Source organism: Amphiprion ocellaris, chromosome 15, assembly GCF_022539595.1.
Source record: "Amphiprion ocellaris isolate individual 3 ecotype Okinawa chromosome 15, ASM2253959v1, whole genome shotgun sequence".
NCBI classification, from domain to species: Eukaryota; Metazoa; Chordata; class Actinopteri; family Pomacentridae; genus Amphiprion; species Amphiprion ocellaris.
Genome location: NC_072780.1, coordinates 18,011,363 through 18,083,451, shown reverse-complemented (window position 1 = coordinate 18,083,451; position 72,089 = coordinate 18,011,363). Strand labels below are relative to the sequence as shown.

Below are 72,089 nucleotides of genomic sequence, written 5' to 3'. Positions count from 1 at the left end.
GCTGTACATTTCTGCTTCCCCTAGTGCTACCACAACCCTAAATTGAATCAAGATATAATTTTAAAACATAAATTAAAATTCAACACAAGGACGCAGGAACAGAACCTAGAAAATGTAGTTTTCATGTCATTTTGGAACATGAAAAATGTCAGCTTTCTACCTAGAGAGGCCTAGTAAGCTTGTTCTTTCCCCTTCTTTCCAGTCTTTATGCTAAGCTAAGCTAAAACTAGCTGGCTTTGTATTTGCCCAACATTAACGAGTATTGTATCAATCTTCTCACCTAACTTCCAGCAAGAAAGCAGAGGAAAGTACACCTCTCCAAATATCCAACTACTCTTTCAAAATAATTCCTTGTATTCTCCATGACTTTAACCTTTTAACTACCGTATTGTAATTTCTGTAGATTTAGACTAAAACAGGTTGTTCAGTCTAGTTATCCGAGTCTCTTTCAGAGTGAATGATGATTACCTTGGATGGAAGGACACACACACCACAGAATATAATAGGTGTGTGTTGTGGTGGTCCTGCAGAGTGATGGACGTTAACCTTGTGTTGAAGGTTATGTCAATCCCAATGAGAGGCGCCAGCTGTCCTTGTCTAATCACACTGTGACACATTTTTCCTTCTTTTTTGGTAGAACTCAGTCTTTCTGCTATGACACAACACATTTTCATGCACTGAGTGTCAAGTCAATAGTGAAAAAGGGTTACTTGTTAATCTGAGTTCTGCTAAATTTAGGTCACACAAATTTACAGCACATCTGCTTTATAGTATGTAAGTTCAGATAAAACAATAATGGAGGCTACAGTCTATAGATTCTGCTAATAATAACAACAGTGTGTAAAAGCAATTTGGCATGATAGAAATCAATACATGCACTACAGTTGAAACCATTATATAACCATGTGGGACATTATTGCAGGCTCTGCCATAAGACAAAAGGCACAAAATAATTCTCTGCACCCACATCTTCTCTCATAAAATTACATTTGTGCCATTAAGTGAAAACATCGAGATAGTGTTCTGTGTCTCCCAGTAACATTTGGAGCCTTTTTCTTTCAGTTAACAGTTGAAATATGGAAATGTTAACCATAATAGATTCTGTATGTCTAACTTTCATTTATTCTTTGCAAGTCAGCCTTTGTTTGAAGGAAATAAGACAGTTTTTTTAGGTTATAGCCACTATTTTAACTTCGCTATCGCCTTATTCCTTTTCAATTTACCTACGTTTTTTTATACCCTGGGGATATGTCGCCAGGCTTTATTTCAACATTGTAAGAATCAATAGAATCAATATTTGTCCCACTTTTTACTTGGTTCATTCAACATGCATGTTTTAGTTTCTGACCTGATCACCCACAATCAGAATAATAGTAATGATCAGAAAGGGTCAACCTGCACAATTCAGCAAAACCTAAATTGGCAACAGCTCTGTGGTTCCCAAAGCTACAGGCTTAGTCACTGAAGTCAAGTCAAATTTTGTCTATAAAGCCCAACATCAGGAAAAAAAAGGTTTAAAGTCTGTACAGCATGCAACACTCCCTATCCTTGGATCCTCAATTCAGAGGAAGAAAGAGCTCCTCAACAAACTTTTTACTGGGAGAAAAGGGAAGATATATGAGGAAGAGCATAGTATAGATACAAGAGATGTGTGTGTACAAAAGAAATAACAGGTCCAGTTACAGTATGAACAATCTTAAAGACAACAACATATAGAGACATAGATGTCAACAGTTCTGTGCTCATTTAAACTTTAGAAGCATGTAGCACTAATGCAGAAGAAATGTAATTAAAATCAAATAAAAATCTGCTGGCCAGCATTCTTAGAATCATCTTCACATTTAGTAATGCTGCTGTTTTCGATATACATCCAATCTCCACATCAAGTACCAAAATTCACATTTTTAGTAACCCTATTTACCATACGATCTCTCAGTAATGTCAACCAGATGTTTTTGTTGCGTTACTATAATTATACATGTGTATGTCATTTAATAATTTATTACTTCATTCAGAAAACCGCATTTTTTGTTACTTTTGTTATGTTTGTCATATTGCAGACAAACATTACAGACAATGAGAATCTAATTAAACATTGTCGAAACATGGAGACATTATGAATTGTTGGATATTAGTGTTTTTGTTGGGGTTGCAGACATGACAACAGCCTCAAAGGCTTCTCTGATCCAGAGACTATATTAAAATATGAATGGAGCTCTGACGTGGCTCACTGGTTCGCACTGTATCTGCCAAGAAGCCCAGAGTTGCTACTTTTGGACTTATCAAATAAGAAGTGTGTGATTTTGCCCAAAACAAACACTAACTAGCTTACTGGGCTAGTAGGTTGTTACCTACTTTAGCATCATTGTGCTAATTGGGCACTTAGGTAAATAGTAAATGACAGCATCGTGTGGGGGACTCATTAGTGTATCTCCTGAACCACTAGACTGCATGAAAGAATTCACCCTCTTTAACCACGAGTTCTGAAAGTCTGAGACAGGCTGAGTTCAGGAGCTGGGAAAAGCAACAGCTCAATCACAGGGGTCAATCATCAACCATACTGAAGACATGAAACCTTCTATAAAGCTTCAAATCAACAGTTAGGGAGCAATAACTTCCAAGATTACCACCAGTACACTTTTTAGAAGCCCCCAGCTTAGTGACTGAGTAAACAAAGACTCAATAAAGTCGTTCTGAAACATCTAGAAACACGTCTGTTTCATATTTACAATTTTTTTCTGTGTAAATTCTCCTTTTCTGCCTTAAATGGCTTAGATGTAACTCTACACCATTGCTTCCACTGGATTGCAGATCTATGAAGTCTCTTTCACCATCCACCTGTCCCCACGCACTGCAGCTGAAGCACACCAGCTTAGTTCTAGCTCTGGCCAAACTGGCCAAACTGTTAAACTGCTCTATGCTACCCTGCAGTGAGATGTAATATTAAAGTAATTCAACCATACATGTTGAAACTAGAAATGCATTCTGAGGCAGAATAACAGTACAGAAAGTGGAGTTGACAGATTTTGGGTGCTTATGTTTATTACATATAAAAAAAAATAGGGATGGAGAATTCTTTTGGTGGACTACTTGCAGTCAAGGAGGGAAGGACTGTCATTAAAATGGATAATTTACTACAAAAAAACCCTGACAGGACACCATTTTGCATAATTCGAACCTTTGAACTTGAGTGTGGGTGGCTGCTTGGAGGTGGTGGTTGTTGTTTTCCCACAGTGGATGGGATTTTGAAATTCAGTAACACAGAGATAGCAGAAGGGAATGAGAAAGCTCGACCAATGGCAGGCTTGTACCCACAGTCTACATCCAGCAAGTCAGACTAACCTTCGATACACTGCAGTTTCATGGTGGAAATGTTCAGCCATGGCACTGACTGCTGATTTGGTCATAATTTGTCTTCCAACATATCATACAGACATGTTTACAAGGTAATGAACTTGATTTATCACCAAATTAAGAGAAGTTGATGTCTTTTGAATGGGACTCAGTTGGAGTCAGCATCTAGCAACTGTCGGTGGTATGTAGGCACAAAGTACTAAACTTATTGTGTCATAATCTTGGTTTTGTGAAAGGATAAGCACGTTTCTTAATTAATGTTGAATACACAAAATAGCAGAGGTGTTAAAAGGGCCCCGGTATTTCATTTTTGCCATGCAGGTGCAGATTAATCCTGTCCTAAGTGATGCAGTTTTGAGGTCTGTTATGTCACTATTGTGTATCACAGATGTATGTGTCCATGTGGGCTCATGAAGCCAGTCTGCCTGCCAGGTGTGCCATTTAAAGCGTAGGAGCCAACTTATATCTGCAGAAAACTGTCAAACTGTCCTCTCTAAAACATGAGGTTAAATTAAAAGAGAACTGGCAGCGAACGAAATGAGTCATTTTCTTGTTTTGACTGCTGTTACATTTTCCTTTTTAGCTTTTTACCTACGCCGTCCCTCTCGCGCTCTCTCTCCCTCCGTCTTTCTCGCGCGCGGCCGCGGCTTCCCAGAGCGGACGCAAGGGCACAGGCGCACGCGCGCGGCATGAGCCCGTGTTTGACTGAAAAGTCGCTCCGTCCAATCAGATGACGAGGATCCACCTTTAAACAGACACCTGGCCAATCGCCGAGCGGAGGAGGCGGCCTTTATGCTAATGTGTTGGCAAGGGAGACGCAGCGGTTCATTCATCTTCTTCCAGAGAGAGGTGAGTTAACACGAAGGTGATTTTACATGAGGGAGCAACTGTTTGGGAGCAAAACACCGCCGTGACTGTAGCTGGGAAGCAAAAAATAGGCTTTTGTTTTCTAGCTAAAGGAGCTTGTTCTTCTTCCAGACAATACAGGGTAAGTGGAGGACATTTTTCCCCTTAAATTTGTAAATGGTCTTTCCCCCCGTCATGTTAATGAGTACAAGTGTTGGCGAAAATGTGTCAAATATGTCTGTACTTGCTAACTAACCAAGGCAAAGAGTGATGGGAAAGGAGGTCTTGTACGTTGTTTTGCTGGACTGATATCCAGATAGCAGAAACTGAACTCTTAACCTTAGTGCCTTACTCTTATTTAGCACTGCAGAAGGGGGAAGTCAGTGTCTTTATAGTTGGACAGGACTGTCTACTTGAGTGGTGAAGGGCTGCAGTGTTTTCCTGAAGGACGCTTAATGCTGTTGAGGTAATTGAACTTAGGATTATGTTATAAGAAAACAGACACTATGGTGAGCATGTCTGCCATGGTGAAAGCAAACACTATCACCCTGGTAGATGTTACATTATGTTCAGTCATTTCTAAAGAAAAAGCTGGTTTCTTCTGCATACATCTGAAAATGCAGCTTGAGAAGTCAGAATGTCCTTCATGCTTTGGGAGCAAATAATGGATGAACAAAATAAGGCTACCTGTGTGTCGCATAACTGAAACTCTCTCTTCTCTGCATGCAGAGCATCAATATCATGACATAAGCATGTAAATGGATGCTGATAATGTGGTTATCGGAGCATATCTTCATGTGCTTAGAGGCTCTGAATGCCCTCTGAGTGGCTACTTGTACTAAATATCACAAGTGCGTGTATACCAGGGGTCAGTGTTTGCAGAAGACGTCTGCAGCTGCGAGTCCGGCTGTTTTGCCTTTCAAAGTCATTTCTAGTTGACCTGTGTGAGTGTGCAGAGAGGGGAGAGACAGAGGCACACAGTGGGCTGAACTGGTGGTTTAGTTCCATCTGCATCATCCAATCCTCTGGATGACACCAGGACCCGCACAATCAATAGCACCAGCTTCCAATGTGTGTGTGAGCTTGTTCACATTACTGGCGGCCTGAATGCAACTGCGCATCGCACAGATATATCAGATGAATTATTGCATCGTAGTATTTTACTGTGTGTGTGTCCATGTATTTACAGTATATACATAATGTAGTGCTCAGTGTTTCATATACACAAAAAAAGCAGCGCAGCATTCCAAGAAAATGTAAAGATGCAAATTATTGTGCACACATGCGCACACACATCTGTGATGATCACATGCATGACAGACAGGTGGTGACAGTGGCAGATCAGTTTGGCTCTGTGGCCCTTTGGCTGCTGGCCTTAAACTGAGCAGGTCTTCAGCACATGATGGCAGATATAATACAGTGCTGTGGTAGACTGATAGTTCACAATCTTGGCTCCTGGTTGAACCAAAAATAATCTTATGTTGCTTTACTTCTACTCAACCCACTTTTACACTCTCAGCAGACTGTGTATAGTCCTCAGGAGTCAGCCTGTCTCAAGTGGTGCTGAGCATCCCACGAGGGAGTCATTGCAGTGCCACAATTAGAATCTTTTAAAGGTCCACCTTCTCTTCCAAAATATCCCTGCAACCATAACACAGTCATTTTTCATACAATTTTTTTATTACCTCTAAAAATACCAAATCAGTAGCTGTTTTCAAAATATAAACTGCAGGAATGTTGACATATTGTGTACACCCGATGTTTACTTCTGCATCATACACTCAACAGAACAGAAATTATCATTCTTAATCGTCTGAAATTGCCCCGGCATGTTAAGATAGGACAGGGAGTTTGAAATCCTCAATTTGAGGGGAAAAAATAAATGAAGCCACTTTCATTAAGATACATCAGCTCAAAGTTAGTTTTAAATCAATTGATGCCGAAACTTGAGTTTATTTTGCACACAATATTAACTTGATGTAGTTACCAACATTATTATGTAAACCAACCCCATTAAAATAATTTTTGAAAGTTAAAATGTTTGTCTTTATCAGTGAATTTCACTTTTTTTCATCTTGCAACCATGCATTTATATAAGTGGTTGGTTTATAGTGTAGATACAAATGAATTACACAATTCTGTATTTTGAATTTTGGTGGTCTATCTTAATATTTGGATCATGTATTGTGCTTAGAACTGACAAAAAAAAAATTGTACGTTATTGTTAGCGCCAGTGTTCAATGCTAAAACTCCACAATTTATTCTTCCTGGTGCGATACCTTTGTTGATGAATACTTGTATAGAAACAAGGGCTTCCACTGCTTGTTTATCCTTCACTGATTTCAAAGGAACATTTTGTATTCTCAATAAATGTTACCAACAGCAACAAAACTAAAACGTTTGATGTCTGTTGTACAGCTTTTGAGAAATGTGCCACAGAGGCATTTATAATCTTGGTGTTTGTGTTCTCATCACAAAAGATGAGCAACAGGCTGTTTGCTAGAGACGTGGTGGGTTGATTGCTTGAACTTTGCAGTGTTGTTAGACATAGCCATAGCTGCTCTGTTGTTTACAGCAGTGGGTGGAAAGTAGCTAGTTACACATAACAGCTGACTGACTGACGGATCGCTGCATAGGAAAACACATTATTACAGCTACATCCTCTACTCTGGAAAGACCTATTGATCCACATTCTGTGGAGTACAATAATATCAGCTTGGAGCAACATGTTACACTACAATTTCCTGTATTTGTCTGTGCATGTGTGTGTGTGTGTGCTTCTTGTTTTTCCGGTGTTCTCTGCTCCTTTTTTCTCTTCTACGGCGGTAGATGAATAACACTGTGGCACCCCTTTTCACCCCCTCTCTCACTCTTGTGTCTCTTTTTTTTCCTCTGCACATGTATCACTTCCATTTTGTTGTAAGCCTGTGGCCAGGTGTACTGTGCATCTGTCTCATGCATCACTGGCTCAGTGTGTGTTTTGTGTGCATGTATTTGTGTTTGTATGGGAGGCTTTCATGAGCTACTGCATGTGTATGTGTCACTTGACTGATTGATTCATCCATTCCTGTCATATGCTTTATTAGCCAGGGAGACAGATGCTGGAATATAAAGACGAGAGTGTGTGTATGTGTGTGTATGTCACCATCACACTCCCAGCTCCTGTGAGCTCATAGTTCAGCTGATAGTGGTTGAGCAACAACAAATGAATGTTGAGTGAAGGAGTTGGGCATCACAGGCAGATGACTAATGAACATCCACCGTTATCAATGGACACCATTGACAGAGTGTCCTCCAGTGGCTTGACAGATCCAGTAAGGTACAATGGAGAGGTAACACACACCAGCAACTGTTTTAAAGAATGGATCTCTTAAAGGAAAAAAAAAAAAAAAAAACTTCTTAATTTTTGTCAGGAGACAGTTTAAAAGGTTGTGTGGACAAGCATCTACACAAACTGTGTGGCACATTTTAAAAAATAGTGTAATGACTTTGATAGCATGCTGTGTAGGTGAGCCTTGACACTGACATTGTCCCCAGGAATGAATATGAGTGTGAATGGTCTGTCTTATGATAGATTGACAGTCTGTCTGGTTATACCCTGCCTCTAGCCAAGTGCATGCTGGGAGTGTGTTATGACTGTGAACACAGTGGTTTAAAGTGGTATATATCACAGAAGTGGTTTTAAGAATGGTTGGGTGGTCTTGCTGTAGCAAGGGAATTATCTTTTATATCAGATCAGCGATAGCCTGTGGAAGTGCTTTTCTGTTTGTCTTAACCCTTTAAATGAATAGTTTTTCTGACACTATTACAACTCTCAGGTTGCTAGCAACATGGGATATATAGTAGGCAGATTAAGACATATGCTTAATAATAAGCTTTATATGCTTTCTGTAATATTACAAAATGTCACCAACTGTTTGTTAATTCATCTATTTATTATTGTGTGTGTTAATTTCTCATTGATTGTTGAAATACATCTGTGTAATCTGCAGTTTTCCAAAGCCCAAGGTGATCCAACAGTCCAAAAGCAAAAGACATTCAGTTTATTATTACACTACCATGGAACAATTACTACTGTTCCAGCCAGGCCTGGGGAATAAAATGATAGTGACATGTGCCAGTGATAGCAATAAGAAAACTGGCCAGTAGAAACATTAAATGCAAAGTGCCATGAAAGCACAGAACAAAAATGCAAAGTTAATTTGCATGAACAGACACCAACCATGCTCACTGCCTGGCTCATGACAGCCCAAAACCTGTTGATAATGTCCCCCCTTCGCTCTCTATCACTCTCCCTGTAGCTTCCATGTAGGTGTCATGAAGCACACCAGGGCCTCATGACAACCCTGTTTGTGCTCCTCTGGTGGAGGCTATGACTCAGTAACTGAGTGTTGATGAACTGGGTTTTGCTGTTGAACGTACCTGCATTTCCTCAGCAGTAACTTTCTCCAGGTAAGAAGAGTCTGTTGATGTTCCATCAGAGCAGCAAAAATAAATGCCGAGGATATACTGTAGTTTTATCCCAGAAACTGTCTGCTTACATGGGCAAGACTTTTTGAAGATTCAGGAACTTTCAGGCTGGAACAACACTGGACTCTGCTGTTAGGTCAAGTGCGTTGTTGTCATTTGCAGCATAAAATGATAAGGATGGAGCAGCCCTAGGCTTTGTTGTTCACTTTTGCAATGATGACATCTAGATGGAATTTTCTGTAGTGTTTTTGATGTCAGTGTGCTATATTTCTTCTTCCTGGATCTTTGGACCTGCTGTGGAAACAGACATAGCAATATGCTAGAGGAACCTGGAAAATTGAAGCTCTTAAAACTTTTGGTGGCAAAGCATTTTTACATTTAAAAATGTTTTAAATGTATATTGAACAGACTTTATGCAACATTTTAATCAGCAAATAAGTTCTGTGATACCACTGAGAATAACACAGGACACTTACTCTGCAAAGTGCTGCAAAAAATTGCTGAGGTCATAGGAGGCTAAATAAATGCAGACCTTTTACCATTTTTCTGTGAAATATGTGTTTTCCTTAAAACTGCATTAAAAATGCAGTGTGTAGGATTTAGTAGCACCTAGCTTTGAGGTTGTGGACTGCAACCAATTGAAGACCCCTCCCGCACCTTCCCTCTCCCTTGCCCACATAAAAACGTGAAAGGTCCTCTCTATAGCCAGTAATTGGTTTGTCCATTCAGGGTTCACACTTGGAAAAACAGAAGTGCAACAGGGCAGGCTCCATGCAAGAGTACCCACTCCCTCTGTAGAGCTGAAGGGCTCAATCTAAGTTAATCAAAATGCAATAAATCGTCATTTGTAGTTAGCCTTATACTAATGAAACACTAATAAATGCTATTAGATCCCCCTAAATCCTTTACACTGGTCCTTCAAGTGATTTTTGACTTAAAATAAAGCAGAAAGACACCAAAGCAAAGCAGTACAAACATCAGGGATATGCTGTTATGTTATTATACAATAGAAAGCAATTACCTACCTAAACATTTGATATGATAACTATTTATCATGACTTTACCCATCACAAAGTATCCCTCTGTATACAATAAGCAAACAGATGTACAAGCATATGCCATTAGCCTCTCGAGTTGAGAGTGGCAGTAACACTTAATGGATAAAATAGATTAATTAAAACCTTGCAATTTTGACTCTGATGCAGCTGCCTGTCTATCTTTCATCTGGTTACATGTCATGGGTAATAGCTAACCAGCAATGAAAGATCAATGCTGAAAATTTCTCTTTTAGGTAAAACAAGAAAAGCACTCAGAGAGCGCAGTACTCCACCAAGGCTGCTCAGACATTGTATTATTTCAGACGGCTGAAATCTTGAAATAATTTGTGGCAGAAATCATGGCACCATAGAATGTGGCCATTTAATATAGATGTACACACAAACAAAATGACCTTGTGCTGAGCACAGACGTGTGTTATACATGTGTACGTTATGTATGGATACCGAATCGCGTGACCTAAATATGTAGCGGGTGGCGGGAAATGATGGGGCTTGGAAACAATCCTCACAATTTAATCAGTTGTTCCTTGTATTCTTTCCGATGGGTAAGTCCCGATAAGTCCGCAGCAGTGGATTTGTAGTAGGATCGCAATCATGTGATCTTCAGCAGGCAGCTGACGTAGTGTTCACTTGTTGTCATAGTTACAGTGATGCCATGCTGCTATCTCACAATGACACAGAAATTTTAACAGATCTGTGGATCTATTTACTATAAGCCGCATCACTGCCAAAATCTAATAAGTTGGTGACTGTGTCATTTCTGACCTTCCTTGAAAATTTCATCCAAATCCGTTAGTCCGTTGTTGAGTAATGTTGCTCACAGACAGACAGACAAACCAACACCGATCGTAACATAACTCCACCAAGGCTCAGCCTCCTTGGCGGAGCAAATGCAAAAAATAAACATACAAAGACATCTCAATAATTTTTTGCGTCATTCTAAATTTTGACACCAATATTTTCATTGTTAAATCAAATGTACATCAGTTCTAAATATTGGTTATTGGTGTTATTGGATAATAATAATCAGTATTAATAATGGCGTTAGAAATACCAAATCAAGCGACCTCTCGTCAGATGCAGAAGTACTGGGAAGTTTTTCACATGGTGAGGAATACATTGTGAATTACTACATTTTTACTAGAAAGAAAGCAAAAGTAAAAATAAGTCAGGGTCAGCGTTTGCTGAGTTCATGTCAGTACCAAAACCAAGTCCAAAACAAGCAGATATGCTGCCAAAATTTACAGAAGTCCACCTCAAGGTCGTAGACACTAAATACATGACTTTCCAAATATAAAAATAGCTCAAGGAGTTTGTGTTCTCAAACATAAATCTATCTACAGAAAAGCTCTGTTACATCGGCCAGTACTGATATATTTCTCCATGTAAAATGCAGTTTTGTATTAATCATTTGTTTAAGTATAAATACTTTTTTTGCAATACCGTGTATTTGTAACAAAGCAGCTAGATTATGAAAACGTATTCTCCATGTCTCCTATCCTTGCCATGTACAATTAGTACGTTTTTCATATTTTTGTGCTACTGAGGAAGTAAATAGTAGAATTTAAATTAACCTTCAACAGCACTGAATACAAACTTCCATTATTATTGTGTAGGTAGTAAGGGTTTAACATTTCACCTGCTGTCAGTCTCAGTTTCAGAACGAATACCTGTAAATGGTAGGGATGGTAGCGGGAGTAGCGCTTTGAGCACAGGAGCGCTGTGGGCACTTGTCCCATGCTCGGTTTCCCCTGTTGCCTTCAACTAGTTTGAACACGCTACACAATAAACATACTATGTGTGTTTGTGTATCTGTGTGTGTGTGTGTGTGTGTGTGTGTGTGTGTGTGTGTGTGTGTGTGTGTGTGTGTGTGTGTGTGTGTGTGTGTGTGTGTGTGTGTGTGTGTGTGTGTGTTTTTACGGGGCATGGGTATGTTTGTTCTAGAGACTGTTTGTCTGGTGCTGGAACACCTGAGCCTTGCAACCAAACAGTCCTTCACCAGAGCTTATCTAATATAGGAAAGTGCGTTTTTGTCCATTTAACATGTACATGTGTGTGTGGCATTTTCCCACTTATACCTGAGTTTGTAGGTGTTGCTGGAATATTATTAGCCACACTTTACAAGGCTGTACAGCGTTTGTTATTACGTAGACAGAAACAATACCTGACAATTAGCGCAGCACTCAGACATGAGTCACCCAGACTTCGGTAAATGTGTAACAATTGTAGCAATAAATAAAAAACACAGGTGAATAACTGATGTTTTTCGAGACAGGAAATAAAGGTTAGCTGAGAGTCTGACTCATGAGGGCACATGCACACAGTCGTTTTGTCCCCCATGTTTCTCCCCAGGCTCGACATGCTGCCTGGTCTTAAATTAGCATTTGAACTGCACTGAGGTGAGCAGCGTTTCTATAGCGATGTACCCTTCCTGCTCCAGTCACCAGAGAGATGTATGTAAATTAAAATAATATGGAGACCACACTGATAAGAAGTAACACCTCATCACAAATGCATCCTTTCATAACTCTAAGTACTTACATAACTCCTCATTCACTTTTTTTTAAAGTTGACTTTCACTGGTTATGAAAAACATTGTAAGCACTGACTGCTAAAAACTTTATCCAAACATACAAACCTCCAGTACAGTTATTACAACAACTACTTTGTTTACTAATAGTACTCACACTGATAAGCTACTGATGCTAGACTGGAACTGCTACAATTGTGGAGATATGATTGAACTCAGTAAAATAATTTTTATGTATATTAATGTACATGAGGAGCGGGATATATACATAATATCTATCACAGTACATGTGATTTTATGTAATGATATACTGAGGAAAGGCACGTCTGTGTCCTGATGCTTATCATGAAGCTTCTAAAGTCATCCTGTTAAGGCAGCTTTTAGGAGAATTTATATAGAACTCAGACAAGGTGTGGGCAATTAATTGCATAACTGATAATTAGGGATGTCCAATATTATCGGCCCGATATTGGTATAAAAATTTATTATCGGTATCAATATCGTTATCATTTTTTTTTTTGCCTATCATGAAAACCGATAAAATAATGCCTGGATTTCGCTGGCATTTACCGACGCACAAATGATCACATCATTAAACTGCGTCATGAAACGTGTAAACAACTGTGCCGGATTTCCAGCACGTGGCGCTGGCGTTTTGCTCGAAAAAAGAAAGATAGGACTACATTGCCAGTCGAGTTCGTCTACCATTAGAATGAGAGGAACGCAGCTTTTGCTCTCAACCAAACTAATATCACTAGCCAATGGGAAGTAGAGTTGGGGCGGGTCTTAGAAAGACGTTGAGATCCAGTTGCAGGTGAGTCCTTTGTTGTCATGGTTATAGTGACGCAGTGATACAGAAATCTTTAACAAGTGTTATGTGTTATGCATGTGTACATTATATGAATACCGAATCACGTGACCTAAATTTGTAGCAGGCGTCGGGAATTGATGGGACTCGGAAACACCTCCACAATTTAATCAATTGTTCCTTGTATTATGTCTGATAGACAAGTCCCGGTGGATTTGTAGTACGATCGCAATCATGTGATCATCAGCAGGCAGCTGTTCAGTTGTTGTCATAGTAACAGTGACTCCGTGCCGCTATCTTGCAATTGTGCAAAAATTTTTAATAAATCCGTGGATCCAGACTATAAGCCACATCACTGCCAAAATCTAATCAGGTAGTCTTTGTGTCATTTCTAACCTTCCCTGAAAATTTTATTTAAATCTGTTACGCTGGATTCACATACGCCGATCGTCACATAACTCCGCCGCGTTCCTTGGCAGAGTAATTATTTGAAATATCATATAAAAGAACAATGTGTAAGAATTTGAAGATGTCATAAAGTTTTGATATACTGTTTTCTAGCAACATATCTTAAAACTGTCAAACAAATTCCTGGATTGTAGTAAAAAAATAGCTATAAGAAACTTCTTACAATTTTCATGCATTAGACAAAACAAAGTAATGCAAAATTACATCGTATTAAACACAAGTGTTTAACAGAACAGTCAAAGCTTATGTCCAAGAAAAAAGGTAAAGACATAAAATTACCTACTTAACCTAGAGACTTTTTAGACACTGCGCTTCTTCACTTTTTTTTGTAACAGTTTTTTTCAGTCAAGTTAACATTTCAGCTCCTTTTTATTTTCCAGAAATAACAGGATATGTGTAACAATCCTCTTTTTTTTCTTCAGCAATTGCAGAGTCTGAATCTGTACTGCAGTACTGCAGCAGCTGGCTTCTCACATGGACATGGGGAGAAAACAGGTGTCTTGGCTCTGTTTAATTATATCTGTTCACAAGTGAAGCTAAGGTTTGCTAATTAATATATCCCATTTGTTTCATTTGTCAGCACCACAGTTAAGTGACTTTTTTTTAAACATTTTATCAGGTTGTGTCCACTTACTTCTACTGTTTGTGCTAAGCTAACCAGTTACTAACAGCAGATCAATTTAGAAGTGTTACCCATCCAACATGTTTCCCAAAATATTCTCCACATATTCCATCAAGACTACTCAAGTCTTGGTGGTCAAGCGTCAAGTAAGTCAAGTCACGTAACAGTCATGTCTAAGCCATGTCTCTAGCCCCTTTTTTCAAGTGTACAGCTCCTACCATTAGATAATTAAGTGGTATAAACAGTATAGTTACATAAACAGTAAGATAAAATCTCAATGGCAGATATTTGCAATATTACGTGTAAAATAATTGGATTTATGCTCAGTGCAATGAATGTCTTTCATCATTGTAAATTAAAGAAAAAACTACAATGATTTCAATTTTAATTAAAATCATCAGTCTGGATTGCAAAATTGTATTAGAGGTCGACATAATGCAACCATGCTATCACAATCCTATACTATTAGTATTAATATTTCATCATTTATATGCTTATAAGTACATTTTTAAAAAATAATAAGCACTTTAGCATGAAGAAACTGAATGAGAATTCAATCCTGTTGCAAGTTGTCACAGTGTAATGGCCCTCTCTTCGGTTCAGCAATAACTCAATAAACAAATAGCAAATAAACAGGACAGATAAATGATCAAACACAGAGCATCGTGTTGGATGTGGAAGACACTGGCCTGCATTTAGATTTTCAATGCAACCCCCACATCAAGCCCATATATCAGTCAGCTCATTGGTTAGGTCCAGTTGGCAGAGGGACTGTTTCGATTGGCCCAAAGCCTCGTTCTCTGCCGGACGACGGTCTGGCAGTGAGCCGGGCAGCTGTTGTCAAGGCGACATATTGTTCTACTTTATTTTTGATGTTTTTCTGAGTTGCCATGAAGACCATTCAGATTGTGGTTTATAATTCACAGCGAGCTGGCTGTCCACCTCTCATCAGATTTCTCCATCTTGCTCTACTCTGTCCCTTCACTGTCTCTCACACACACATACATACTTCACAGTGCAGTTCATAGCAGGGCTGGTATTGGACTGGTATCCTATTGATTGCTCTCCTATTGCTGCTATGGTCCATTGGACTTTTTCCACTCTCACAAAGGTTATTGCCATTGCCAACACACAACACAAACACACACACATCCATGTGCACACACTGGAACTGTATGGCAGGCGCAGCTTCCCATTTTTGCTCTCTTTCCAACTCAATTACAGCTTTTGCCAGCTAATCATTTTCAGTCACAGGGACACCAACACATTTTTCCCTCTGGGCTATGTGCGGCTAAAGCCACCGTGCATGAGCCTCATCATAATGACGGTCTATTCAACCTTGTTTTCTTTCTTGTGTGTACCTGCTTGAGTGGAGAGAGTGTTCGTAAAGGAAAACTGTTAGGACTGTAATGTATTGTGAAGGATAATTAGCGTGTTTTAAGTTTGGGTCAGAAGCTGATGAAGCTGCAAATAACAGAAACACCTCTTTATATAATGCACAACAGCAGCGTAAAGTGCATCGGCCAAAATGATCATACAGTTATATCTCTTAAACAGTTTCAACAAGAACCTTATCACCTTCATGAAGGTTGGACTAGCTGCAGGATTGCGGCATTTGACACAGCTATGTGTATGTTATATACTGGTAACTCCATGTAGCATTATAGTACAGCTTGTCTTAGCATGACTGAAACTAATCTTAATGATTGTATACAGACCTTTAAGCAAGCAAGAACGATTGTTTGCTACCTGTTTTCCACAAGAAATTGCATTGCACAAAGTTCGACATGCGATGCATCAGTGGCATGCAGTAAAATAGATTTTCTGAAATATTTTGATAACGGTGACTCTCAAAAAGTTGCTGGAATGAACTCTTACATTGAAACATATTACATCCCAGCAGGATTCAAGATTTCTCTGTGTCTATTATCTTATGTCAAACAACTTGAAGGAACTAAACAGGTCTTGAATTACAGCATGGTTATCTCATAATTCATATCATGAGATATATTTTGCTTCATGAGAGCAAAATAAGACTGAGTCAACCATCCTATCATTCACTGAACTGCTACTATGCTTGAAAGATACAAAGTATCATTTTACTTTTTAAGATTTGTCTTTTTCTTTTTTTTTTTGCATTTTCACATCTTCGTTGGATAGTTACAGTAGAGAGAGATAGCGCATATTGGGATCGAAGCAAAGACTGGTATTTGTCTCTGCTCTCACCAAGGAGGCACTTTAACATTCACACAGTCTTATATTCACGTCTGTATGTAGCAAAGTGCTTGCAATGTTGAGTTGGTCATCGTTCAGGAGAGCAGGGCTGCAGCACTACCAGGCTAATGTGGACAAAGTAAATGTCAGTAAAGACAGGATCAGCTTTTCATGGATACCCTTCATTAAAATATATCTGAATACGTCTGTTCCAGAGGACCGACTCGGGACATTCCTAGTGATTGTAATCGTGATCATGGTCAGAAAGTTGTTTTAGAAATGTGAAATAACCAACATTCTAAGCATTGAATTCCTATGTTTTATTGGCCCGTCCATCGGGCCTGACATTTTATAACAGTGCCACTTGACTTCCCCTGACAGCTCATATCATAATTACTACAATCTGCTGGATGACTTTTTCAAGTAAACACATATAATTTTGGAGCACTGACTCAAACTGCTAATTCTGTCAGTGTTCTCAGGGGGACAGTCTTTTACAAGTCATATGTCAATCTGAGAACCTTGAAGTATAAGCCCTCTTGTGATACATCAACCTAACAAGTGCCTTGAGTTTGACAAAACAGCCATCAGAATGTAAGCTTTAGCACAATGGACGCTGACATGTTTAACTAGCTTATCCAATCAGAGAGATCGCCATGAAGCTGAGCTGACAAATACACACTCCTACACAGGGACACACTCAGAGCCTCCCACGCATTAACAACTCAGAATAGACTTAGTGTTTACTATCAGTCTGACAGCTGGAATGAACATGCATTAAGGCCCCTTCAGACTCAATAAGAGACATGTCTTTCTCTATTGAACGCCTGCTGGGACAATTTTCAACAAGCTCTGCTTATCTGCCTGCCGTCTCACATCTCTCTCCGTCCTACCATCTTCATCACTTTTCCCTCCCTGTCTCTCTCCTCGTCTGTCTGCTTGTCCTCTCCCTCAGCATTGTGAATCCAGATTGAGTCATCCTTCTTGCATTTTTTTCTACCTCTGCCTCTTCATCTTTTCCTGCTGTGTCCTTCCTCCTCTCTTATCACTTCCACGTCAGTGTCTAAAAGTCCATATGTGCGAGACTGTCGGCGTGTGATAGAACTAATATACTAATATGTCCTGCCTGTCCCTGATTGAAGCTGGCATGTTTAGGTCTGGGTGTGTGGATTTGAATGTGTGTGTGCTCGGGTCTCCGCCGTGTGTTGACGTGAACAGAATGTGAAAGACGTCACCGTTCACAGCAACAGCTTGTTGCCAGGCCAATTGATTCCTTTCGTGGGAGGTGCAGAGCTGGAATTCAGGGCTGTACATGCGATGGATATTGAAGCGTTCAGGGGATAAAGTCATCCAGATGTTGTGACTTTGATTGCATTAAAGAGCATAAATAGGTGTTACGGCCACCGGTATTTGTGTGCCGCCTGGTTTCTGGGGTTGTGTCCTGTTAGGCGTTTGTGTGGGGAGATTGCATGTGTGGGTTCAGCTGTGGCTGGTTTCAGAGTCTCTCCGGAACCCCAGCTGCCAGCCATTCCAACTGACGACTCCTGAGTAGACGACCTGCACTGCAGCCTTGTTCTCCCCGCCTCCCAACCTTCCTGATTGGGCCGTGATCCAGTTCCCCTCCACCTCTAACCAACCAGACCACAGCCATCACCACACCTGCAGAGTATATACCTGCAACCAAGCTCTTTGTCTGTGCGGCTGGTGTCTGTGACCAGTCTGCCCTGGTGCCTTTCTGAGAGTGGCATATTGTTTGTATTCCTGTGATGTGTTTTAGTCTGTAGATACTTGTGGTGGGTACTACAGACACTTCAGGCTTCTGTTGGCAGCTGCTAATTTGGTGTGGAGCCTACAGCCTCATTGGAGACTGAGGCTCCAGTTAGCAGTCCACCAACTTAGTGAAGAAGCTGGTGTTTAGAGTCTTCATAAACTGTGTGTTCAGAATGTGAGTTTCTCATGGAGTCTGACAGACTAAGAGTTTATGCTGCCCCTACTGAAATTGGTCATTTTGGAATCAAGTATTGATAATTGAAATATACGAAGATTCAAAGATCCCTCTTTACTTCTTTTTGAAACAATAAAAATCAGCTTTGCCTGTTTTATCCTGCAGAGAACTTCATAGGACTGGAGCCTATCTCAATATAAGGTGAGAGGTGAAGTATATGCTGGACAAGTCACCAGTGGATGACAGGGATAACACAGAGAGACAGAAAAACTGTGCGTGCTCACATAGCTATTGCCAATTTAGAATAACCAGTGAACCCACCATGTACCCATGCAGGCATAGGGACAACATCCACACGGAAACTCCAAATTACCAGCAGGTTTGAACTTCTTGCTGTGAGGCAACAGTATCAACCGCTGTATCACCATGCTGTCTCACATATAGACATCATTTCAGTACATTTTCTGACATTAAATCATCAATAAATGACAACAGAATGAGACTCCTTGACTGCTCAGTATCCTTGTGCTGTATCCAAGTTTTGAGATCAGTGGCTTCCAGCTGGATCTCTAATTTAGTCAAACAGATTTGACAGTTTGGGGATCATCATGTGAAATTCCTTACCTGTAGAACATGAACTAGATCCTGACTGAGAACATTTTAAACTGAAACTGATTTTTATAGAGGAATCTGTCAAGTAGTCATACATCATCTGGCGCCTCTTGTTTCTTGTGCTTTTATTCTGTTGTAGTTTATGTGTTTTGTGTTTTGCACAGTATCTCATGTGCGTGTTGTTGGGTTTTATGTTTTCTACAGGTCATAGGAATGGGCGGTATAAACTAGCTGAGGCTAGAAATGCTTTAGTGTATTGGACAGGTTCATAATACATTGTGTATTGTAGAAATCACTTGTCCATCAGATTGTGTGAGCATCTGTAAGTGGTGCTATTTTTTTGTCTGCCTAGAACTGGTGGATATTGCTGCCTCTAATTCTTATATTCATAGCAGACTCTCCTCCTGTGTGCAACTGAATTATGAGTTTTCTTTTTTTACATTTTTTTTTCACTTAGCTGAAGAATGGTAAATGTAGAGCTGAGGGAAAATGTCTAGTTCTATAGTTATAATACTCTATTTTTTTAAACTGTAAAGGACTCCTTTTATATTATATATAGCTGATGACTGTTTTAAATCACTAAATAAACTGTAGATGTGGTCAGTGATTCAGGAGTTCTTTATCCATTCTTTTGTCTGCCTTACTATGCTTTTTTCCCAACACAACAAGCACATCTTTATTCAAAAACAAACACGCATTAGTTTAACATACAGCACACATGCACACATATTTGTATTTTCATGCACTCAGATAAGCATCACTTTCTCCAAGGCAGCCGAAATGAGAAAATGGTATAGGAGCTGGTGAATCTGTATGCTCGGTGCTTCACCTCGATTCCCCAGAGATCTGACTTGTTTGCTCTGAGAGGCAGCCTAAGCCAAGAATAAGAAACACCCAGGGTTATCTCCACATAACCTCCAACGCCTGAAAACTCTGCCACAGTAGATTTCTTCTTCAGCAAGATGAGCTAGCAGAGACCAGAGGACGCAACCTGGGAACAATTACAATGACCCTACGAGTTGTCTGTTTTGCTGGCATGTGCAGTGTTTAATTAGATTTTTTCAGATAAGATAAGTTTCCAATGTGCTCTCACCTGCCTAGTTTGCACCTCACGCAATCCTTCCTCCGGAAACTCTATTATCTGCTACATTTGCTTTCCTAACAGAGGGATAAAACTTCATCCCCCTCAGTTGGAGCCAAGAAACAACGTTACAGCTCTGTGGAATATGTGTGTGTGTGTGTGTGTGTGTGTGTGTGTGTGTGTGTGTGTGTGTGTGTGTGTGTGTGTGTGTGTGTGCGCGCGTCTGTGTTCCCAGGAGGGTACAAGCTAAAATAAATCACTTGTGGCACAAGTTGGTGTGCTTGTGATCTGTTTTTACTGACGCAGTCAGTGCTACCCGAGTGGATACTGTCAATGATTTAGAGATGGTTAAACTTTCATTCCAAATGTCTGCTGCTTTGGGCAGACAGTCATGCAAGTTTAATGAATTGAATACCTATAGTTTAATGGAGGTCCCTTCAAGCTGACCTTCTCCCACAGGGAAGAGTGCTGCTACAAATGTTTCTTCCACAACATTACAATTTTTTCTTCACCATCATCTGTCTTCTTGCATCCTGCAGCAGTTAACTGTGTGTGTGTGTACATAAGCAGTGTTTGTGTCAGTGCTTGTTAAAAGACCCTCTAACATGTCCATAAGGTGTTTTTTACATTCTAGAAGACACGTCATGTACTTTGAAAATCTTCAAAAACACAGACAGACTTCAGGGTTGTATATATAACAAACATAAAGTTGGGACTTTCTGTATCCTTATTCTTCTTCAGAATAGGTTTCCAGTTCAGACATGTACAGTTAAATGACTTCATTGTATGGCTTGGAGTAGTTATGGCGTGTTCAAGAGTCACAGCTAAGCTGGTGTGTCCAAGCTGCAGCAAGTAAGGAGGGGCCCAGGGGTCGGTTGATTTAGTTTTTTTCAGGACCAATACTGAGACAGACTGTGAGAAATCATGGAGAATGATAATATTTATTTGGAACCAATATACATGTGCTGTTAAAATGAAGTTTCTGGTTTCAAAATTAAGAGCTGCAAATAAGAGAGAGGCTTTAAAAGGGGCTTAACAGAGCTGCACATTTAAAAGGTATACAGTTCAGTCAAAGCTGTTTTGAGACAGGAAGGAAAAAAGCATATATAAAATAAAACATGCAACTTTGATACACAGAGATGAGTTTTGGGTGTTTAATCAATGACCAGAGGGGGACTTTAGGTAATGCATTAGATAAATCTTAAAACTGATGACGCACAAATGAGACGCCATTTAAAACCAAACATCCCCAGTCGCCTCTAAATGGATTCAGTGTCACTGAGCAATTTAAATACAGACTCCTTTGTGGAAATGAAACACTTATAATTGCCATTTCACTGTTCACACATGCTGAGTGCTATTTTAACCACTCTAAAAGAGAAATCCAAATCTAAGATGCTTGTATTGTATATTATGGGGACTGTATTGAACAGATGAAAATCCACCTGACCTGTTTAGTGTTAAGGCTTTGACTCTTTGATTGCAGCTGCATTTATATGTGTCATCCATTTTACACTGTCTTTATAGCTGCCTTTCTTTTCTGTCAAACAGCTGTAAGCACGTTCTCTGAGAACTGAGAAACATCCATTTTTGCTTTTGAACTTGATAAGATCACAGGTGACCTTTTTTAAAACAAGTTAATGCTTCAGCAGCCGCTTATTGACATCTTTTATTGCTCTTTCTCTAAGCGCTTGCCTCTGCTAGAGTGCCTGCCACTTGTCATGGGAATTCAAAGTCCAACATAATTCTGCGGTTTGCAGTGATTTGGGGTTTAGCTGCCTCTTTCTACATGACTCATTCGCCATAAAGTACGACTGGGGGGATATTTCAGCCACTAAACTGCACTCACACCAGTGGGATTTGTGGCCGCTTTGCTCAGCAGTGTCGGCTGTGTCCTGGTGTCAAAGTGTGAAAGCTGTCAGACAGAGCTATGAGTCAGGAATGGCGTCACAAAAGCACTGCAGTGGTCCTCAGCCTTGGGAATATGTGTGTGCTGATGGGGGTAATGGACCATTTTATGGCCAAAATAGCAGTGATGCTATCAGGTGCTTTACTCACACAAAGTGATTACCGAGGTAGAATATCAGTCATTATGGAAATGGCAAGTCTTTTCATAGCATGAACATTTTCTCTGTAATGTATGTGCCCTGCTCAAACTGCTCATTTAGGCAAATCATTAAATAAGTGTCATAAATTCCACTGACGCAGATTTACGTGATTAACAACTACTTTCTGGCTACTTAGCTTAAAGCTGTTTTGGTGACTTTACAGTGTGTGATACACACTTACAGGCACTAGGTGATATTTTCTAAAATTGCAGTGCATTTTAAACTGTGACTATACAGTAGATATATCATATGACATAGAGAAAAGGAAGACTGGTGGTAGAACATTTTGATAGACAAAAATAGCATAATCAAGGGCCTGTAATATAAATTGCATAGTTTGCTTCTTTCTGACTATAAATGTATAGAAAAATGTAGTGATACAGGAAACCTGTTCTAATTTGAACTTTTTTTTCATCTTGTAATCAGTATATGCACTAAAAAAAAAATGTATTATTGAATTTAGAAAAATACCAGGACAGATGATTGCAAATGATTATGAACTAAAACTGAACCAGACAGCTTTGTATATGTGTTTTTTTCTTCTTCTATCAATTTGTGTTAATTCTGGTTATAATGTATACATAATAGTACTATCAACCTATAACTAAAAAGCTGCTTTTCATGTTCCAGCTGTACAAGAATCTCTTGATTAAATGCTTTACTCTGATTAGTAAACGTTGCTAATGTGACATAATAAGAAGACATCTTTTACAGAGATGTCTTTGTGGATACATAACATTTAAGAGATATTAAAATTGTTGTGCTGTGAAAACGTAAGAGTAGTATCAGCACATTTTCATAATTCCTCCAACAAATACAGGACTAAATGTCTTGATGATATTTACTGTATATTTTGATACATAAATGCATAAAAAGAGAACACATGCCTCCTCTGTGTGTGTCTGAGTGTAAGTAATTCCTTGTTTGGATCCTTCCTCAAGAGACTGGTGCTGTTGCAGCAACACAGGTGCATTATCGCCGTTGCTGTTGTTTGTCTAACACCTTCTCACCTGTGTGCTCACTCTGTCTCTGCCTTTCATCCCACAGAGGTGAAGCATCATGGGGAAACACAACAGCAAACTGGCTCCAGAGGTCTTGGATGATCTGACCAAGAACACCGAATTCAACGAGGCAGAGCTCAAGCAGTGGTACAAAGGCTTCCTCAAAGACTGTCCCTCTGGCATTCTCAACCTGGAGGAGTTTCAGCAGCTCTATGTCAAGGTGAGAGCAGCAGAGAAGGACCACGGCATACAAGAGATGAATATATGACACTAATATCTATAGTTAAGGTCTTTATGCGTGGGTAACATTATGTTTTTTCCTTTGTTGTCCGTGACTGAAGTATTGCTCATAGTTATATGATGACAAAAGTTAACTCTTTAGTGACTCATACCATTGCTGTGTTTTTACATAGGCACCTTATGTTACAGAGGATAACTAATCAATGTTGGAGTCATAGAGAAGAGGTGGAGCCCCTAATAATACCTGTAACTCTGTTGCTGCCTGAAACTCCTTCAGAATATTCTGGATCTTTTGAAATGCCACAGTGCCACAAAGAGACCTACTGATTTGTCATTGGTTGCATGGTGAAAAGATATTTTTAAATCAGTTTTGCATATCCTCACAGGTTCATTTGCTCCCATTCACTTTTAAAGGGCATGGAAAACAACCGTGGGTTGTACAGGTGATCTGTGAAAAGTTCTACTTGTATAAAGAATATATTTTGAGTTAAGCTAATGTCCTTTGAGCTAAAGCTCTCATAATCATGCAGTGAAAGTGGATCATAGATTCTACGCTATTATTACTCCGCCAAGGAATTGGAGTTATGTGATGATCGGCATACGTTTGTCCTTCCATCTGTTAATCTGTCTTTCTGTCTGTGCGCAACATTAATCAAAAACAGACTAACAGATTTGGAAGAAATTTTCAGGGAAGGTCAGAAATGACACAAGGTGGTCCTTGTGTCATTTCATTAGAATCTTGCATTGATGCAGCTTGTAGTCTGGATCCACGGATTTGTTAAAGATTTCTGTATCATTGCAAGATAGCGGTATGGCGTCACTGTAACTATGACAACAAGTGAACGCTACGTCAGCTACCTGCTGACGATCACATGATTGTGATCCTACTACAAATCTACCGTTGCGGATTTGTTGGGACTTAGAAATCATACAACGACTGAGCAGCCTTGGCGGAGTGCTGAGCTCTGTGAGTGCTTTACTTGTGTTGAATGTATGTTAATGCATCAAATCTGTGGTGCAAAGAGTGCTAAGAAAAGAACACACAAAGAAAAGACACATTACCTGCTGAAACTTGAAGTGGAAACATTGAAAATTGCATGCTCTAAAAACCCAAGGAACTTCAATTATGACATTTTTTTTGTTTGAAGGATTGAAGAGACTTGACTTGGCTTAATTAATAAGTTAGTCTTACTTACCAAATATAGACTTCAGGTACAAGCCCAAAATCTCTGCTGCGCATATCAAACTTCATTCCCCTCTCCTTCGGCTATCTGCATGACAGTTTTCAAAATTTCCTTCAAAATGGCAAAGAAGAACAGCGTCATTTGACCCACAGCAATGTCACAGGGCTGAAGATTGGTCGATTATGTAAATTTAAAGGAAAGTAAACGTCAAACAGGTGTAGTGTAGATGCTTGTATATGTTTAAGCGTTCAAAAGTAAGGCTCACTCTCATGCAATTGTGTCAAACTGGAGCTGTCAAAATTTTTAAAAAATGTAGATTTAATATAATACAAAGACAAAATCTAAATTTCACAGCAGCAATTTAAAAATATGTATTAAAATGGTGCACAATACAATAAGCATATTATCTGAGTTAACACAAATAATTTTACTGCACATCCTTAGAGTCGACATATTTCAAAAGAGATTGACAGTATAGACTTTAAATCCCTCACATGGGTCAAACATTTCCGCTAATGCAATCCAGTATGATCTTGTGGTGCAAAATATATATTTAAACTCATTTATGACAACTTGTTTTTCTAATTTTTTCCTCTGCAGTTTTTCCCATATGGTGATGCCTCCAAGTTCGCTCAGCACGCTTTTCGGACGTTCGATAAGAATGGTGACGGGACCATCGACTTCAGGGAGTTCATCTGCGCCCTGTCCATCACCTCCAGGGGCAGTTTCGAGCAGAAACTCAACTGGGCTTTCAACATGTATGATCTGGATGGAGACGGAAAGATCACACGTATGGAGATGCTGGAGATCATCGAGGTGTGTGTTTGAGAGGAGTGTGACAGGGAATCTGCTCTGTTCATTAAACCATTTAATCTGACTTTTTTTTCCCCCTTTTCCTTCCTGCAGGCCATCTACAAGATGGTCGGCACAGTGATCATGATGCGTATGAACGAGGACGGGCTGACCCCTCAGCAGCGCGTGGACAAGATCTTCTCCAAGATGGACAAGGATAACAACGATGAGATCACCTTGGAAGAGTTTAAAGAAGCCGCCAAGTCTGACCCCTCCATCGTCCTACTGCTGCAGTGTGACATGCAGAAGTAGAGAGGGATGGGTGGAGAAGCAGAGGGAGGGAGGAGGGAGGGACAGGGTAAGTCTGAACTGAAATTACAGAAGGAAGGAGGCTGAGTGAGGTGGAAGTAGAGAGGGAGGGATGCTGCAAGAGGGAGGAGGAGGAGGAGGAGGAGGAGGAGAGAGGCAGGGAAGCTTTTTCTTCCTTTTTTTCTGAGACAGAGATGCCTGGAAATGAGCCATGTTTGGGACACGGTGGGTCCCTGATTGATGCCATTCTTTTTTCTCCTGCAGCACTGCTGCCTCGCTCTAGATGGGTGTCTTTATATATTCAGTGTGATGATCTGTGAAAAACGGAAATCCCTCCAGCTCTGTTTGGCACACACCAAAGAAACGTGGTAGGAATTTAGAGAGGAAATATGTAGTGTAAGTGTCACTCATGCTTTCGCACTGTCAAGATCAGTGCCTGGCATGTGACATTACAAGGCTGCAGGGTGAGTTAAGTGCAAAGATCAGCTATCTTTTTTCAAACACAAGTTTTCCTTTGTATAGTAGTGCATTGCTTGCTCAGCCTTTCTAAGATATTAATGATACATGATGTAATTGCATTTAAGAATAAAATGAAAAGGTTGATACCACTCTGATATTATGCTACAGTCAGGACACAGCTTAGCTTAGCATAGAGACTGACAACGGAGAGAGACAGCGAACCTGGCTCTCGTCAAGTAACAACACCATAAGGTTGCCAGGCCTAAGACTTATAGAAGTCAGTGGTTCCAACCAGGAAATAGTCATTCACATAACTGCTGGTAAAGCCACAACTTCTTGCTTTTACTTATTTTTTTAACCTTTGGATTGAGTGAGGGTAGCTGTTTCCCCCTGCTACCAGTCTTTTTGCGAAGCTAAGCTAACCATTGAACAGCTCCACATTCATAGCTACCAAACGGCCATGAGGGGGGTGATAAACAAACATGTTTCCCAAAATACCAGATGATTACTAATGCTGTCTTACTGGCCACCAGTGTAAATTCTGGCATAGAAAAATCTCATTTCTACGTGCACCCAGTGTTTGGATGCTGTGCACCGTAGGATAGCAGAATGAAGATGGAATGGCATTACACCAACTAAGGACCTGTTGTTTGGACCATATGGTCTGTCTGGAGCAGCAAGTAAGAATCAAATGTCATGCTGCTAGAGAGAAAATTCTGTAAATGAACAAGACCATTAGCTGTGTGTGTGTGTGTTTGTCTTTTATAGTGTTATGTGAGCATGACCTCAGCGTTGTGTGGATATGGGAGGCCAGGATAGGAGCAAAACACACTTTTCCTCATGAAACCAGATCAAACTGCCTGTTCTGCAAGTGTTTGTGCATAAATGTGCAGTCGAATTCATTAGCTCCTCCACAACTAAATTCACAACCAGTTAGACTGCATTTAGAGAGAGCATTTCTCAGACATTACAGCACAATGTCCACATGCTTTGCTCTCTAAGTACGAGGCAGGCAGGTGATGAATGTCTCAGACGGCTGCCTCCCGCAGCGTGGTGAGGCATACTGATATGCTACTCAGAGACTTCTGGCTGTGCCTAAAGCTGTTCCACATTTGATAACAAAATCAATATCTTATCAATCTGATTACATGTGTTTCGATAGAAGGACTCGTAATCAGGTTAGAATAACATCTTGTCTTCCACGTGATGCAGTCTGGGCTGACCAGCAGGAGAACATGCTTCCTTTGTGGCTTTATTTGTGATTATTTTAGCTTATCATAATTAAAGCCCCTTTTGCACAATTGCTCTCTTTCTTTTGATAGGTTTCTATTGACAGGAAAAAATGGTAAAAGCAGAAGTTGTAGTATAATGTTGTTTTCAGCCTGTTTCTTGGGGCATTCATGTCTCTGTGTTGTCGTTCAACACAGAGTTGCTTTAAAGCACTTAAAAATCTTTTAAATCTTAAGAATTTCTAAATGACGTTTATTATTTATGACGAAATTAACTGCAGTCATTGCTCAGACCTTGAAAATAACTTCCTTAAGTATTATTATTAACAATACATCCAAAATCTACTTTACCCTGTTAAGCTATTATGCAAACAGCCCTAGCACAGTGAACTAAATCTGATTAAAGTGTTGCTAAATTCAGATTGCTACGGAAATAAGGGCATCGCCTTTTTTTACAACGCAGACCCACCCAGTGAGAAGACTTATAAGTTGCTTCAAATATTAGATTAAGTTAATTCGCTGTAATAGATCACACTTAATTACTTTTAAAAATGCTGCCCCAGATTTGGGTATTTATTTTTGGGTAACAAGTTTAATTTTAATGAGGTATTACATTATTAGCCGGGCCTGTGTGCGCTGACAATGTATCTATCTCTGTGTAAAAACTCCAAAAAACAAACTCTCACAGTCCACAATGTGATATCGCTGCAAAATAAGAAAAAGACATGCATCCTGACGCAAACGTGGTCATGGTCCGTGAAGACCAATAATTTGAGCACCAGGAGGAGCCACTAGAGCAGCGTGGAGTGGGGATAATCAGGACAGTAATTACAGGCCTTATGACAGAAATGGTATTTCTCAGAAAGGCCAAACCTGCCTCCATGATTCATTGTTGTTTCACATGAAAAGCTGAATTAGCCGCCTCTCCTCTTTCTCTCCCACTGTCCTGCTCTCCCCCCTTTTTTTTGTCTTCTTCCTGCCTAAATGTCAGAGAGGAAGCGCTTTGATAATAGGTGGCCGGAGAGGAACTTTACTGAACTCAGCTCAGATCTAAAATCGATGTGAAAAAGAGCAAAAGGTTGAAGAGGTAGCTCAGGCGGTGTGTGTTTCTGAATGTTTGTGAAGCAGATGACTGGAAGGAGAAATTGCACCTGCAAATTCATTTGTAAAGAGCCAGAAATTCACCGCTACAACCTCTATGTATGCTAGCTGATTAGCTCAAAAGGCTACATCAGATATTTTAGTTTCCATTTTAAAATGAATTGATACATTTTTTTTGGCCACATGAAGTCAGGAAGATGGTACGAATCTAGCTGTATAATAAATATGAAGCTATAGCCAGGAGTCGCTTTGTTTATCTTAGCACTATGATTGATAACATCAGGAAAAATTAAGTTTTGATATAAATTGAACAAATGCAATACAGATATACTGGTGAACTTCAGAGATAATGATAGGCGGCTTTTTAAAAAAAAATTCAAGAGTCAAACTAATTTGCTCTTTCCCACTTCTTTCAACTTTAAGCCTCTCATAAGCTAACCTAACCATCTCCTGGCCATAGCTTCATATTTACCATGATGCACTGACAGAAGACTGGTATCAATCTTGTCATATAACTATCAGCAAGAAAATGAATAAGTGTGTTTCCCAAAACTAAATTATTTCCACGATTTATTATAGTGAATGATGCGCCGATTTTGAAAGGTAGTTGTATTTACAAAAGCAAATACACCCTGTGTTTGTGGTTGGGGTAAAGTGCAGTCCTTCAGTAGTTACAAAAAAATTGAGAGATTTATTCATCTGGCTGTCTCAGAAATGATGGTGGTAAAGCTCATTTGGTCATGGAAAGGTACGAAAGAGAGAAAAAGAATCACAGTGCTAGTGGAGTTTAATAAAGTAAAACTCTTTTCATTTTCATACAATGTCAACCAGTAAAGTTCTCTGTATGTTATATGTTACAGTCAGGAGCTACAACATGCTTGTATCTCCTTTTGTTTGTGTGCAACACGCCTGTGCACTCAGTTTAGGAAAGTTGTTTTACACGGGATCATTACCATTTCTGATTTTCAGACATAAATATTAGACTTCTCTCCTGTCAGCAAATCAGATTATCTCCTCCTTCTCCCTCAGCCAACGAGCATGCTCCCTCCCTAAAGCTACAGAATGAGTTTCCTCTGTGTGATAATGTAATGATAAACCTACATGTACATTGCAATACGACTGTAATCGTATTTATGAATATAAACAATATAATATGTAAATGTACCACTAGCTTAGACTTAATTTCATATGATGACACAGATACTGTGTGTGTGAGACAGAGAGAGACAGAGAGAGTGTGTGTGAGTGTGTTAAATGGCGAGCCTGAGTAACTGTGAGTGCTTGTGGAAGCTCGGTGTGTGTGGCACTTGTGCAAGTGTTCACGTGTTTTGTATTTGTATCATTTGTGTAACAAGAGATGCCTCAGACTAGTTTGACTTTGTAAAAAATTTGAACGTAAATCCTCACAATGAAGCACTGAGTATTATTACCCACAACTACATTTGCTTTTGTGGTCCGCTGGTATACAGTATGTGCCGTCTCCAACGTGGGACACGTTTTGTTGGCGTACTGTTGCAGTTTTACAAGTAATACTCATATATGCTGGTTAGTTTTCACCAAGTGGCAGATCAGTGGTGAGTAGAGGGGTCTTTTGAAATGACCGTTTGTTGGGCAGGAGAAGCCTGAGGTGTGAGCGAGGGCTGTATGTGATTAAAGTGATAAAAAAAAAGCAGTCCTGTGTCACAGTGTCACCCAGTGGATGGAAGCGTAATGCCGCCGCTCACAACTCTACTACTGTACAGTCCCCTTCATTTATTATGTAATGAACATGCCTGGAGATCAAAGCTAGCTACATTATGTAATGCAGACAGCTTTCTCAGATTATTTTCGCTCTCACGGTCGTGTTTTCTCTCAAAAGAAGTGCAGAAATGTGACAGTGGAGTAAGACTGTTACAGGTTGTAAGGTAAATTTAGTTGGTTCATGGAGTGGAGGCACAAATGCAGCCTTGCACACAGAGGCTAAACCTTTCCAGACATTCAGTTGTCTATATGGAAAGGATTTGATTGGTTAGAAAGTTTAGAGCAGCATGTGGAAAAAAAAAGAGTCTGATGCAGAGTTTTTTGTCATGTTACTGAGTGACACTTAAAGCTGCATTAATAACATTTCTCTGTCAGAACAATTTTGGAATTACAGTGTGACAAACCCATTATTATGCCCGACTGTTTTTTCAGGTTTTAAGCCAGTTTTAACTCATTGTTTTGGTTTTACTGCCTACACTTCCACTTCCATCAACCCCATTTCCACAGCAGTTTATAAATGCTTTTCTAAATGCTACCTGCATGCAAACTAAAATTGTTCACGAATTGGTTACTGCCAGAACAAAGACGAAGCAGGTCCAAATTACTAAATTGCTACCTTTACTATGGTTTTTTGTATTATTGTGCTAATATTTGGATTTTTTCAACTGTCCCCAAAACAAAACAAAAGAAAAATATGTTCTGCAGCTTTAAAGCTGATTAGAAAATCCCTTATTTTAATCAGCATCCAGCGATGCAAAGCTTCAAATTCCACTTGGGTTTTCAGATTTTTCTGGAACCTAGAAACACAATCAGCCGACCTTTAAAGATGGCATGAATCATTTTAAAACTTATTGAAATTAGACTGTGTTGTTCCTCTAAAAGATGTTTTTGCACATATTTGAAGAAAAACAAAAAGGTGATATTGAACCGGCCCTACAGGTATGATTGTAAATTGTTTCCTCACAGTTTTTTTGTTTTTCACCTGCTCCATTATTGTCATAGGCTTGATAAACCGTCCTATTTTACAGTTTGATCAGAACACATTGGTTCACAAAGTGGCTTTACAACGTGTTAATCTCCGCACTCCTCTGCTGATTAGACTCTGTCCATCCTCATTAGCACCGTCTCAGAGCGAGACGACCACTTTAACGTTCCCTCCTAAGACTGCAGACACCTTTGGTTTTTCTTGCTCTCTCATCAGGTGATTTTCATGCAGTTACATAGACAAAAAAAATCTGCATTTGCTCTGTGGATTTCATGTGCCAAAGGTGGGTTTGTGTTGCATTTAAAAACTGAAATATATGACTGCTGTGGTTGTGCTAGGTGGAGTTAAACATGAAGTGATGCTGTATTGATCACGTGATGCAATTCTTCAGCTGTCAAGTCTTCAGAACGCTCTGAGCAGACACTCTGAGCTGTCTGACACGAATATAAACATGATTATTCTACTTTTCTTTTTTGACAGGAGATCATTTGTGCTCGGTTGTGCAATATAATTCTAATCTTAAACATTTCTCTAAGATGTTCATGTAAATGTCTATTTGTCCCGTCGGATGATTTTTGCTTTTGTTTTTCTTTTGTTTTCAATATTGTTAGACTCCTAGAACAAAGACAATGTAATTATTTTTGTTACATAGAATAAAACACATGGATGTCGAGAGTGAATTGTTGTTGTTTCCTTGCTTCGGCCCATGTGTTTCCTCCGATTGCATCTTCACACATTTAGACCAGCTTTCAGCAAACACACACTAATACACACACACACACACACAACACTGAGCCAAAAGAATGAGTCACCATCGAGCAATGATGTCACACTACTGCAGTGATGTCACCATTCATGCTGTTCTCATGGTAACCGTGCTGAAGCCACAGGATGGGGAGACGCAAACACACACAAAACACTCCCACATCACTACACATTTTCATACAAAAGCCTGAACACACACACACACGTTGTGAAACTGAATCACTGCGGAAATTAATGTTGCCGGTGGTGTCTGCGGACTCTCATTTACTCAGCTGGACAGCAATGGAGAAATAATTGAACACAATGAAATGACTCATGAGGATTGAGCTTTGACTTGATGAATCAGTACAGACAATCACTTTTATATATTGTCCTCCCAAGAGAGATGGGAACACTAACACACACGTTTGATGCTGAAAAGTGAAGAGAATGTCCTGTTTACAAAAGGCAGATTTAGCTTTTGATTTAGCTAATGTGTTTTTCCTAGATTCAGTATTTGTGGACATCAGTAAAGGTGCAAAAACAAATTTGGTCCTCAGCCGCCTGCTTTCAGTTCACTCCTCTGTTAAACTGTGTCCGCTAACCTCCTTTTTTTCCCCCCATTGCCCATTCCCTAGCTGTCCATCAGGGATCAATATAAATCTATTCCGAGCCTCGCTGCATCAGGCTTCAGCTCAGTGGAAAACCAAACATCACAAGCGCACACACAGGGGGCTGTAAGCAGCAGAGAAACAGTGAATCACACTGCAGTAATAGAGGTCACGGTGAAGGGGTGCAGTTTGCAGAGCGGCCGCAGGATGGGGCTGTCAGCTCAGTCACACTCCAACGTCCTTACAGCGTGTCAGTGACATTTTAACTGCACAGGCCCTGCAAAGACCATGAAAAGGTCAGCCGTGTAGTTTCTTCACGGCATTCTGGTGATCATGTAAAAGCAGCATGAAACAATGGAGGAAGAAAAGCACAGGAAACGGCACAAATCTCAACAGACGTCAGCATTCAGCTGCATAACAGTGCACTTTATCACACTGAGTCAGAGTAACACTGACCAATGACCGGTTGGACCGACGTGGCTGTTAAGCAACCTTCCCTCACACTGTGAATGTCTCACTAGTAAAGAGTAATGAATGATCAGAAGAAAGAAACAGTAACTCTAACTACAACTACTTCTACCATCATTGCTGTCAAGACAAATATACTTTTATCCTTGCACTTCTTATGACTCTTGGTGGTATCAACACATCAGATATCACAAAATGTTCCCAATTAAAGACAACCAGAGGTTGCTGTCATTAGCATAGACACTGCCCTTCAAAAGTCTGACGTCGCTTGGAAATGTCCTTATTGTTGAAAGAAAGCAGTTTTTTTCAACCAAGATAACATTAAATTACTCAGAAATACAGTCTAGACATTGTTAATGTGGTAAATGGCCATTCTAGCTGGAATAATTATAATTATAATAATTATAATAATAATTTTTTTTTCAAATTTACAAACTTCAGTTGAATCTAGAAATCTACATTAGAAAACCTGTGGTAAAAGCATGGGAATAGAATTATTAAAAATCCTGACATGATAAATCTGATGAAAGATGCTACATTACTTTGACTATGTTAAATGTCGGATCTAGTGATTCTGGACATGATACACGTTACAGCGATTAATATTCAGGATAATTCGGAACTATTCCTATTCAAGGGTGTCTGTTTGAAGCTTTGCAGCTCTATGAAAATGCAAATCAGTGCCCACTCATCTGCACATTTAAAGCCATTACAAATAATAGTACTGAATAACAATACCAATAATAATTTTGGCTATGAGTAGTGTAAATATTGCTAATAATGCTAATCCCTGGAAAATATAAAACCCAAGCAAGACTTTCCGATTGTAGGAAACTACAGGAGAGACTACAGTATTTAGATCACATGTTTGATTAATAAATTGTGTTAAAGAATAAAAACTACTGGCTGTTTCTTTGTCTTCAGGAAATTTAAATGATTATTACTTTATTAGCAGTAGTATTCCTTATGATATTCTGCTAACATGGAATGGAGTAAAGTACCTCCTATAATAAAAGAGGAGTCACACCTTCCTGACTCTTTTACCCACTAAAAACTATGTATCAGACTGTTACTGGTCCACTGCTGTTTCAAAGTGGACACTGATTGCTTACTCACTCATACTATGTCTTCCAGTATATATATATATGAACATGTTACCAAGGTAAAAAAAACAAACAAACAAACAAAAAAAGACCAACTTGCTCTTCACCAGATGAGGTATTGCAAGGAGATCCATCCATTTTCTTATGTTTAACCAGTACTGGGTAGTGGTGAGAGCAGAATAAGTAGCCCATCCAGCGATGTTTTCAAGTTCCTCCTGGGGGATCTCAAGGTGTTCTCAGGCCAGATGAGATGTGCAATTACTCCAGTGAGTTCTGGTCTGACCCTGGGGATTCCTTCCACTTTGATATCCTTGGAAAAGAAAGGCGCCCTGTAGACATCCTAATCAGATCTATAACCTACCTCCGATAGCTGCTTTCAACATGAAGAAGCAGCGACTCTCCTGATGTCCAAGATTCCTATCTCTTAAGCTGAGCCCAGCCACCCTGTGGAGGATAATAATTTTGGCTGCTTGTATATGTGATCTCATTCCTTTGATCACTACTGGGTGGTGGATGGATGCTATAATGTGAGAGAAAACATTTTATTTTACTTGAACTACGTCGACCGGTCAAGATCAATGCCTGTGATGTTTCCTTTTAACGTACACTACAGTTCAAAAGTTTGGGGTCACCCAGGCAATTTCACGTTTTCCATGAAAACTCACACTTTTATTCATGTCATCATAACATATAACATAACTGCACAAGGGTTTTCTAATCATCAATTAGCCTTTCAACACCATTAACCAGCACAATGTAGCATTAGAACACAGGAGTGATGGTTGCTGGAAATGTTCCTCTGTACCCCTATGTAGATATTCTATTAAAAATCATCTGTTTCCAGCTAGAATAGTCATTTATCACATTAACAAGATTGTATTTCTGATTAATTTAATGTTATGTTCATCAAAAAAACAGCTTTTCTTTAAAAAATAAGAGCATTTCTAAGTAACCCCAAACTTTTGAACTGTAGTGTACATAACAGGATTAGTGGCTTGTCTAAACATCATGGACTTGATCTGTTGTCAGCAAAAATAATATTAAAAATGTATCTTAATGTCTTTTTTTTTTATGTGCTTCACAGGAATGAAGCCGGTGGTGCTGAAGCCACTGAGGTGAAGCTGCACCATCTATCACAGATATCCTCAGGCATTATGCTCCAGCTCCACTGAGCTGTAGAACATAGATATTTTTCCCCCTTTTAATTAAAATATGAATGATTTTGTTATGTTTTCTCTGCATTACCATGACCGTGAACCACAGAGGCATTCAGCTACTGTAAACCCTGACACTGCTGCAGTCAGCACGCACGAGTAAGGACGCTAATGGCCCCGTGTTAAACTCGGTGTACAACCTTGATTTTTAATGAAGGTTACATCCATTATCTGCTACCTTTAGGCTAATGCATCCCCATTCCCTGATAAACCACTCCCTAACTCACTCTCACACTCACACACAGTTAGCAGCCTTCGCTTCTTATAAATTTAAACATATTTATGCATCTTTTCTACTACTTTCTACTTTTAAGTGTTTTTTAAATTATGTGATAATAGGTGCAGTTTGTTTGTTTGTTCCATTCCAAAATAAGTAAAATATGAAAAATCAGGGAGTCTACTGTAGAAAAAGGTTTAATTGAACGTTAAATTCTGCCAATATGAGATGAAAATACACCTGTCTTTCTAACGATTTATCCAGTTTTTCACCCGATTTGCCAACAAGCAATAACCCCAAACTTGGTCTCACTTGTGAGAAAAAAAAATCCTTTTTCATTTGCCCCTAGATTAAATGGCTCATCATGATGGCTATTTTTTGCTGTGTACTTAGTGAGTGCCTGAACTTCCCATGAGCCTCTTGGGCAAACTGCCTCGCCAACAAGGGGGCGGTGGGGTGGGAGGGGGGAAAGAGGCGGGGCCGTACTGAATAAGGAAGCAGGGCTGTGATTGGCCAGCGGGTGGGGGACTGAACGGGAGCCAGGGAGCTGAGAGAGCATTGAACGGGACAGGGAGGGAGTGGAGGGCACTGACAGGGAATAGAGGGAGACGGAGGAGGCAGCAGCAGATGGACTGCTGCACAACCTGCAACACACTCACAAAGGACAGCCTGTATGTATGACAGCATGTGTGTATGCATGCATGCATGCATACTGTAGCAGAGCAGGAACTGTGTAGGATAATGGTGGGGAAGGAGTGAGCGCCTTTCATGTCCTGGATGCAGAGAAATAATCCTCTGGAGGAGGGGAAAAAAGGGATAAAGAGAAGTGAGCAGGAGGCAGAGGAGTGAACACTTTTGCTCCTCACACTTAAGTTGCTTTCAGGGCAGGTGCAATCCCAGCACAAACCACTGTAGCAAACCAAACATCAATGTGTTTGACAGGAGAACCTCGATAAATGCTACGGACTGTGGCAGGACTTCTTGTTTATTTGGTTGCACCACTTCTCTTTTTTTTTTTTTTCACTTAAGAAAAATACAGCGGTTTTATACGAGCCAAAATAGCCTGGCTAGCTTTGGGAGCACACACTGAGGGGTCCTCTATGGTGAAGATGAGTCTGGATCCTGTGCAGGTGATGAGTGGACAGGTCAAGGAGCTCAAAGTTGCCCCATCGTCCAACGGGGACAGCAGAGGATCATGGGAGGAGAAAGAAGAGTTTGACCAAGACCATCTGGGCCTGACTTCCAAGCCAATACCAGTAAGTGTCACTGGCCGTTCAGAACTATCTGTACATCTGTGTCTAACTTATTATGGGTGGCCTTTTTGTTAAGAAACTGGACAAGAAATGTCTACCAAATATCCCTGCCTCGCTGTTCTCCCATCTCCTCTGCCCTGTTGCTGCTCCCTCCAGCTTATTACTTTGAGTCAGATGTTTACGTTGCACACGTGCAACTTAAAGCGTAGCTCATAAATAGGGGGACTGCAGGTCTGACAAGGTCACACTGAGAGACTATGGAGATGTGTTTTGCGAACAATGCAACTGTCTTACAAACTTTACTTAGTTATGACTTGTACAGTAGGTCCACAGTTCTGCCTCCGGAACAGATAACATGTAGAGATTTAAGACTCCAGTTTGCAAAAGGTTAACATGAATCTGAGCTGACAATTACAGAGACCCAGTCACACTCACTGGCAAAGGTTTAGTGCTGTTTATAGCATTGCGGGACATCAACATACTGAAGAGGACACGCTGTTGCTTTTCCAGGGAATCAGGGAACACTCTGCTGAGTCGCTGTGAAAGGGAGTTACTGCCATTTACCACGCAAAAACCTTCAGTAAGCTTGAAAGAACAAACATAGAAGAATGCAGAGACAGAAAAACCCTAATGAGTGGACAAATTACTCCAGACTGAAGTCAAGTGGCTAAAAGCTGAGTAATCTCTGCTGCTTGAGGATTAGTCACAGTGGTGTATTTTAGACTGTAAACATCCATTACCATGTCCCAATAAGGCTTAACTATCAATCCAAATATTACTGCATTAGGTTGCTGTCTAATGCACAGCACAGATACATTTCATGTACAGAACAGAATGACAGTAACTGCGTGTGATTGTTCATCAGAGGTAATGGACCACGCAGATTATAGGGCTTTTCTTCAAATGAATATCTGTGAAATTAGATTATGACACTTATAACTGAGCAGACTACAGAGAGGGCCATTAAGATATAATTTTGCGTTATTTATCATGGCATTTAAGTCATACGTTTCTTAGTATGACTATTTTGGACACGGTTCATAGTCACACTTTAACACATCTTTTCATTTTGACAAAAGACCCTCATTAAAAGCTTTTATTTCTACAGAAATCAGACATCATGAAATTCACTTCATGATGCACTTTATCCAGTGATACATTTCCATGGACGACAACCCCATTAAGCATAACTGGCCAACCCAGAGACTGAATATAAAAGATAAATAAGAAGATATTGCAGTTTTCCATTTTTTTCATACAACAGCGCAGGCTTTATTAATAAAAGAGAAGAACAGTTCTAATTAATTATATAATTTTAATTAACATTAAATGGCCAGGTCCGAGGAATTAAGTAGCATTCATGCTAAATTAAAGCCACTTTTCATCTCCATTTAACATGCAGATGAGAACCAATAAAAGAATATGACTCAATGCTGTAGGTAAAGTAGTAAAAGTAGTAAGAGTAAGTAAGGCAGTAAAAGTACATAAAGAATCCTTTCAAAAGTCATACCATAATTTTTTTTTTCAATCAGTTACTGCCATACAAAGAACAGAAAGACATATAGAACAAAACTAAATAAAATCACTCTTTGCTACAGCCATGTTGGAGAACTACCACCAGAGAACATCTTTCAGGGATGTATTCATTGGAGAAAAAACTACCTACTCCAGGGAAGGTAATTCTGAGTGGCCATGATAAAATTGCTATGTGGGTCTTGACGCAGATTTTTTAAAGTCAGAGAGAAGTCCTAGTTGAGTAGAAGTCTTTTAATTTTGCATTTTGCAGTCATATTGCCAGAAAGCCATATTTGAAGGGTTTGGAAGCTTTTGAAACTTTCTGTAGTTTTTGAGTAAAATGGGTTCAAATTTTTGTGTTTAGTAACATTCGAAGTGCCACTGTAACGCTATATTTGGGTTGTGGTTTAGACCACATTACCACTAAAATCTAGACCATAACATATTACAGAAATTAAATTAAAACTCAGTTTTAGTTTTTTGTGGGTTAGACCACTCTGCTTCTAACCCTTTAGTTTTATCCAGATTAACCAAAATTAGATTGAATTCCTCCTGAAAGATGCATAGAGCAACACTGAAAAATACTGTACACACTAAATGTGTAATCACACATTGTATCTGGGATTGCCGTGACTGCCTGGCTCATATGTAGTTTTTAATTAAAGGACAATACTGGCCTGATTTCAGATCAGCCACTACATTAACACTACTGTTACTGGCGGTTTTCAGTCACACTCCAGTGTTACTATATCTGCAAAGACACATACAGACTGCATCATCACTGGCCTTTAGTTTATCTATAAATATCAGCACCCCGCTGCTGCTCACCACTCCACCCACCCCGACACTTTCTGCTCACACTCCCACCTCTTTATTTTTCCCACTGCTTCCCCCTCCCTCCGCCTGGTGTCTGGAAATCCCTTCCATCTCTCCCCTTTTCATTCCCCCACAGATACAAGGAACGTCTCACAGCCTCTTGACGTGTAAATAACTGATGACTCATGGATCTGGGTTATGCACAGATACCAGTTCTGCTGATGTGGCAAAGCTCTGATAGGATTAATGTAAAGACGGGAGCGCTGAGAGCGACTTCAGACAAACACACATGAATGTTTACTTTCATTCGCAGCAAGTTTAATTATTTATGGCTGCCTTCGCCATCATACGAATCAATATGCTTGAGGTGACTACAGTTGCTGTGGGTTCCTATGCAAAAGAGCCTTGTGGTCGATACATTCCCAGTGGGTGGGAGGCCCCCGGAGAGAGGGCAGGCAGTTAACACTACCAGTATCGAATCACAGCAAAGAACTGAACTCTTGCTCTGGGATAAGTCCCAAACTGTGTGACATGTTATTCATAGAGTAAACTGACTCTAGCAGACAAGCTGCACCAAAGGTCTTGTACATCTGCAAAGCTGTCTCTAAGCTCTGTGTTCTCCTCTGCAGACAGAGCTCTTTAAACATAGTGTCACCTGTTTAGGACATGTGTTATATATATTTTATTGACTTAAAAATGTACAATGTCAGACATTGCAAAAAAAAAAAAAAAACCTTAACAGGACACCTAAAGTCTATAAGAAAGATTTAAAGATGTGGAAAATTCTCTCTGCTGAATAAAAACAAACTGTCATTCTGCTAAGGTGACAGGGAGACGAGCCCGGAAGGTGGAGGGAGGCATATTCTTCGTAAGTATGTCCCATCGTCATGTAAGGTCAAAAGTTGTGTCCATGGCTACTGAACGACCACCGATGCTGCCCTTCCACCCTGTTCTAACCTCCTCTGTGCTGGCTGTTGATGTGCCTGCATGATCACGGACACACACACTCTACTAACCAATAGCCTGACCTGATGCATCATCATGTGTGCTGTCATGTTGATTCATATAGTCCTGGATGTCACTGGCTGGACTGAGCTATAAATCCAACACACTGGGTTTTAATCACTGGACGGGTGTGGCCCTGTAATCTTTGATCAGGGTTTAGTTGACCAATTATATGCTCTTCTGTTGGCTTTAAATCTATCCTCATGGTGCTGCACCACAGTAAGTAATACTGAAAGAGTGTTCAGTGTTGTGACAGGGATGGCAGGAGCTTCAGTCACAAAGACTGCACAACAGGTCTGTGTTTCAATGAGAACAGTGACTAAAGTGCATTTAGATTTACGGTAAAGACTCCATACATTTGAAGACAGTGATGCTCGTGCTTTAGTGCAACATAAAAGGGAACAGAAGAGCAGCTCCTCTTCAGGCGACTGAGAATGTCACTGCAGGATTTGATCAGTCCATTGACTAAAATTCAGGGATATCATAGTGTTGTTGCAGTGCTTGAACCTCTCATTACAAAAAAACGCCCATTGGAGAGTTTTGTGGTGTGAAAACGATAGACATTGGTCATACTAGGATGTGGATAAAAGTGACATAGAGAAATGCATCACCCTTCACGATGTCATCAACATGTGGGTGAGTGCTTATGTGGTTGACACCAAGAGAATAATACAGATCTGAATGCTTGACCCCTTCAGTAAGGGCATCTGTTGGCTCTGTTATGCCGCACTTTATGTTTTTCCATTCGGCTTTTCCTTTTATTTGTTACCTGTCTATGTGTCAAGATAAGGACCATAGATGTTTGAAAAACTAGTGATCTAATATTGTAGTTTAATAAACATTTATGTGTTTGGGTGGCCTTTAACAAGCACCATTTGCAGACATTTGCTGGCTTATCTGGCATTCAAGGAAAGCTTGTGATCGAAAACAGTCCCGTGTTTACAACTTACCAAGGTGACAACTCAACAACTTATAATGGAAGCTGCTGATCTCCTAGTGCTACTGCTTCTCTCTCATTACTGCACACTCCAACACGAACCAACAAAAAACAGAAAGGCTCAAACTTTGGGAAACATTACCCTTCTGCAGAGAAAAGCACACTGTACAGTGTAGTTTGAACAAAGTGAACAATGTCAAATGAGTGTTTCAAACAACTTTGGGGGATATGACACATCCCTGTTTGGTTGGTGGTACTTCCTACTTTTTTTTTTTTTTTTTTAAATGTGACATTTCCAATCATAATAAGGATTTTTACTGTTGATATGAACTCTGTTTACAAGTAGGGAAATGATAACCACTGTAACTGATATCAAACAAACTTGGCATAAACATCATTGTTTAACAAGCGTCCATGAATGAGTTGAGGTGTTGCCATTGTACAGTGTACAGCACACATTGTGTGATAGATGTTTTTAACCAGCAGAGTACAGGTAAGACACTAAAAAAAGAGCATTGGTAAATTTTCTAGGTAGGAATTAAAGCAGGGCTGCACAGTGGCGTAGTGGTTAGCACTTTCGCCTTGCAGCGAGAAGATCCCTGGTTCGCGTCCCGGCTTTCCCGGGATCTTTCTGCATGGAGTTTGCATGTTCTCCCTGTGCATGCGTGGGTTTTCTCCGGGTACTCCGGCTTCCTCCCACAGTCCAAAAATATGCTGAGGTTAATTGATTACTCTAAATTGCCCGTAGGTGTGAATGTGTGAGTGCTTGTTTGTCTATATATGTAGCCCTGCGACAGACTGGCAAACTGTCCAGGGTGTCCCCTGCCTTCGCCTGAGTCAGCTGGGATAGGCTCCAGCCCCCCCCCCCGCGACCCTAGTGAGGATTAAGCGGTGTATAGATAATGGATGGATGGAATTAAAGCAAAGTATAAAGGTAGAGTATGTGGTTGTATTTCAGTTCACTTTGTCAAATTGAGTGGATATCTCCTCAGTCAGTTCCAAGTGTATGTTCTGTGTGTGACTGGAGAACCTGAGGACACAACGCACAAAGATATAGTAGCCCAGCCCTGTAACTTACCCTGTATCATCAACTGGTTTCCTCTAAATGGGACCATACTTTACAAAATAAACATCACACAGTAGTAAAAGAAGTTTGAAACATGTGACTGAGACCATAAACTCATGAGGAAAGTGCTTATTGAGGTAATGGGCCAAGTGAGAAGTCGGGGAATTTTTTTTTTTTTTGCCAAATTGTCTTGACCCCTGCTGGCTGTAAGAGATAATGCAGGTCTAAGGGACTTTTGCGTTGGCTTCAATTTTGTAGACCTGGAAGCTTCATCCTTTATGTACGATCTATGTGAGTTAGAGGGACAGTAAATCTGACACATGCTGTGTATCCACTGTATGTTAAATCACTAAATATCAACAGTCTTCCTCTGCTGCACTTCCATTTTGTTTGTTTTCAGGAAGCATGATAAATGATTTTATTTCTGATAGCAAATGCAGTACTGAGCACATAATTTATTATTTTTTTTAAGAAATACCATGGCTGAAGGAGAAATTGCACAGCCTTACTGCAACTAGTGCAACAGAAGCACAGATGTGATGCAATGACTCTGGCTCCCTATGTAATAAAATACTTTGCAGCCTTGTAGAGCATACAAAATGTTCATTTAAACCTCTTTTCTGAAGAGGACAGATAACTTAGGTTGTGTTCCATTTTAAGACATCTATTAATAACACTGAGCACATGTAGCACGCTGGACAAACCAATTTCTGCTCATTTAAGGTGTGCCAGTAAACCCAGCTTGCTAACATTGGCATGGATTCCCTCTGCAGATAACGTTTCATTCAACACATTTATGTACAAAACAACATCATCTGTATGCTTTTCACCTTCACTTCACCTGCACTTTTGAAGGTCCTGTGGGTTCATTTTGTTTTGTTCTGACAAACAGCAACCTTCACACCTCATGTTCTCTCCCTCTCTCTCTCTCTCTGGTGACAGAAAAATCTAGTCTCATGCATGTGTGATGCAAACAGCACCTTTACATCCCTGAATGGCTGCGTTTGTATGCACAGCTATACAATATACTGGAAACGCCTGCATGACGGTGAACCATGTTAACATTCATGAAGTGTTTAGTGTCATATTTTTCTCCATAGCTAAATGTATTGAGTGTGTTGCAGAGGTTTGTCACACAGTTGTGTGTGGCATACATGCATAGGAACGAATGACAAAAGAGGACTGAGAGTTGGTGAAATATGAATGTATTAATATGTATGAAGACACTGTGCACAATTCATCTCAATGCACACAGAAATACCGAACTTTACTGACAAGAGAAATTGTTAAAATTGGATTATGTTTGATGAAATCTACATTTCATCGAACGAGATGTGGGTCAGTATTAATCCTGAGGAGGTGGTGTGTGTGTGAACAGGTAAGTAGGTGACATATCAGCAGGCAGCAGTGTTATGATGGAACAAGGCTAAATACAGGAACAATGGCTCAGTGCACCTGTCAGCACATGTGGCCTATTTACAGGCATAAAGCCATTATGACTTGGGCACGCAAATATCTCAGTGGACACATTTTACCCTCACTGCAAATACACACACTTGCCCCACAAGCATTGCGATGTGAAGCATCGTAAACTGCAAAGTTTTAACGATTATACTCGACAGACCTCAACGCACAACACGCTTGTAAAATGGCAACATTCAAAGTATTGTTAACAGGGTTTTGTTTCAGGCTCAGTTTTCAGGTAAATAAAGTCATCCATTCCTCTGACAGCCCTACCCTCTCCTTCCGGTGTGTCTTCCAAGTCATCATGTCATTGGGTCATTACTACTCGCTCTTTATCATTCCATTCTCTTCCTTGTGTCTCTTTTTCTGCAGCCGAAGCCGGAGAACGCAGTGACTATTGCTGTCTCTTCTCGGGTCTTGTTTCGGACTGAGCGGGAGCAGAAGGTGTTTGAGCAGAAAGGTGTGGAGGAATATCTGAGATACCAAATCGAGCACGAGAACGAACCCTTCGCCCCCGGACCTGCGTTCCCTTTTGTCAAGGTTAAATCACGCAAATGTCTGCAAATAGGCTTTGTTTCATCTTTTTTGCTGTCTTTGGTTAATTGGCCGACTGTTGTTTTACCCTGGCAGGCTCTGGAGGCCGTCAACTCTCGCCTGCGGGAGCTGTACCCACAAAGTGAGGAGCTGTTCGACATCGTGTTGGTCACATACAACCATGCACACGTAGGAATCCGGCTCATCAACACCATCAACCATCACAGTAAGTCTCGCAAAAGTGAACTCGCCAAAGTACGCACAATCTGAAAATTTATGACTTTGACGACCCTTTGTGGCACTATTAAAAGATACAATGCAGCAGACAGAATACTGGGTTTAAATAGCTTCCTGTCACGGGGTAATGCGCCACATTGACAGGTTAATAAAATATGACACTTCAAGCAGCCACACAGGCTCTTGCACATCACTTTGACAAGCTCATTATCTCACTCCCTATGTAGCCAAATTGAACATATGCTCTCAAAGTCACTTATTCAAACACTGAGTTTAAAAAGACCTAATTTGTTTTACCAGTAGGGGAGAAAATGATCTAAAATGCCGAGATCCAATTTTATGCCTTTAAAGTGGCTGTCAGACATTTTTTTTAAAAAATGTACATGATGCATCTAGAATCATTTCACTTGTGGCCACCAACAGCCTTAAGCAATTTAGAAAAGGGGGACAAGATCTTTAGCTGACATAGTTTTTCAGTGACAGGTAGTCATGAAGACAGAACATTTTGCACTTTGCTGACCTCCAGTGGTCATGAGAGAAAACTACTCAGCAGAGTGGGTTACGATATTGAGAGCATTTAGGGTTGCATGTCAAAGGATTTAAAGCATATACACAGAATGAACACTTTGAAATTATGTCTGCAGCTAAATTGTTTTCTCAGATGCAACGTAACCATTGGGTGGATTACATTCAGAAGCATTTATGACCGCCATCGGCAGGAGGTGGTTGGGGTGGATGACGGGTGTATAAAGCACAAAACCAGAGCCAAAACACATCATACCAGAGATTGGAATAGCTCATGTTTCTGTTTAAATGTAAACAAAAACGTTGTGTCTCAAGTCACAGCTAACGTTTCTTGTAATAAACCATCCACCATCTTCTTTTTAACCTTACCCCAATGTAGTGAGGGGCTAAACATTACCATTACAATGTTTGTAAAATTCATAGTCACGTGGTGACCCAGTAGCCAAGTGGTTAGGGTGTATAACGCTTGGGCAGAGATTCCCCAGTTTGGTTCTTAGTTGCTGCATGTCAATCCTTGATTATACTCCGAGGACACCATGGGCACAAATATTCTGCTTGCAGTCATACCATTATGTATGACAGCGTCGATGTATTCTGTGCATGTGTGCTACTGCCCGCACCAGCACAAACTCTGAGCTGCAATTGGACATCTGCATTCTTGGGGAGATAATGAAAATCACATCATAGAGATCCTTGCGGACTCTCGCATAGTCGCGTATGTGGAAAGTATGACACTAACCTCACTCTCATTACCTATATGTCTTGTCTCTTTCCACTTTCTCTGTCAAAGGCAGAGAAGTGAGTTATTTCTGTAGCAAACTTGGATATTTTAGTAGAAAATATTGCCATCGGGGCTGCACAGTGGCTTGGTGGCTAGCACTTTTGCCTTGCAGCCAAAAGATCCCCGGTTCACGTCCTCGCTTTCCTGGGATCTTTCTGCATGGAGTTTGCATCTTCTCCCTGAGCATGCGTGGGTTTTCTCCAGGTACTCCGGCTTCCTGCCACATTTCAAAAACATGCTGAGGTTAAATGGTGACTCTAAATTGAATGTGAGTGTGATTGTTTGTCTCTATGCGTAGCCCTGTGGAAGACTGGTGACCTGTCCAGGGTCATTGGTATAAACATCACCCTAATGAGGATTAAGTGGTGTATAGATGATGGATGGAAGGAATATTGCCATCAACATATTACTGATATGCCGCTGATCAACATATTTTCAACTTGCCAAATTCATTACCATTGTTTCTTCATTACATTTATACAAAACATCAGCTATAATTATGTGTCCAAGAAACATATTAGTTGCTACAATTTAGTTGCGTAGGAATGTGACTTCTAGGAAACAGATTTGCTGAAGCTATGATAGCGCTGATGTGCTTTTCTTTTAAAATGTAACTACAAAGAGAGGCTGCTATAGAGATACCACATGGAAACTCCGAAAACTTCAGTGTGGACTGCTTGTGTTTTTGTCCAAAAACTTTCTCATACTACTGGAGATTATTGATTGTGAGGGTGACATAAGCAAGTTGAAGACAGACTTAGTTGTGTGTTGCTTTTCAGTAACACACATTGAACAAAACCATCTCCACTGAAAACCCACTACTCACCACAATGGCAATGAAGAAAAGAAAATACAGCGACTGCACTCAATAGTCTCCAAAGAAACAAAACACATACAAGTTGGACCAAAATGAAACCTCCAACCTCCCACAGGGTGCAGAGAACAATCTGCCATGGTGTCCTTTTTATGGTGAGAAAAGACAGCCTTTCCCAAGGTTTGCCTGTATGACAACTCAACTAAATAGCTGAAAATATTCTGCTTTAGTCAATCAAGAGGTGAAATCCAACTTAAAGTAAAATAAAAGCTACACTGTGGGTAACTAACTGACTGCTGTGTGAAACAGCAATCCAGCTTTAAGTAAAAAACATACATTGTTGCATCTATTTTAGTGATGTTTCTCTCCTTATGCAACACCAAGAAAAGAAAATCAACACTGTAAGATGATAAGACGCAGACATGGATATAATGAAATAATCCAAACCAGTCAGGAAATGGAAGCTGACGCAGTCTCAGCTGAGAGACAAACAACAGAGTGTATGAACAGCTGACTGACAGGATCCTTCCCAGGGAAAATCTCAGACCCTGTGATGATATCTTCCTCACAGACCACTTCCTGTTCAACTCCCCAAATGTTTTCAGATCCTTAGAGCTTCAGGTCGGGGTGAGTCCAAGATCACGCCTCTTGGGACGCAAGAGGCCTGAAAGAAAAACAGGTCCGACTGGAGCCACCAAGGCAACACACGATGCTTGCGGATGCTTTCATGTTAGATCTCTTTGGTGGCCCTCTGCATGCGGGGCCCTATGCATTCAAACAGTCCCCTGACCTCTGGCCCTTCCTGCAGAACTAACGGAAAACAGTTCTCCGCTCACAGCTTGTTCATGGTCACTCCTGCAGCGGGTCCTCCTGAGCAGCACAGCTATAAAACATGATTAAGACAGAAACATTTACTTGATCTTTTAGTTTAAACCATTCAAATACTCATCTGTGTCTCATCAGTGCTCAGTCTACCTATTTATAGCAAAAGCAAGATGATGTATAACTTATTTCTCCTTGCATTTAGGTGACACTACACTGTTAGAGTTTGCACATGGCTCTGACTGACAGGCGTGCTGTAGGTGCCAGTCAGCTATTCCACGCATCTACTTATCTTTACATCATAGCACCTGAGGGCCAGGTTGAATGACAGGCTGCGTAATGCGCTCTGTGTGTGGTTTAATTGAGATTTCATGTGACAACTTTATCATCCTCTGTGGAAATCTGAACCGGACCCTCATATATGCATTAATATGCATAACATCCAACTGTACCAGACGCACACCTTACATGTATAAGAGCAAAATGTTACACTGCACGACAATGCTGCTGCTGCTTCTTTGCTGTGACAGAAGTGTCTTTGCAGTCCTGCTGGTTTCCTGCTTTGCTATATTACCATGTTTTAGATCTTCTGAACAAGCAAATAAGTCATACAGAGACAGATGATATCAAAACATTTTTGCAGGCAGGACAAAAAAAAAAAAAAAGATACAAAGACATCAAGGGTGAGGACATTTTCCCTCAAGCGACTCCCACGCTCTAGCACCAGTCTGAACAGCGGGGGACGTTTGAGAGGTTTGGATCTATGAGGTATGGTACAGTGGGGCAGAGGGAGGTCAAACTCGCCAGAGCCTGACTACAAAGCTAAGTAAACCATTTAGGAAATCTTTAGAGCAAAGTTAGTTGTTTGAGTGATACAAAGATCAGTCAGTGGGCTTCAAGCAACACTGTCCCTTTGTTTCTTTTAGTTTCCATCTCATTTTGCCTCAAGCCTGTTCATGAGTCACGTTGTATATCTCTGTCTTTGTTTCTTGCTCATATCTTTAAAACTGCACAACGCAACCTGCATTTTGGCTGAAAAATTAATATGAGAATCCGGGGAACATTCAAAAGCAACCATATACACACACCCCATACAAATGGGTTAAACAGCATGACAATGACACAAAGCACACAAGCAAATCCACCTCTGAGTGGCTCAAAAAGAACAAAGTAAAGGTTTTCGAATGACCAAGTCAAAGTCCAGACTTGAATCTATTAGAGATGCTGTGGCAAGACCTTAAAAGGGCAGTTTGTGATCGAAAACCATCAAATGTAGCCGAATTACAGCTATTCTGCAGAGAAAAGTGGTTCAGAATCCCTCCATGGCGATGTACAAGACTGATCACAAGCTATCACAAGCATTTAACTGCAGTTGTTGCTGCCAAAGAGCCCAACCAGTTATTAGGTTCAGAGGAGCAATTACTTTTTTTCAATAAATCTTTCATAAATCATATTTTAAAAACTGCATTTTGCGGGTTAATATCTTTCTGCTACTCAAAAAATATAGTTAGATGAGTTACTTTGATGAGCTAAAACACTGAAAAAATATGCAAAAATAGAAGATTTCTGCAAATACTTTTTCACGCCACTGTGCTGATAACAGGCAGTACCTACTTGCTGCTACTTTCAGTGTACCAAAGTGCCTGCTAGTCTGTAAGCCTTATAATAAAACACTCAACTGTACCTGCCTTCCTGCCTCACGGCTGCTCTTCTGGAGTCCTCCTTCCTGCCTTCATTGTGTAAACCGTAACAGGATAATATAGCTTATATATAAACGCTTATAGCTTACAGCAGAAGATGTTACACTGTCAGGTCATAACACAGGATGATATTGGACAGAAATTTGCTGTAAGATACTGACGCTGGTGTCACAGTGAGAGAATTTTCCTTAAAAAAAAAGAACTATGATTTATAAAAATAAAAAAATAATAGAATCTAAAACAACTTTCTCTCAGTGAACTGGCAGCTGTAGTGGTGATGATGCTGTGAACAGAATATATTATATATATTTCTAGCAACAATCCCAAGTTAGTATTAATAGGAAAAACTATCCAAGACCCCCCCAGGGTTAATAGGTCTGTTGGGAAAAAGCCACCTGCTACCAAACTAATGAAGGCAAAAAATCATATTGTAATGGTGAGCTGTGCGTGTGTGTGTGTGTGTGTGTGTGTGTGTGTGTGTGTGTGTGTGTGTGTGTGTGTGTGTGTGTGTGTGTGTGTGTGTGTGTGTGTGCGTCTGCATGTGTGTGAGAAGGACACCCAGTAATTCTCAGCTGAATCACTGCTGGGTTGTTATATCCATCTGGAAAACAATGATAAACCAGACATTTGTATGGATGCACATGTCACACATTTCACAAATGGTTAATTCAAGTCTGATTTAGATTCATTGCACGCTGTTTACGCTGAATATATTTGGACAGGCAGTGTTTATTTATGCAAAGTGTTTGTTTCACATTAGGATTTTCTCTTTCAATGTGATATTTGCGTGTGAAAAATGCTGACTTCGTGTGGAAGGAGGGAAACACTGAATAAGTCACGTTTTCAGCTTCAGCTGACTTAAAGGACAACCCCCCTGATCTTACAGATAAAGGTCAGTTTATTAGTCATGGTGTGTACAGCTCAGCCTGTGAGAACGGTGATATAATATCCTCCACAGCTCTGGAGGGAGCTTTGTTAAGTCTGAGTAAATAAACTCTTTGATGTCATTGGGACGTCGCCAGGCATTATTATTATTATTATTATTATTATCATCAGGCATTATGGGGAATGTAGGATCCAGCACTTTGGAGCGCCGTAGAGACTAAAAATCAAGATTCACTGACCTCTGTTCTATCAATTTTCACAAAATGTCTCATATGAGTTTGCAAATGCTATAAAAGCATCGTACTGAATGGCTGCAGTGCCCCTTTAATGTGAGTGAAGTCTTTGATAAATTTCTTGCCCTGACTAGTGCAGCTTTAATAAATGTCATAACCCTGCCATGTCTGTTTTCATAAATCTCCCACCCACACTAACCTTCTCCTTCACTACATCCCCATCTATCTCGGGTGTCACACACCGTTTCACTCTGTTATAACCTTCCACTCTATTCAAATTTATTCTATCACCCTCTCCACACCAACATTAGTCTATTACTTCACTCTCATGCCCTTTCTAACAGCCCCCCTCTATCCTCTGCTCTGTCTGCTCCCTGATAAATATCACCTCATTTTACCTGAGGAGACAGATATGATCCACAGCTCTGCAATCATGAATCTAATTGCCTCATATCAGTTTCCTCTCCGCATACCGACTCGCCGCTGCTCTTTGGATCAGGCCACAGCATTAAATTAAGAGGGAACGCCGGCCAAAATGCAAACAGACACTTTCCCACCAGTCTTAATACCTTCCTCCTCTCATCTGCCCTCCCACTGTCTTGCCATCCAGCTCTTGTAGTTATCCCCCTCTTTTTACCCTCTCCACCTATTTGTAAGTTTATCCTCTCACCCTGTCCTCACTGACAGCTCCCCTCCACTTCACCTCTCTTGACTCCAGAAATTACTTATCCTGAACTCACTGACAGCTTAAATATGGATTATATGTGTCACCCTCTGAGGCCACATGATGTTGGCTGTATTCCCTGGCGTGTTACCGTACAAATACCTACATGCAACAACATTGTAATAGATCTCTAAGGTGGCGAATGTTGACATTTACCACTGAGTGTTGGACTGTAACTAAAAACCCCGTTGCTGTTTTTTCCTCTTGTTCCCAGACTTGTTCATTGAGAGGTTTTGTATGACGGGAGGAAGCAGTCCTATTGGCTACCTGAAGGCATGGCACACCAACCTCTACCTGTCTGCTGACGCCGACAAGGTCAGGGAGGCGTTGGCTGAAGGTGAGCTCACGCTATTGCACACATGAATGAGATTTCAATCAGGGTTTTAACATTTGTCATGTTGTACCTGGGAGAATTTTTAGTGGTATTTATGCTGCTGTGTCCTTTTGTTATCTAAAAGGCTTTTTTGCCATGTTATTAATATGACACTTCTATAGAACATGAAAATAACATCAGTAAGATCAGACCCTTCCTGTCTGAACATGCAGCACAACTCCTGGTACAAACTCTCGTAATATCATGCATCGACTACTGCAGCTCCTTACTGGCAGGCCTCCCCACATCCACGGTGAAACCTCTGCAGATGATCCAGAATGCAGCAACACGTCTGGTTTTCATCCAGCCAAAAACAATACTTGTCACCCCGCTGTTCAGATCGCTTCACATACTTCCAGTTGCTGCCCACATAAAATTCAACACTCTGACACTTGCCTACAAACTACAATGAAAGCAGCTCCCTCTCTCTCTCAGTCTTTAAGAAAAACCTGAAAACCCAGCTTTGCACTGAACATACACACAAAAAAACCCTTTTACCCCATGTAGGCACCAAGGTCCTATTATCACACTTGAACTTGTTTTATGGCACCTATCCATGTTGTTTTCTCCTGACTAGAGCCTTGCTTGTGTTGTATCTATTCTCAGATGTACGTCGCTTTGGGTAAAAGTGTCTGCTAAATGAATTGTAGAATTGTGAATCGTAGAAAACAGACTTAACTCATAAAATAAAACTAAATTGAGAGAACAAAATACTAGTAGAACATAGGACTTGAACCTCACCAGGGTGAAAGCCTCCACTATCCCCTGTATAATGCCTGTAAACTGGAACTCCTGTATGTCCGCTACCGTTTATTATTGATGCATGTGGCAATAATACAAGCGGTTTTGACAAAATGGGTGATAAAGATGAACCACCAGACAGTTGTCCCAACAACATTTATTCATTTTTGAATATATGCTATGCTAAGTCAGATGCAAAGAGTGATACTGCTCTTGTGATTGTCTTCAACAAGATGCTCAAGTCAGGAGCTTGTTTTAAGGAAATAATGAAGCAGCAACTAACCTTCTAAACACCAGCACCTCTCATGAATTAATATTTTCTATCCTGGTTGTGTAATCTGAGCAAAGACAGATGGTTAAAATATGACAAGTTGTAGTTTTACAACAGGTTTTAAGCCAAACTATTTCTTGGCTGGAACAGTGACTTCCTGAAGTCTTGCTTGGCAGCTTCACAGTGACACCAAGACTCAACAGGCACCTTTTAATCAACATAAGAGACCTGAAATATTTCTCTGTGAAAAAAGACATAAATAGTCCTCATTCTTAAGTAGGAGTAAAAGTAAAGGATTTCCCTGTAGGTGACATATTTTGCAAACTTGTGCTGCAAATTACCAACCAGGCACTGCTGCCTTTCCCACTGCATTGGATATGGATGATAATGATAGATAACAGTGGCAGAAGTAACAATCAGAACCCTGGATTCGTCCTTTAGATTATGATACTCCTAAATGTATTTATGCACACTAGACTCCTAGTTATGATCACACTTTTGGAGAAACACAGTTCTCATTTTGAACATGGAAGCAGTTTCACAAAACAAATGCAAATTGCATATGATGCCACTGCCACATTCCACAAATGGCTGTAAATCTTATATTATACACATTTCCAAGTCCCACACAGCTCCCACACTCTCATGCATGTAAAGAATTTTGCTTTGATCTGTGAAATGTGTCCAAATGAAATCCTTTAAGTTCAAACTGAGTGAAAGAGGCATGTTGTTTTAGAAACCTAGAAGAGGCTCTGTCTAGATTTTTACGAAGCAATTTAGGTCTTTCAGACTGTACTGAAACTACTGGGCCTAAAAAGTAGCGTGTCTGTGAAAAAAACCCCAAACAAAACAAAACATACTCATGTTTTAGTAATTTTATTACTCTACCAAAGAGTGACGATTGGCTAACGTTTGTCTGTCTGTCCGTCTGTGTGTCTGTCTGTGTGCAACATTACTCAAAAATAGACCAATGGATGTGAATGAAATTTTCAGAGAAGGTCAGAAATGACACAAGGACCAAGTGATTAGATTTTGGCAGCGATGCGGCTTATAGTCTGGATCCACGGATTTGTTAAGGATTTCTGTATCATTGCGAGATAGCAGCACAGTGTCACTGTAACTATGGCAACAGGTGAACACTACGTCAGCTGCCTGCTGATAATCACATGATGGTGACCCTACTACAAATCGATAATTATCTGTCAGAAATGATACAAGGAACACCTGATTAAATTGTGGGGGTGTTTCTGAGTCCCATCAATCCTGCCACCCGCTACATATTTAGGTTACTCGATTCAGTTCCTGTACATAACGTACACATGCATAACACACGCATTTTGTTTTAGGGTACATCTATATTATATGGCCACATTCTATGCTGCCGTGATTTCTGTTCATTAATAACTAATAAACAAATGCTGCATTTCTAAAAGCAATGCTGCATTTCTGACAGTTCCATATGGGGGAATGAACAGCCTTGGCAGAGTACTGCACTTTCTTTTCTTGTTACAAATGCACTCGCATTAAAACTAACATTTTCAAAGCTCAATAGTATGTGAATGTCTTTCCTACTTTTCAGGCACCTCAATCTTAACTGCTGCCTTATAGGAATTACTGCAAGTTCTGCCTTTAATTTCACTTTAAATGGAAACTGGTTGCTGTATAAAGCAACTTCTACGCAATCACACTTGTGTACAAAAATCACTGTGCCGCGATTATACATTGTGAAATATTTCCGTCCTGTTTGTATAACAAGAAGCAGTGACTGACATCTTCTCCAGTGCTGCAATGACATTACCATAAATCAGCATATTGATCATTTCCTCTCTTTGCATTTTATTCGATGGATTCCTATATGTCACAGCATATCAACACACACACTAGGGGAATACCAACATCACATTTGCAATGCCTGTGGCTCTGAATATGTATCAGGATTTGAAAATATGAGCCTCCCTCTGCCAAAGAAATACAAGATGTTAATATTGTGGAAACAGGACATACTGATGTGAAATTTGTGAGACTCGAGGTGACAACTGCTTCTGAAGGTGTAAATCCGTTCAGCGTGGCACATTTCATGTTGCATTATGTGGAAATGGAGACGGTTATACTGAAATAGAGCAGGCCGTGCAGAGAAATCTGTGTTTTCTAGCAGTAAGAACCAGAAGCCCACATACTGCCAGCAGGTAGCGTGACTGTGAACTGAGGGCAAATTAACTAGAGCGCTGATTGATCACAGCATGGTCACATAGCTGTCAAGGAGACTTCAGGGACGCTCTTCCTGTGACTTGCAAGTTCCACCTCAGTAATACTGCGACCCTGTGGGAAGCACACAAACACACACAAATAGAGTCATGCAAGGGAAGCGTCCTTGACATTCTACTCCAAAGGTCTTAATTAGCTGTAAAGCCGTTTGTTAATCCTTCCTTTAAGGTGAAGGCCGCAGCAAAAATCTGTTCTAAGCATGTTTTTTAATAACTGCTACAGCTGTTGAACCGTTGAATCCTGATTTGATTAAATGGAGAACTGAACTTTTTAGGTGTACCTTAAGAAGTAATTTATATTTTTACTTGGCTCTGATCCAACCAGCCTTTGGTTCATTTTCTGCAGGTTATTACTTGATTTGATTTAAAGTAACAACAACTGAACTGGCATGAAATAGGGATCAATCATTGTGTTTTTTTCCAGAGCTAACACAGATACCGATTATTTGTTAACAAGAAAACCAATGCTTATAACAGATATACATTCGCCGTAAAATTGAACACTCCAGAACAAAGGTGTGTTGGAATTGCTTCATGTTTCATGTGTGCTTAATTAAAATATAACTTTTTAACATTTATCCTTTAGTGATAATAGTCTCTTAGTGACAAACAACCAATCAGATGGTGCTGTGGAAGAGATCAGAGAATGTCTACAGATGGAGGACTCCATTAGAGCCAAGGCAGCACATTTAAAACTGAATTTATTTTATTGTAAGTCACTTTAAATAACAATAATACCCATAATCTGCAGAATGTAGACTATCGGTTCCAATAATCAGCTAGGACAATCGACTGAATGCTTCTGTAGATCCAACATCAGCATCCAGTGGATTTATTTAAAGTAAATTAAAATTAATAGAGATGATTTGTAACAGCTGAATTTACCTTAGCAATTAATGTTTCCACTCACAGATCCAGTCAATGTGTATTATTTCAACATGAAAATGAAGTATAACATAGTGAGCTAGAGACTTCACAATATGTATGAAATGTTTTTGCTCCTGCAACTATGATTCAGTGAATATGGAACTATCTGTAGGTAACAATCTCCCCAGTTAAGTGCAATCAAAAAGTGAAGTGCAGGAAAGTAAAGTGAAGCAAAGAAGTGAAGTGCATTAAAGAGAAACAAAGGAAAGTGAGGAATGGAAGTGAAGTGTAACAAAGAAAAAGAAAGTAGAGGATTGCATGGAAGTGAGGATGTTAGGAGCAGAGAAGTGAAGATGTTAAGTGTAGTTATGTGAATTAAAGTAAAAGAAAGTTAAGCTGAGTGAAAATTCTTTGTTCGGGACTCTCAGAGCACGCAGTTGCTTGGTTTACAAACTATCTCAGTAATAGGACTCAGTGCATTAAATATGATGGTCTGTTCTCTGAACTTGAAACTGTCCACAAGGGGGTGCCGCAGGGTTCTGTATTAGGTCCCCTTTTATTCATTATTTATATCAGTGACCTGGGTCTAAATGTCTCAGATGCTAATTTGAATTTTTATGCTGATGACACAGTTATTTACTGCTGTGGATCAAGTCTTGTTCAGGCTATTGAATCCCTGTAGAAAGCCTTTGTTGCTGTCCAGCACTCATTACTCCACCTGAAACTGGTTCTCAGTGCAGACAAGACTAAGCTAATGCTGTTTTCCAATTCTAGAATGTGGCCACAAATGATTCCCTGAGTGTCCACACTTGAGGAAAACGAAATAGAGGTGGTCGACATGTATAAAAACCTGGGTGTCTGGATTAATGACTCCCTCACTTTTAAGCCACGTGGAGAATCTTGTGAAGAAGCTGAGGCTAAAACTGGGTCTTTAATTTTGAAACAAGTTGTGTCTTTCTTTTAATGCAAAAAAGCAGCTTGTCACTGCAACATTTTGGCCATGCTCGATTATGGTGATCTTTTGTACATAAATGCTTCTGCTAAATGTCTTCAAATGGTTGACACTGTTTACCATGCTTCTCTGAGGTTTAGTACAAATTGTAAAGTGTCGACACATCACTGCGAGTACTCTCAGGCAGGATGGCCAGCTTTAGCCACCTGAAGGATCCATCATTGGTATACTTTCATATACAAGGCAACACTTGGACTGCTGCCCACCTACATTTGCTCCTTAACTGCACAGAAAAGTTCTGATCATGTAGTCCATGTAACACCTTGTAGATCAAACAAGCACATTTAAATTTTTTACAATTCTCACAGCTCATTAGGTTGTGCTTCTCTAAGATATTACAGACATGATATGACGTTTGTTTTCTATAGAATACTTTTAATGATTTTTTATAAAGCGATTTTATGGTCTTGCACTTATTTACACCCGTTAGCGACCAACATGTTATGCAGTATTCAATGTTTTATAATGTCATGGAATGTAGAAACATTCTAGCAGCACCAAGTGTTATGAAAGGTCTAATTTGTGTAAAATTGTTCAGGTTGAATTTCACTGTATTAGATATTCTTTTAATGTCACTCTTGAAACACAGGGTGGAGTCAAGAGTCACACCAAGATATTTTGGCCAGGACTCCCTTGAAAAAGAGATTCTTAATCTCGGTGGGATTTCTCCTGGTTAAATATAGGTTAATAAATAAAAAGAAATTAAGCAACATGTTCTTAAGTCTTTCCTTGAATTTAATTAAGTGGTAGCTGATTTTTCAATTAGGTTCAGTTAAGTTTTATTTGCATAGCACCAGTTCACAACATGAGTCATCACAGGACACTTTACATAGTTAGGTGAAGACACTACATTATATTCTTTTTGAACAGTTCTTTAAGAAAGAAACTCCCTTTTACCAGGGAAAAACTCCAGCAGAACCAGGCTCAAAGAGGGCAGACATCTGCCTCGGCCGGTTGGGGTGAGGGTAAAGGGGAGAGAAAAGGAAAGTCCGTTGTTTTCATCATTATTTATCTATTTGTGTGTTCAGGCATTGCAGCAGCCACCATGTTCATGCCAGAAAAGCTGACGGAGGTATCACAGTCCCAGCTACGGGTAGCGTTTGACGGTGACGCCGTCCTCTTCTCTGATGAGTCTGAACGCATCTTCAAGGCCCACGGGCTGGACAAGTTCTTCGAACACGAGAAGGAAAATGAAGACACGCTGCTGGATCATGTTTGTATAATTTCATGGAAATGTGAATGTTTTCTGTCTTAACATTAGCAATGTGCCATCACCAAGGATATCCCACATTTTAATCCCTGGGGCTAAATTTAAAAAAGGAATCACAGCAGATTCCATTTCACACTTTCCCAGAATGAGTAAGGTTTGGATTTCCGTCATTCGTCAAACAAGCGTAAAAATGTAGGTGAGCTTAAAACTAATCTGCTTTGTAGCCTTGCACTGCCTTAATCACCTGTAAATGAATATGCAAATGTTCTCCCTATAAAATCCATTTTAGAAACTGATTGTTCTATAAATATGTTATGCAACACAAAATGATATCATATGATGAATGGATTGAATAGGCAGTGAGATTCAGTCTGTCAGCTTGTGTGTCATTCTGTCAGACAGCCAGCAGTTTAAGAAATTAGCCGTAAGCTGTGCAGGCACCACACTGTTCTGCATTAAAATAAAATGAGGCTAACTCAATGAGAGTCTGTTCAAGCTGAATACATATAAAAGCTTTGACATGACAACGAAACCTCAGCGGATGATGTAAGACGTTAAACACACAGCTCACTAGCTCTTCCTCTCCTCTCTGCCAGGGTCCCCTGAAGGGTTTCCTGGAGGCACTGGGGAAGCTCCAGAAAAAGTTCTACGCTAAAGGCCACCGCCTGGACTGTCCCATCCGCACCTTCTTGGTCACAGCTCGCAGCGCAGCGAGCTCCGGAATCCGGGCGTTGAAGACGCTCAGAGCCTGGGGCCTGGAGATCGATGAGGCCTTGTTCCTCGCAGGTGCACCCAAAGGCCCCATGCTGGAGAAGATTAGACCCCACATCTACTTTGATGATCAGATGTTTCATGTGGAGGGGGCGGCAGAGATGGGTACCATCGCTGCCCATGTTCCCTACGGCATAGCACAAAAACATAACGCCAAGCAGAACACCGGTGTGAGGAAGTAGGCAGCAGGACTTCGGCTGTCAAAGGCACAGAAGAAAGAAGGGATGAAGAAACATCTTTAAAAAGAGCAGAAAGAAGAAGCATTTAAAATGAACTTTTAATGTTGAGTGTTTGGGAATGAATCATTTCCATAATGCAGCAATTTAATTGCAAGTTTGTTTGATCATGATGTCATCTGTCTCAGCTTAATGCTATTAGGAGCTAGATAGAAGCCTGGATAAAGGTCAAGTAGCGGTCTGGAACCTGAGATGACCTGAATGCCCACATGTCCTTCGGCTACACATTTCAAAACCTCCGCCTACTGAATACTATTGTGTTTTGTCAAATCTCGCTTTATATGGCACTTTTGAAGGTGCTTATTTGCCACAGTGAACTGAGTATTTCCTCTCAGCACTACCTGTCTTCATAAACAAGACACATGTTCAGTGCTGCAATGCTGGAGGACACTAAATGAAAGGCTTCACAGACTCCTGTCTAAGTAAAGCACTACACTGTATGTTGTCAATAAAGCACAATGCAGAGATATTATATGGTTAAATATTATAGTGATGTACTGTAGTATGAGAGTTAAAGTTTCTGTCAGTCATTTGACAGAATGACTTCACAAACTTGTAAAAATGTCTAGCTGGAACTCTACAGAAAGTTGTTGTATATTACTGATGATAGCACCGCTATTCATTCTTGTGTACAAAAGAAATATAGAAAGCCATGAGTTTCAGTTGGTGCCTTAAGAGTAGAATTATACTTCTCTGGGCTGCATGTAGGCAAGAGTGCACAGTTCCTTTTATACTTCTATGTACTATGTTTCTGTTTGTTTTCACCCACATTTCAACACTGTGTCCTGACAGGATCTGAGTCAACCACTTGAGCTGTTGTTGAGCCTCTATGACATGCCCATAACACACTCCTCTACTGAGATCCTCCTTTGTACCGTTGTACCAAAAGCATAATTCCATGACTTTAGATGAAGACGTTTGGTCACATTACACTGATGAAACATTTTAACTGCTGTAGGATGGAGTGCCATGAAATTCAATACAGACATTAAGGCCAGATTCTCTTTAGTGTCACCTCTATGCAACAGCATTAGTATGCAAGAGCAAGACTTCTCCTGTTAGCACCGAAGGCTCATGAGAAATCAACCAGGTTGCAAGCATATGATATATGCACCTTTGCCATTCAGCTACCAAACAATATTAGATGTATTTCATTGTGAAGAAGATGCCATATTATTTTTACTTTTTGTCCTAAACCTGTAGCTGTAAGTTTCAGTGGGTGCCTTTAGTTTTAATGAATGCACTATTTATAGCCAAGTGTCTCTGACTTTAAATGTAACATCATGAACAAGTCAAAACTATACATGAGTTTATCTCTTACACAAAACCTTTCAAACCAGCTAAAATGAATTCCCATCTATTGCAGCTCACCATTAGGGATGCGAAGACTAAAGGTCAGTACATGCTGTTTGTTCATCCAACCAAATCTGCAAAGGTCTATGTTATACAACTAGATTTATTCTTTATAATTCATTTAAAAAGATGGAGCTGAGGTAGTTTCTGCTGGACTTCGAAATTCTCTAGAAGTCTCGTGCTACGTTCATACACTTTGCTCGGCACATCTCTGGAATAATTGCATTGACACGCTGCTGCAGTCCAATCTGTAACCAGCTGCTATATCCTACAAAAAGCCTTTCAGAAACATCCAGGGGTGTCCCATGTGTTTTTCTGTGTTCAGTGTAAGTGGCCATATGGCTGCTGGTGTAGTATGAACACAACTGCATGCACATCCACAGTCTACTTTCAAAGTCTACATCAGTCATGCAGACATCATGAACTGGCCTCAACAAATACAGATGAGAGCAAATAAAGTTGAGTGAATTCTGATCATTTGGTTCAACCGCTGCTACAAAAATAACAGTCTGATTTCTGTATTTAATCGATTCCGTAATTTTGCCTTCTGGTGAGCATTACATTTGCACAGGGATTATGTATGCTTAGCCTTTAGCCCCTGTTTAAAAGTCAGTCTGGTAGCTGAAGGAATTAAAACCCCTGTGCAAATACACCAAGTGAAGTATCACGTTACAGATGTGCATAAGGCAGCTATCATGGCTTAATGCCATGTCCTGTACATCGACGCTAAATCAAGATCACACTCTGCTAAGGTGGCATCGATTAATGTTGTGTAACCAATATAACTGTCAGCCTCCGATCGATACCTTGTTTCAATTATGACTTATGTTTGATTCAAATACAGAAAAAATGACTTTACATTGGCAAAATGGCCACAGTGGCCTTTAGAAAATGTCAGTCCTCTTCACATCCCTCCATACTGCTTCCACTCTGTGTATACTTAGCGATGCTTCATTACACCTCATCAGCTTTCTGAGAAACGCGAAGCTCAGGAAAGTGACAAGCAATCCATGGGTTTAACCTGACACCCGAGACGATTAATTAAACACATGTATCTCTTGGCACTCGCAAACGATGGCAAGTTATCAGCTGGTACAGATTCAGCAGGGAGAGATAATCAGGACTTGAGTTTGGTGACGTTCAGCACACGAAGCAGCGGTTTTCTAACAGCTTTATTGTTGGCTTTGCAGTAAGAACATGTAAATGAACAATAAATAATAATTACAATTGTACTTTGTTTTTGATTTATTAATGAAAATAGCCACATATTGAAGGACTTCTGTGAGAAAACATGACACGGGCCTGTGCTTTGGGAGCCACTGCTGTGCACTGCTTCAATCCACCATGGAGTGGCAGCATTGGAATAATGAATGATCAGCTGCTGGAACTGGTCTTCACACAGCACAGGGATGAAAAACTGAAGGGAAATGATCACTTGACACTGATTTAACAGCTCCGCACACATTAAAATTAACCTAAATTGTCAGTTTTTTATCTTGACATCTTTTCTTCTTATCTACTTTCATAATTTCTGTCTTTTCTAACATGCCCTTATCTCCCCTACTGTTTAATTTATCAGTCTTCACACTGAGCAGAATCTTATTACTACCCACACGTTCCTTCCCCTATCAGCGCAACCTGTGATAAATGTGTTAATATTCCCAGTATTCTCATTCCCAGCCGAATTGAATCTTTCCAGCAGAGTCTGGGTGATAAAAAGCGGAAACGGCAGATCTCCAGCGCTGCTCTACCAGGTGCCATATTGCAAACAGCACCACAGGGAAGGGCCCTGCTGGTAAACGCTGATGGATTGACATTGGCGTGGATTTTATAAGCTCCAAACCAGCAGCGAGATGATGCTGTTGGCAGCCTGGCATAGAGAGCAGGGGCAGATAGATAAGATATGGCCAGCTGGCGAACTCTGCAAAGCCTATGCACAGTTCGTAATGACACACATGTGCAGGCTGCCAGCTGTATCTATAAACAGACAATAACCATCAGCGTGAATGGAGAAGAGTGAAAGGATCTATCCTCCACTGTGCCAGACTGAGACGCCACCCGGGGACAGAAATGACCACAACAACCTGCCATCTTACAGGGTCCGTGTACGGATCTGGTAATTGGATTTTCCGTTCTGAAACGGATATTGAAAAACAAAAAACGAGTGGTTATTTGATTTTCGGTTTAAAATACAAAAATTAAAATTGAAATACAAGGCGTTTGTCCTTTTCATGATCAAAAAGGGATATACATTTTTTTAATTGCTTTGATTTTCGTTTTATATTTAGAATAACAAGAAAGTAAAATCAGTAAGAGACAGAAACGAAAAAAGGTCCGTTTTTTCATTTTCTGAGACCGGAAGTGGTCATCAGCAAGTGTGGAGCCAAACGACAAGAAGATTCTCAGAGGGCGGAGCCAGAGAGCAGTGATTGGTCAGACCATAGATAATATAGAAGACAGCGCGCTAGCGTATCTAGTCTATGTATATCTATGGTCGGCACGTCTGGTAGCATCTCTGGCTGCTGTTGACCTTGTTTTTGGAGTAAAACACGGTAAGAAGATAAATACTTAACTACCTAACCAGTAGCGTTATTTTGTTGTACGTTAAGTCAGCTACTTGTGAAGAGTTGTGTTTTGTCGTGTTTGAGCAGTTGGTCCGGACGCGTTAGCTAGCTAAGCGGCTAAGTTAGCTAGCGGGCTAATTAGCACAGGTGGCTAACTTACCGCTGAACACCTGTGTTAGTTGCTGCTGCAGCTGTCCTCATTATTAGAATGACCTTCTCAACCTGTATTTCTCTGCTGTGTATTTTAGCTTTTAAAAAAGTTATTTTACTTTAAGGTTAACTGAAACCCGTTGAGCTGCACTGAAGTTTAACATTCAGCTGGTTTGAATTAAACCGCGCTTAACTTAACATTGTGCAACATTACCTCTCTGAATCTCCATCATTTCATTAAATTCCTTCTCTCTTCCACTGCTCAAGTTCAATCCAGTATATAAAATGACATTAATAGTGAATAAACTAACAACCAGCCATTGTATTTATTTATTACTGCATGTATTTTTAGTAAAACATGAGTTGAAACATCCTACTTTTGGATCTAGAACTGCACAAGCCGTTCATTTTCAGTCACCTGACGAGTTAAACTCCCCTTTTATGTGAGGCTGAAGCAGAAAGTCTGAGTTGACAAAGAAGTTCTTTATAATTTGCGATACCTGTTATCTCTGACTGAGGCTTTAGTTTCTGTTGAGCCGATTTACACGTAGAAACTTTGTTCAGGAAGATTTCTCAGTAGCTCAGAGGACAGGCTGCTTTTTACACAACCTTGTAAGAGAATGTCTGTCAATGCTTTCAGCAGAATTTAGAAACACAACACTTCCTAAACAGATATTTTGAGGCTGTGAGGTTGAACGTTTGAGAGTATATCAGTGTATTTGTTTGTGGTCTTTCTGTTTCTAGGGGGAAGCTGAATTAGTGAGGATGACTCCTGCTCCTGTCATCTCTAAGCTCCTCACACATCTTTACCTGCACATGAGGAAAATCACTCCTGTAGAATGCAGGTATGTTTGTCATTATTATAAAAAGATGTTGCCTGGTGACCTGTCAGAAACCCATTATACAGAGTCAGCCAAAATAATGTTTACACACATCAGGAAAAGAAAAACTTGCATAAATATTTCAATACCAAATTTATTCAGACATCATGAGATTAATAAAAGTTATCTTTGGCCTCTACAATTACAAGAGGTGCTCAAAGTGGTGGCCACTGGCTTCCAGACATTTCTGTTCTGTTGTAGACGTCACTTGTTGATGCTCCATTCATGAGGGTAGCGCCATCTGTTGGGAAAACATCGTACAACAGGACAGAGAGTTATCGTGATTTGATCAAACTTAGAAAGAGGAATCTATATGTGTAGAAGTACTTATATAAATGAAATATTTATAAAAGTTTTTCTTTTCCTGATGTGTGTACATTATTTTTGGCTGACTCTGAACTTAATGAGAACAAAACTGTCATTTAATTGTTGCTTTGAACGCTTCTTTAGTGAAAACCAGCTGGTGTTCTGCTTTGAAACAAACTGCTGTTGAGGTCTGTGTTTTTAGGTTTAACCCCACAGTTTCTGAATGAACTGATAGTTTGTTTGTTTTTTCCTGATCAATGTGGACGTTATAATTGATGGTAAAATTTACTGATCATATAATCAGCATGACACTATAACAGTATAACATTCTGACCACCTGACTAATACTGTGTTGGTCCCTTTATGCTGCTAAAACTCCTCTGACCCAGTGGTTCATCAGAACCTATGGGGATGTCCTGTGGATTCTGTGGGTCCTGTGGGTTGCAGGGTGGGTCCTACCTAGACCAGGCTGATCCTGGACCATCCCACAGATGCTCCATCAGATCTGGATGTGGAGAGTGTGGAACCCAGGTGAACAGCTTAGCTCTGTCGTGTTCCTCGGACCACTCCTGAGCAGTTTTAATTTGTCCTGCAGAGGGTGGCAGCTGGCATCAAGGACTGCTGTTGCCATGGAGACTAGGGGGTTGTTTGTCCTGCAGTGTTTAGGTGGTGGTACATGTCAAACATCCACATGAATGTCAAGGTTTCCCAGCAAAATGTTACATTAGAACAAGATGATGGATGTTGTTCTCTTCAGCTGTCAGTGGTCAGAATGTTGTGGCTGATTGGTGGATCTGTCTGCCTTTACTCTGACATCCAGAGTTATACAAAAGTGTAGTATGTGTGCAGTGCAGAAGAAATTTACTTTATTGTATGCATTTTTTGTTTTTTAAGGGAGAGCATTTTTTTTTATCCACCTGAAGAAGTCCTAATCTTTCCCTTCAAAGGATAGTTAATAATTACTACAGCTTCCATAGTGGTCCCATCAGAGAAAATCATATCCATATACAGATTTTTATTAATTCCAGGGCTGGTTCAGTAAAGATTATAATAATAACTACATCAGATAATTCTTGGTCGCAGTTGGAATTTTGCAGCCTGAGAGATGGTTGAGAAGGTTTGCAGTTCTTGTTTTAGCAAAATATGTTATAATAGAAGATCTTTATTGTCATTGTACATGAAATTATCTGGAAACCAGCAAAGTGTATCAGTCTGAGGTATCTAAAAATAAATAAGTAAAGAAAAATGCTTCTAAAGCCAATAATAAACAGAATATTTTGAGGGAATATTCTAAAAAGGAAAGAAAAGCTCCATTCTCACTCCTCTCAGGATAAACTGTCATTAAAATTGACTTTAAATTTAGCTTCAACACGAGATAAAAACATTTACTTTCATTACTGATGTTGTCAAATTTTAATAAAGTTCATGCTACTTTTATAAAATGATGAAAGGAATAAATTGTATTTCTGTGATCTGTGTTTGATTTCTGTCTTTTCTCCTGTCATCCAGATGTTCAGAGGGAGATGATGCCACATCTGGTCCAGCTGATGGAAGGTCTTGAAGTTCTCTGACTGGCCTCGACTGAAGATGGTCGTCTCACTGGATTTAAGGTTCAGATGCTCAGTAACAAACTCCACCAATGTGCCAACAGGGAAGCTTTAGGTTTATTAAATGTTGCTATGAAGGTTTCGCTGTTTTTCTTTGTGAATGCAATGTGCTCCAACTGAAACTTGAATTAGAACTTAGAAGTAAATCCTTCCATCTGAAAGGATTTAGTTGCATTAATAACCTCATAACATTCAAATTTTTATTCCAGTCTTGGTTGAAAATAGAATCTCTGTATTGATTCAGGTAAAAACTGAACTTCACAGCATGTTGGAGCAAAACAACCAGATGAAAACTGTGATGGTGTTGGATTGTCAGACCGTAATGTTGCAGCTCAAAGCAGCTTTTCTATCTCAGTTCATTCTGACATTCAGCTATGAATCAACACAGCAGATGGTGATCCATGCTGTGGAAGTCTCACATCTCCTGATTTAATGGAGCTGCTTTGCACTTTTTACACTGTTTATTCACCAACACTTTATTTAATAAAAGTCCCATCTAGTTTTTATGAGGAATGTGATGTTTTAATTTCTCTGTGAATAACTGCAGTCTAATGCAACAGCTGGAGTTGTAACATCTGTCCTGATATTGATCATGAAGTATTGATCAGAATACTTATGGTCAGCAGTCATCCCTGAAGTTTTACATTAAAATCTTTACTTGTGTTGTGAACTTTGGTAAGAAGCAGAAACGTTAGCGTTGCTATGGATACATGAGTGTTAAATTCTGTCCATTTTTCCATTTTGGGAAATGCAGTCCAGTTCCAGAATGTGGAGGAATTTAGTCTCACAATCACAGACAACAAATATTATCTGAAAGTCGGGTTATTGTTGTTTATTAGCACAATACAGAAAGATTAATGTTAGAAATATTCCAGTTAAGACTCTAGAATATCATGATTTATGTAAATTTACCTCAATAATATGAATGTTCAGGTTAAGATTGTACAGTGATATTTATTATGTAAGTTTAGCTGATTAAAGTTTATGACTCTGCACTACAATATTATTTAAATTGACATCATTATTTTAATATTTAGGGTCAGACCCTACAGTATTGAGATTAAGAAATCAAATATTCTATAAAATGTAAATAAACTGAACTCATGTGGATATATTTAAGTGAGACTCTACAATATTATTTGACACAAATCTATCTAAATCAAATTTTAATAATTTTCACACCAAACATTTACTGGACTGATTTAAATATTAAAATCACTCCTTTCTAATCCTCTGCTGTACCTTCAAACCTGAGGCCTTAAATAGAAACACACAAGTATCTGTTTGAAGGAACTTCTGCAGAGTCCTGGTTCCAGAACATGATGATAGAATTATAGACAAACTTTAACAAAAGCTGCCTGAGAGTTTACAGGTTTTTATGTTGGATTTCTTCAGTACTTTAATGAGCGTTATCAGCAATAATCAAGTGTTCATTTGATGAACTTCATTTTCTAAAACATACAGAATTAGAGCTCATATCTTTGGCAGCTGTAAAGTTTCTGCTCCTTCAAAGTTCACAACACAATGAATGAATTCCTAAAACTCTCTCAGTGCTGGAGAGCGTTTGATGCTGAAGCAGTGACCAGTTTTTCTGTTTCTTCTCTGGAGATGCACAATGAGGGACGTCTGCATAGACTGAGAAAGAGTCTCACCACATCCTGACATGAGGATAAAGACTTTATTGAAGACTACAATGAGAAAAACTATCAGACAGCAGACGGCTGCATTCAAGGTGAGCTCTGAACATTTGATCTGGAACAGGAATTCAATAACAGCAGCATGAGCTTCATTTCAGTCTGTAGCTGCTGAATTCATGGATGAATCATCTGGCACTAGAGAGGAAGACCATCAAACATCCATGTCAGCTGATGGAGGTCCAAGAGTCTCACCGAACAAACAACCTACAGAGTGAAGACCTCAAATCTGATTGGACGGCCTCCTATTCAGCCACATGTGTGAACAAATGCCTCTAAGCTGATTTGTTTTCTAAAATAAATCTAGTTTGAGTCCTAATCTATGCCTGAGTGTTTGCTTCTTTACACCGCTGTTAACAGTTTAGGCTGTTAGATTGTTCCAGATAAGACAAGTACAAGATTCTTCAGAGCCGTTCTACCACGAGCCTGACAGGAAGAACTCCAACAGCTACTGAATGTTCCTGTGGTTCCCTCAAGGCTACAGGAGGAGCCCTACGAGGACGAGCCGGTCCACCTGATGGCAGCCAGTCGCTGCGGTTCAAAGCCAACACCGACTATGTGGACTTCTACTGGACCACACGGAGGCCTTCAAACCGGACCAACAAGTTCACCGACTCCCCGACTCGTGGGTCTGAGGACGCCACCGAGCCTCGGCCCAGCCGGCCTCCTGTCTGTGGGTGTTTGAGTGCTGAGAGGTTTATGGATGCATGTGAACGTCTGTGTTGAAACAGCAGCTTTTGACTCAGTAATGCCGGGAAAAACCAAGAGCTCCTTTATTTGTGACTTCCACTAAAAAACTGACGAAAATAAGTTTGCCAGGGTTCTGACTGGTAACAGATTATTAAATAATGAAAATAATTGTTTAAATATTCCTTTACACAATCCTTTTAGGTCTACATTTCCTTTACACTGACTTCTTGGTATATGTACAAGTATCTTGGATGGAATATACCATTAAGCCCGATGTTCAAGGGTTCTTCTGGGAATATACCACTAAACCAACCTTTTAGATAAATGTTCCAGGATGTTGGGTAGAATATACCATCAGATCAACCTTTTAGGTCTACATTGGAAGATGTTAGAGTAGAATATTACTCCAAACCATCCTTTAGGTCTACATTTAAGGTGGAATACTCCTTTACACCAAGATTTTTTTTGGTCTACATTGAAAGATTTTAGGTGGAATATTCCTATGAACGAACTTTTTAAGTTTATGTTCGAGGATGTTGGGTGGAATATACCATCAGACCAACCTCCAAGGTCTACAGTAGTGAATTTTAGCTGGAATATACCATTAAACTCACCTTTTAGGTCTACATTGGAGGATTTTAGGTGGAATTTTCTTCCAAACCGTCTTTTAGTCTTCATTTAATGATGTTTATGATGGTATATTCTTCCAAACCAACTTCTCAGGTCTACATTTCAGGTGGAATATTCCTCCATACTAACTTTTTTGGTCTACATTGAAGGATTTTTTGTAAACCACCCGTTCGGGTCTATATTAAACCAACATTTTAGGTGCATTACCAAGGATTTTTGGTGGAATGTTCCTTTAAGGTGGATGTTTGAGGACCTTGTAGGTGGAATACTTCCTGAAACCAACCTTTTAGGTCAACATTCAAAGATTTAAGGTGGAATATTCCTTTAAATCAACCTAAATTTCATGTTTTGATCATTATCAAGTGAGAAACCTCAATCCAGACTCTTCATAATGACGTTTGAGATTTATGCTGATGTTATTTGTTTAGTCCAGACTAAATGACAGAAATTTTTATTTCAGGACTCGGTTATTAAATGGCAAAACAATCCATGTGACTCTAAAAACTCAACAGCTGTACAAACTCTAAGATTAAACTCTCCACAAGGATCCAAAATAAGTTGGACTTCTCCAAGAGAGCTTTAATTATTCTTCATCTACTTCCTGAAAAGTTTGGTCAATAAAAAAAGACAAAAACTAATATTTTCAGCTGAACTAAAGACAGACTGTGATTTTTCTGTTCACATGTTGTGTTGTTGTAAACTTACTCTTTCAAATAAATAGCTGCCTAACCCCCTGGAAACCAGCGTTTGTCCTGTTTTTGTGTTGCTCCTCGGTGACCCTAGACAGCCGGGTCATAATGTTTTTTGAGCAACACACCATACTATGACGTTTTTACAATGATGGTTCTACTATGGAACCAGTTTGACATGTTCAGGTGTTCTTTGTGTGAAAACTCAGAGATTTCAGGTATCAGAAGGTGGTTTTCAACTTTCTTTATTAACTTTCTGCCTCAACTTTAAACTAAATTTCCTTCACTAACCCAGCCCTCTGGACTTCCAGTAAGCTGTGTTCCTATTGGCTGTCCAGGTGGCTGCTTGGTGTTATCAGGAACACCTGAGCAGCTCAGTATCTTCCTGCTTTATTTAGCTGCAGCAAACATTTCCTCTGCTTCTGTTCACCACTGAACCGGGTTTGGCTTCGTTGCTTCAGTTTGTTCTTTAGGCGTTGGCTTGCAGCTTCCAGCAGTAAAATCGGCTTTAATGTGTTTCTTGGTGTGTTTTAGGGCTTTGTACTGGATAGTTGTCTTGGTAAATGAGGTTCTTTAGCCACAGTTAGTACATGGTGCTAATGTGTGCAGTGATTAGTGGATTTGGTACAGCTGAGTTGTGTCTTTATCTTGGCTGTAGTGAGTCTTTAGAGGTTTTTGGTCAGACACATTCTGTATTCTTGTTTGTGAACCAACGTTGGTTGTCCAGAAGGTAAGAGTTCCTGTCCTCAGAGGTTCTCTGGTAGGCTGCAGGAGACTTTAGCGTTTGGGTTGTGCTAGTTTGGTTTTTGTACGGTTTCATTTGGACGACTATCTTGAGGCCCCTCCATGTGGTTTAGTGAGGTTTTCTGGAACAATTCTACAAAGCAACCTGCAGCTGAAGAGACTTTGAGAGTTTTTAGGAAGTTCTGGAGACCAGACTTTAGAGCAGCAGAAACATTTGTCAGCAGTTTGAGCAGGAGAAGGTGAGCTTCAGAGTAGAAATGAGAAGGAAACCTTCTTGACCCGTGTGGTGAGGTCCTGTACCAGGAGTTTGAGCAGGTTGTGAAGAGTCTGTAGTTCTTTGGTTTGAAAGCACAAGAAGAGTCGACTCATTAAAGGAGAAAACAGGAGATATTGTTGGTTCTTCTGTCGCTCTGCAGTTTCCTTAGACTGAATATGAAGTTTATATTTTAAATGATTTCCCATGTGAGCCCAAGAAGACTTCAATAAACTCCCTCCATCCCCTGGACACATTTTATTACGATGTTAAATCTTTTTTTTTTTTAAATGTTTTTGAGTTTTAATCATAGTTTTAGCATAGTTTTTTTTTTCTCTTTGCTTGTTTAGTTTTGTCATCTGTGTAAAAGGTGCTAAACAAATAAAGTTGAATTGATAAACTGAAAAACTGACTAACTCATGATTGTGACAACAGAAGTATTTTCATTGTAATTTAAGGGTTTATTTCATTTTTAAGGTTGGGGTTAAAATCTTGACAGAAAAAGAAGATCATAGAAATAAACTACATAACAAAAAGCAATTAAATCAAAGGCAAAAAAATTAATCCAATAAAACTTTTAAAAAGTTTTATTATTAGAAAGATTTAAGAAATTTAAGATGTAATTGCTAATTGAACATTTAATTTTTTAATTAAATGTTTTGTCTTTTTAAAGGTTTAATGATCCAATTAAATGTTTTGCATTTTTTAAAATGTTTAATATTCTTCTTGTTGAATTGTATTTTTTAAATGTTTAATTCTGGAAAATATTTTATCTGTAATTTTGAATATTTGTATTTTAAAAATTTTGTTCAATTTCATTATGACATGTATCTTGTTGAATTATCTAATTCAATATTTTGTCTGTTTAATAGAGTTAAACATTAAATACAATTAAATTATATATACATATACCACCTTTTAATGTTTAATTTTCTTTTTAAATGCTTCATTGTATTTTCTGTTTAATTCCTATTTGAAGTTTTATTGTCTTTAAGATGTAATTTTCTAATTAAACATTTAATTTTGTAAATAAATGTTTTGTCTTTTTAAAGGTTTAATGATCCAATTAGATGTTTTGCATTTTTTAAAATGTTTAACCTTCTTCTTGTTGAATTGTATTTTTTAAATGTTTAATTCTGGAAAATATTTTATCTGTAATTTTGAATATTTGTATTTTAAAAATTATGTTTCATTTCATACTGACATGTATTGTATATTGCTGAATGATCTCATTCAATATTTTTGTCTGTTTAATAGAGTTAAACATTAATTACATTAAATTATATTAAACAGACAAAATATTGAATGAGATCATTCAGCAATATACAATACATGTCAGTATGAAATGAAACATAATTTTTAAAATACAAATATTCAAAATTACAGATAAAATATTTTCCAGAATTAAACATTTAAAAAATACAATTCAACAAGAAGAAGGTTAAACATTTTAAAAAATGCAAAACATCTAATTGGATCATTAAACCTTTAAAAAGACATGACATGGGTACTTGTATAGCTCAACGGGTTAAGCGGGTGACTCATGTACAGGTGCTGGTCCCTGACGCAGCGGCCCGGGTTCGATTCCCGCTTGTGACCATTTGCTGCATGTCTTCCCCCCCGTTTCCTGTTTGTCTCTCACTACGCCTATCCAATAAAAAGCTAAAAAAGGCCAAAAAGACATTAACATTTAATTAAAAAATTAAATGTTTAATTAGAAAATTACATCTTAAAGACAATAAAACTTCAAATAGGAATTACACAGAAAATACAATGAAGCATTTAAAAAGAAAATTAAACATTAAAAGGTGGTAAAACATTTAAAAAGAAAAACCTTAAAGATTTAATCGAAACATTAAATATTGGGAAAGAAAAAGAAACTCAAACAAGCCGATAAAACATTTAAAAAAACAATTAAACATTAAAAAGACAAAACATTTGGAAATCAAATCAGACATT

The 72,089-nt window shown here is 39.6% G+C and overlaps 2 protein-coding genes and 1 long non-coding RNA gene across 7 annotated transcripts; all 3 read left to right on the top strand.

Moving 5' to 3' along the window:
* The first annotated feature begins 4,182 nt into the window (after nt 1–4,182).
* On the top strand, nt 4,183–31,836 carry LOC111583889 (hippocalcin-like protein 4). Of its 2 annotated transcripts, XM_055017967.1 has the most exons (5): nt 4,202–4,342; nt 18,481–18,516; nt 23,164–23,337; nt 25,142–25,357; nt 25,448–31,836. In XM_055017967.1, exons 3-5 carry the CDS (start codon nt 23,176–23,178, stop codon nt 25,643–25,645), a joined length of 576 nt encoding a protein of 191 aa, XP_054873942.1. In that variant the 5' UTR covers nt 4,202–4,342; nt 18,481–18,516; nt 23,164–23,175; the 3' UTR covers nt 25,646–31,836. The 2 variants fall into 2 exon arrangements, with proteins under 2 accessions (XP_023148909.1, XP_054873942.1); XM_023293141.3 differs by lacking the exon at nt 18,481–18,516 and having other exon boundaries at nt 4,183–4,342.
* A 4,257-nt stretch (nt 31,837–36,093) lies between these two features.
* nt5c1aa (5'-nucleotidase, cytosolic IAa) lies at nt 36,094–61,154 on the top strand. 3 transcript variants are annotated; one of them, XM_035947791.2, is made up of 8 exons: nt 36,094–36,184; nt 36,543–36,769; nt 39,921–39,965; nt 43,942–44,109; nt 44,200–44,329; nt 51,039–51,161; nt 57,381–57,565; nt 58,159–61,154. In XM_035947791.2, exons 2-8 carry the CDS (start codon nt 36,614–36,616, stop codon nt 58,513–58,515), a joined length of 1,164 nt encoding a protein of 387 aa, XP_035803684.1. In that variant the 5' UTR covers nt 36,094–36,184; nt 36,543–36,613; the 3' UTR covers nt 58,516–61,154. The 3 variants fall into 3 exon arrangements, with proteins under 3 accessions (XP_035803684.1, XP_054874107.1, XP_054874106.1); XM_055018131.1 differs by having other exon boundaries at nt 36,099–36,769; XM_055018132.1 differs by lacking the exon at nt 39,921–39,965 and having other exon boundaries at nt 36,097–36,769.
* Nucleotides 61,155–61,677: 523 nt separating this feature from the next.
* LOC129350617 (uncharacterized) lies at nt 61,678–67,443 on the top strand. Of its 2 annotated transcripts, XR_008604084.1 has the most exons (4): nt 61,678–62,474; nt 63,381–63,481; nt 64,271–64,354; nt 65,333–67,443. It is a non-coding gene; the product is annotated as an uncharacterized LOC129350617 (long non-coding RNA). The 2 variants fall into 2 exon arrangements; XR_008604083.1 differs by lacking the exon at nt 64,271–64,354 and having other exon boundaries at nt 61,714–62,474.
* The last annotated feature ends 4,646 nt before the right edge of the window (nt 67,444–72,089 follow it).

Coding starts and splice junctions, on each gene's coding strand:
- LOC111583889 (XM_023293141.3), top strand. CDS start 23,176: ATGGGGAAACACAACAGCAAACTGGCTCCAGAGGTCTTGGATGATCTG. Junction 23,338..25,141: donor TTCAGCAGCTCTATGTCAAG/GTGAGAGCAGCA, acceptor TTTCCTCTGCAG/TTTTTCCCATATGGTGATGC. Junction 25,358..25,447: donor AGATGCTGGAGATCATCGAG/GTGTGTGTTTGA, acceptor TCCTTCCTGCAG/GCCATCTACAAGATGGTCGG.
- nt5c1aa (XM_035947791.2), top strand. CDS start 36,614: ATGGTGAAGATGAGTCTGGATCCTGTGCAGGTGATGAGTGGACAGGTC. Junction 44,110..44,199: donor CTGCGTTCCCTTTTGTCAAG/GTTAAATCACGC, acceptor TTACCCTGGCAG/GCTCTGGAGGCCGTCAACTC. Junction 44,330..51,038: donor CAACACCATCAACCATCACA/GTAAGTCTCGCA, acceptor TCTTGTTCCCAG/ACTTGTTCATTGAGAGGTTT.